This window comes from Vombatus ursinus, unplaced genomic scaffold (genome assembly GCF_900497805.2).
Source record: "Vombatus ursinus unplaced genomic scaffold, bare-nosed wombat genome assembly UNPS02014798.1, whole genome shotgun sequence".
Classification (NCBI taxonomy): Eukaryota; Metazoa; Chordata; class Mammalia; order Diprotodontia; family Vombatidae; genus Vombatus; species Vombatus ursinus.
This window is the reverse complement of record NW_020954576.1, coordinates 68,092,828-68,164,916: the sequence shown is the minus strand read 5'-3', so window position 1 is coordinate 68,164,916 and position 72,089 is coordinate 68,092,828. Positions and strand designations below refer to the sequence as shown.

Genomic DNA, 72,089 nt, shown 5'->3' with positions numbered 1-72,089 from the left:
ATTAAACTGAGGGTGTGAGATGTTAAGTGACTTTCATACAAGGTCATACAATTAAGATGTATCTAAGATAAGATTTGAACTGACTTCAAGTCCACTATTCTATCCACTATACAACCTAGCTGCCTCAGCAAATTAGAATGAATTCAAAAGATTAATAGAGTCACTGTCAGAATTGTAATAAGAGAACTGAAGTACAGAATGAGCTCAAAATGGATATGAACACTAGGGAGAATGAAGGGGGCTTTTAGTTATGTTGAGAACAAGAAATCAATAAATAGATATAACAAATTCTTGGAGTGAATGTGTTGATGATAATGGATGCCAAAACTAAACTTCTTGATTCTTATTTTGTGTCTCTGTTCTCTTCCAAAAAGAGTGATCTTTGGACTGTGAAAGACAGAACAAAAATAAATACATGGGAATGGAGATGTAAGCTAAGTGAGGAGATAGTCATGTAGTATGTGTCTGTCCTTGATGAGGCTGCCACAAGGCTCAGATGAACTACATCTAGAGCAGTGGCATAAAATTCAACTAAAAACAGGGGGCACTATGGGGGCACATACATAAGGATCCCTGTGAGCCACATGCTAACTTAGCTACATATTAACATTTTCTATGTTCTACTGTATTTTTGTTTATTTTGTTAAATATTTCCCAATTACATTTTAATCTTGTTCAGGACTCACTCAGAAATGTTGCAGGAAGCCCACAGGTGGAGTGTTAGCCACCTATGTTCAAAAGTACAGAAGAAGCCTGCAGGTATGATTATTAGGTGCCTATGAGTGATTTCTGAAGTATTTAGAGTAAAAGAAGTGCCAAGGGACTATTGAAAGGCTAATGTCCCAAACATCAGAGGAGAACAAAGTATATATAGAATAGTCAGCTTGACTTCTGTTCCAGGAAACATTCTAGAAAACTTGAAAAGAAGGAATGGTTTGTGAACTGTTAGAAAGGCAATCAGTAATTGCTGAAAAAAAAAAAAACAACAATATGGCTCCATGAAGAATAGGCCATAATAAATTATCATCATTTACTCTTTTAACATAGTAGCTAGACTAATAGATTGGGGATCCATATGTAGTAGTATTTGAAAAGTTTCTCCAATTCTCTTTCAATCCATCCATCCATCCATCTATCATCAAGATGTTATTAAGTACCTACTATGCTCTAAGTACTGTGCTAGCCTCTAGGGATAAAAAGTCAAGAATAGAACAGTCCTTACCCTCAAGAAGTTAATAGTCTATCAGAGGAAATATGTACACACTTAATTATATAAAGAATAAATACAAAGTAGTTTGGGCAGGAAAGGTTGGATAATCAGGAAAGGCTTCATATAGAAGGTAATGCTTGAATTAAATTTTCAAGGAAGTAAGGTATTTTATGGTATTTTTATGATTAAAGCTGATCTTAAGGAAAGTCACTTTGGAGGCTATGGGGAGGACAGACTGGGGTCAAGGAGAGAGTTGAGAAAGGGAGACAAATTAGGAAGTGACTGCAACAGTGTGAGAAAGAAGTGATGACAGTTTGAGCTATAGTAGTAGCAGTATGAGTAATGAGAATGTGATGGTTGCAAGAGATTAACATCTCTTGGATGTAGAAATCATAAGAGTTTGCAACTCATTGTACATTAGAGCAGTAGAGGAGACTCAGATAACAATGAAGTTGAGGGCCTGTTAGACTGGAAGGAAAGATCATGGAGTCCTTGACAGAAATAAAAAAGTTTAGAAGAGTGATATTTTGGGGGAGAGAAGAGGTGAAGATAATGAGTTCTATTTTTTTGTTTGTTCATTTTTAGGCAATTGGGGTTAAGTGACTTGTCTAGGGTCACACAGCTAGTAAGTATCAAGTGTTTGCTCTGAGGCCGAATTTGAACTCAGGTCCTCCTGATGTCAGGGCCAGGGGTCTATCCACTGTGCCACTTAGCTGCTCCTTGTGAGTTCTATTTTGGCCTGTTGATTTTGAGATGTCTTCAGGACATCCAGTTTGAAATGCCCAATAGGCAGTTGCTGATAAGCTGGAGATGTATGGGCTATTCTAGTTTGGTAGATTTGGAAATGGTTGAATGAACCAAAGAGTAGTCATTAATGGTTCAATGTCAGCCTAGCAGATTTCTAGTGAAATATCTTATGCATGCTACCCAATTTGCATATGACGTGAAGGTCAGATCATTAACAATACATTGGATGATAGAGATAATACATTGGATGATAGAACTCCATTCAAAAATATCTTGGTGGCCTTCAAAGTTATACTGAATAGGATATAAGGAAATTTAATAGGTATAATCTCAAATTCTATCCTTGGATTAAAAAAAAAATCTCATACATGCATGTTGAAGCTAGATTGTAGTTTATCTGAAGGTTTTAGTTTGCTTCAAGATCAAAGTAAGACTCAAAATTCCAGATGTGAAAGGGACTTTTAAGATCTCCAGTGATGGCAAGCATACTACTTCCCAAAGTAGTCCAGTTTACTTTGGGATAGCTCTCTTATAGTTATGTTTTTGTGTTTTACTTATACAACATGTATTTACTTCTTTGGGACTTTTACTCATTATTTCTAGTTCTGTCATCTGAAACTAAGCAATCAATCAATCAATATTTATTAACTGCCTACTATGTGCCAGACACTGTGCTAAGCATTTGGAAACACACAATGAAGAGACAGTCTCTCTTCTCAAGGAGCTAAGAACCTAATGTGGAAGACAACATGCAAACAAATAAATACTAACAAGCCATATATAAGATAAACAGAAAATTAAGAAGAAAGGAGCTATAATTAAGAGGAGCTGAGAAAGGCTCTCTGTAAATTAATGGAAGCCAGGGAAGTCAGTAGCTTGAGTTGAGAAGGAAGCAAATTCCAGACATAAGAGACAGTTACAGAAGATGTCCAGAGCTGAGAGATAGAGTATATGGTTTGTAAGCAGAACAGATCTAATCTTACTATATACATTGGAGCCCTTCAAACACTAGGAGACAGCCATCATTACCCCTTCCTTTGTAAGATAACAGTATTTTTGGAATCTTTTGCTATCCTGGTTGCTCTCCTCTATATGCTGTCTAGCTTATCAATTCCCTTCCTAAAGTATGGTAGGCAGAACTCAACATAATACAGTCAAACAGTCTGACAAAGGAACAATGGCAACATCACCTGCTTAATTCTAGATACTAATTCTCACATGAAGTAGCCCAAAATGCCATTATGGCTATTGCCATAGCACATTGTTGACTCACATTGAAAATGAAGTTTATAAACGGCCTAGATCTTTTTTTAGATAAACTTTTGTGTAGCCATATTTCCCCTAAATTGTTCTCACTAAGTTGATTTTTCTTTTAACTCAAGTATAACATTTTACCTTATTCCTATTATGTTTCACATTATGAGATTTGCCTCAACATTATTTTGGATCCTGATATCATAACTGAATGTTTTAGCTTTTCCTTCAAATTTTGTGTTATCTGAAAATCTGGTAAGTATTGCTATGGCCCTTGAGAATAGATTTTCTGGAAGACATGTCACAAAGGGATGAAAGCATTGATTAGAGAAATGCAAATTAAAATGACTCTGAGGTACCACATCACACCTATCAGATTGGCTAACATGACAAAACAGGAAAATTATAAGTGTTGGTAAGATGTGGGAGAAGTGGAACACTAATGCACTGTTGGTGGAGTTGTGAACTGATCCAACTATTCTGGAGAGCAATTTGGAACTATGCCTAAAGGACTATAAAATTGTGCATACCCTGTGACCTAGCAATACCACTTCTAGCTCGATATCTCAAAGAGATCATAAAAAAGGGAAAAGGACCCACAAATATTTATAGAAGCTCTTACTGTGGTGTCAAAGAAATGGAAATTGAGGGGATTCCCATCAATTGGGAAATGGCTGAACAAATTGTGGTATATGAATGTAATAGAATACTATTGTTCTATAAGAAATGATTAGCAGGTGGACTTCAGAAAAAACTGAAGAAACTTATATGAACTGATGCTGAATGAAATGAGCAAAACCAGGAGAACATTGTACACAGTAACAACCACACTCTGTGATGACTGACTTTGATAGACTTGGCTCTTCTCAGCAATGCAAGGTTCTAACACAACTCCAAAAGACTGACAATGAAAAATGCTATCCACATCCAGAGGAAGAACTATTGGGTCTGAATGCAGATGAAAACATATTATTTGCTCTCCTTTTCCTTTGTTGTTTTGTTTTATTGCTTCATTCTTGTGGTTCCTCCCCTTAGTTCTAATTGTTCTTTACAACATGACTAATGGGAAAATATGCCTAATATGAATGTATACATAGAGCCCATATCAGATTGCATGCCATCTTGGGCAGGGGGAGGGGGGGAAGAGAATGTAAAACTCAAAATCTTCAAAAAAATCTTCACTTCAAAATGGAAGTAAATGTTGAGAACTAAAAATAAATAAATAATTTAAAAATAAAAACAAAAACAAAAGGGATGAAAGCAATGTCTTCTTTTTCATAATGTCAGTGGGAAAACAACTTCAGAAGCATGACAGAGAAGGGTAGGAAGGCACTGAGGGTAAACTTAGCCTAGGGCTTTGTAGTCCTCAAAAGAGTAATTGATCAAATTTGGAAACGTGAATTAATCCCCATATGGAACTACTTCTGTATGTAATCGACTGATTAACAGGTATTTATTAAATACCAGGTACTGACTTAAGTGCTAGGGATACAAAGACAAAAAAAAAATTCCTTGTCCTCAAGAGGCTTTCCTTCTAAGGGCAAATATAGAATGTATGCACAGAACATATGCAAAATGAATAAAAGTTTTGGGAAGGGAGGCATTAGCAGTTTTAGGGGTAGGGGTGGAATCAAGAAAGGCTTGAAGTAGAAAGGAGTACTAGAACTGAGATTTGAAGGAAATAGGCAATCTGAATAGGTTTGGGAGAGGAAGGAAAGCTTTCCAGGCATGGGAGATAGTCAGTGCAAAACTATAAGGACAGGAGATAGAATGGAAAATCTGATTTTTCCAGTACCACCTTTTTCAATAGAAAGTAAATGCTTATTAACAATGGGCTTCAAGAGGAATTCTCTAGGCATTCTTTGTAATCCGACTCTTTGACACCTAAGTCCAAAACCACAACTGAAATATCTCATTTCCTGATACTTTCATCTTCCAACCAAAAAAAAAAAAGCTTTCAAAGATTTTTAAAGCATTTTTTTCTCCAATGATTCACAGGAAAACAAATGGTAACTTCTTTCATTTTCAGATACGTGAGGAACAGCAAGCAAGTTAGTATGGCTGCAAAGTACAAGGTGTCCACAATTGTAACACACAAGAAAAGTAGAAAGATCAGAAGGGGCTGGATTGTGAAGCACTTTAAATGCCAAAGAAGTTTTCATTTGGTCCTAGAAATATTAGGAGCCACTGGAGTTTATTGAACAATAGAATGCAAGAATAGAGAAAAAGTAAGTTCTGGGTTCTTATATCACAAGAATGGTCTGCCCTTAAGAAAAGTACCTTCGGAAAACCGTTTTGAGGACTATGTGCAAGATGATTGGAGTGTGGAGAGATGAGGCAGGGATATCAAATTGGAGGTTATGACACTAGTTCAGGTCAGAAATGACAAAGGCCTAAACTATGATGGTGGCTCTAAAAGTACAGAGAAAGAGACTTATCAAAAAGAAGCAAAGCTAGAAATGACATGAGTGAGAGTGAGTAGTCAAGGACGGAACAAAGGCTGTAAACCTGACTAACTGTAAAGACGGTGGTAACAACAGTAATAGAGGAGTAATAAAGTTCATTGCTATCATCAGTGATGATGCACTCTGATTGAAGAGACAAGCTATGGTTAGCCAGAAGCCTTGTATTTCTTCTGTGTTCAAAGCTGTTTTATTTTGCTTTGCTTTTTTTTTCCTTTGCTGCAGACAAAGGAATGAGGACAATACATAGGAGTGCCTGGCAGATGGAAATGCAGATGCCAAACCAAACCACAGAGGACCATCATGTCAATGTTGAGATTTCAATGGAATTATATTTAGTTGTGCTCCTTGGGACACTCTAAACCACTCAACTGTAGCAAGCAATGACCAGAGAAAGGGCTCTCAGATTCATTTCCTCTCCATTGAGAATAAAGCAAAAATCAGCACCTGCCAAACTGAGAGGCTTAAAATCAACAGGGAAATCAGATGTGATTTCAAGGTTCTAAAGTTCACAAATATGAAATGAAAATCTGTTTGAGCTTCTCTCTCTGGAAAATATATTAGAACCCATGGAAAATCTGATTTTTCCAGTACCACCTTTTGCAATAGAAAGTAAATGCTTATTAGTGATGGACTTCAAGAGGAATTCTCTAAGCATTCGTTGTCATCTGACCCTTTGACACCTATGTCCAAAACCACAATTGAAATATCTCATTTCCTGATACTTTCATCTTCCAATCAAAAAAAAAACTTTCAAAGATTTTTAAAGCATTTTTTTCTCCAATGATTCACAGGAAAACAAATGGTAACTTCTTTCATTTTCAGATGTTAATTGAAGCATTTCCTTTTGTGTAGTTAAAGTATTTTAAATAAAATTTAAATTTTAAGTAAATCCTAGTTTTCAAAAAATAATTACTAGAGACAAATTCTCCTTGAAGTATTTAATTTTTTAGGTGACAGTCTTTGGCTCACATCATTTCTTTGTACTTTCCACACAATGAAGTGTGCAATTAGGAATGAACTTGTCAATCGTGTAACTTTTTTAAGTATCTATTGAAAATATTAAGTTTTACTGGAAAATGGAATCATTGAGTAATTTTGGTAATGTTGATTTGCCTAAGTCCTGATTTACTTTTACTTAAGAAAAAAATAAATATTAAGAACTTCAGACTTACATAGACACAGAGAGCCATGTCCATAGAGATAATGGTAGTCTTAGAATCCACAAAGACCTGGGTTTGAATCTCACTTCAGATATTTACTAGATGTGTGACCCTTTGAAAGTGATAATTACTCAACCTCTGACAATTCTCCAAGACCTAAGTACTAAATTATAGATGAGTTATAATCTGTGTCTGTGAAATAATCAGCAAATTTGAATGGTCAGCATGTTATTCAGATGGACAATCGGCTTTGGAGTCAAGAAGACATGGTTTTAAGTCCCTCCTCATATATTCTACCTGTATGACCACTTGCAAATCCCTGCACCTCTCTAGTAATACAAGAAAACTGTAAGCTCAAGCTAAGTTATTAATCCTCATTGTTGGAGGAAGTTTCCATGCAAAGAGTTCTTAAATGATGGAATCACAAATTTGAAAGAAAAGAGGAGAGGGAAGGGAAGGGAAGGGGGAGGAAGAATGATCAGGACAATTTAGATTCATGAGAAGCAGAGATTTTAAAAACTTCTATTTTTTGATCCCAAACTTTATTTTTCCTTTAAAGTTTTACTTTAAAGAGTTAGTGGGAATAATCTATAGATTTTGTTGACCTCTACTAACTGCACCCTTCATTTTGTGGGAAGAAAGAAGAGGTCTAGATGTATGACTTCAATGGTATAATGAATACCTGATAAGGAAGTTCCCTCTATCATTTCATGTTGGCAACAGTTCCGTAATTTATAGTCTTAGAGAGTTGCCTGGGACAGCAAGAGGTTAAATGACTTATCCAGGGTCACAAAGCCAGTATGTGTCTAGACCATTTATGTTGTTGTTTTTTTTTTCTTTTTTTTTTTTTTGTGAGGCAATTGGGGTTAAGTAACTTACCCAAGGTCATACAGCTAGTAAGTGTCAAGTGTTTGGTCTGAGGCCGGATTTGAACTCAGGTCCTCCTGACTTCAGGGCCGGTGCTCTGTCCACTGTACCACCTAGCTGCCCCCGTCTAGACCATTTTTGAATCTGGGTCTTTTTGATTCCATGGCAATCTCCTTATCCACGACATCTTGCCGCCTCTCCATTACTATAGATGATACATTGATGGTTTATGTCTTTTGACCTTTACATTAACAACTTTTTTTCCATTTTGACTGCAAACCCTACTTTATTTCCTCTTGGATGAGGAAAGGTATATATTGAAAACATGGCAATAGCAATCTCTTCTCTCCACTGGATTTTTAGCCTCCTACTAAATGTTAATTTCCTTAAGCCATAAGGAAATTGTTTTGTGTAAATATTTTTTCTCTAATACCTAGCAAAGTGTCTAACATGCATTAAGCATATAATAACTTGTTGCATTTCTAATTCTATGTAATATAATATCCCAATTGATAGAGATTAATTCATTTTTGTCTTTGTATCTTCATTATTTCGGTGTCCCAGTGCCTGGCATATAGGTGACAATTAACAAATATTCATTAATTAAATAAATTATTTTACCTTCTCTCAAAGAGGAATATTGTGGGCTATAAACTCTGAAAGACTCTAGTTTCATAAAAATATGATTTGTTTTGCATTTGGAATAAGTGCATCCCATTGTCAAGAAGGAAACATGCTATTTGGCCCATTAAAATGTAATGAGAAAATCAAAAGCTTAATGTCTCTTAAGACAATGGCATTCAGCTAGGTAGTTTACATTTCTCCTTGTGCACAAACTGCTCAGTTTATGCCCAATTCCAGAAAACAACAATAAAAACCTTGTAGCAATGATATGTTGAATAAAAATATGATTGAATTTAGGTTGGTATACACAAAGACCTGTTTACATATGTGTGTGAATACAACTGAAGTAGGAAGAGAAACAGAAATCGACATATTCAAGATATTTTCCCAAGTGTTAGAAAAGGGAAAATGTGCTTTGTTTTTTTACAACTGCCATGGGTATTTCCCAAAAGCCTCCAAAACCTCAGTCATTGATGATGTAGGGTGGCTTAATGAAAAGAAAATCAGACATTTGGTCAGTATAATAATAATAACAACTACTTTACATAAAGTTTTAAGGATCAGAATGAATTTGTAAGGCACCCTAAAGATCTGGTTTCCTATCTGGCTTTACTATTAATAATAACAGCTCACATTTATATTGAGCTTTAAGACCTGCAAAGCACTCATTGTCTTTGCTCTTCACAATGCACTTGTGAGGTAGGTGCTACTATTATTATCAGCCCTACAGTAGGTAAATTGTTTTTCTGGAGTCATATTTAGAAATTATCAGAGGCAGAATTTAAGCCCCAATTTTTCTGACTATAGGTTCAGCATTGCACCCATTATACCAGATTATCTCTAATGTCCTGTGTACTTGTGGACTTTCAAATAAACTTTTTTCAAATAACCTCAGTTTCATCACCCATAAAGTATGCTAATAATATATACTTGTACTACATATCTCGTGGAGCACCAATTTCACTTCAGTTTTCATCAACAAACATTAAATACTATCTATGGATAAGACTTGCTATGAATAAGACACTGATTTTATGAAGAAGGAAACTGTGAATCTAAAGGTTTACTATCCAAAACTGGGAGATCTAATAGCTGAAAGGAACCAGAATGGTCAACAATACCATGCTGAAGTGAACAGGTTGCCTTGAAGCACAGAATCATGTGTGCATAGAATCTAAATGTGTGCATTTAGAGTCAGAAGGAATCTTACAGATGATTAAATCCAACCCCTTTATGTTACAGATGAACAAACTGAAGATCAGAGAGATTAAGTAACTTGTTAAGGGCTACACAGCTATTAAGTATCTGAGATATGACATATCAATAATCAAGGATCTATGCTTTTGTACTCTCTCCACCAACACTGATTCCAAATAGTCTATGGCTTACTACACAAGTGCTTAGCAAATATCTGAAGCACATTAAGGTTAAGTTTGAGTTAATTCTAATTGAAACCATACTAAATTTTTATCTGCCATCTTTCTATGAAAAAGAGTTTGCTATGCAAATGGATAGTGTATATTAGAACTCAAGAGTACTTAGATAAGAAAAATAAAACTTTTAAGCTTTTTGGAAGAAAAAAATGCAATTTGGAGGAGAACTAGCTGTGATCTCAAACTAAGCAAGTTCAAACTGTAGAAAGAGACACTGCCAGGAGTCAACCCATCAACAGAAACATCTATCTGTCTATTCACTTTAGGGTCCGTCTAAAATATCTGCAATAGGCAACACCCATGGGACAAACAAGAACATGATTAAAGGACTCTAGTTTTATTACTTCAAAACTGAAAGAGATCAGTTAGAGAGTGTTAACATAAACTCCATTATAAAGCTATTGCCCAATATGGAAAAAAATGTTAAAATAGAAATATGTTATCTCATTAAGGTGGATATTGCCACTAATGAGGCAAATCATACCCTACAATATGTACTTCAAGATTGTGTGCTTTCTCTCATTTTATTTTCAAAACAGCCCTGAGAGGTACGTGCTATTATTATCCCCATTTTACTTATAAGGAAATGGAGGCAAATGGAAGGTAAGTTCAGGCAATAAACATTTATTGAAGATTTAAGAATATATAATAACTATGTGCCAGCCACTATGCTTAGCTTGTTACACAAAAAGAGGCAAAAGAGAGTCCCTACCTTCAAGGAGTTAACAATCTAATGGTGACTTAAACAGGGTCACAAAGCTAACAAGTGTCTGAGGCAGGATTTGAACTTATATTTTCCTGACTCCAGGTCCAGTGATTTAATCATTGTACCACCTAGTTGATCCAATTGTCTCTCCACTTATTTTTATTTATTAATTAGTTGATCCTTAAGGTATTAAATCATCCAGTGATAAATGCATTTTAGCAGTTGACTCTTAAAAAAATAAAGACCCAAAAGCTTTTGTTCCATCTTGGGTCACAAGAATTACACATGGTTCATTCCACCAATGCACTGATTCACCAGAAATTCCAATATCTGTGTCTATATTAATATGACAAAGGTTCTGACCAGTAACATCTCACTGTTTCCTCACTCACAATGCTCCAACCATGCACCTAGTTTCTATGAATTTTCATGACTGCAGCAAATATTTATTGTGTGGAATTGGAGAGCTAGATGGTAGTGAATGGAGCAGAGGACTTAGAGAAAGGAAGACTTGAATTCAAATTCTGCCTCAGACACAATTTGTGTGACCACTGGCAAGTCAACTGTCTTCTCTGTACCTAAGTATCTTCATTCCTAAAATGGGTTGACAATAGCACCTACCTCACAAGGCTGTTGAGAAGATCAGATGAGTTAACATGCAAAGTGCTTTGAAAACTTTAAAACTCTACATAACTTCTTCTTATTATCATCTATTATTGTTAGGTGCTGGAAGCTGAGGTAGACATGAAGAAATTTCATAGTTTTGTAATAGAGTTCATAGAGCTCAGAGTTCACAAGCATCCCTGTATGGTCAATTATCTTAGACTGTCTAAATGAATCTTTGAATAAGCAAGTATCTCAGGAAATTGACTAAAAGGAATTCTAATAGCCCAAGTTTCAAGTTCTATTTTTTTTTTGTTTATTTTGCATTCAATATCACCTCTTCAGAAGGACTTTTATCTGTATGACACATTAAATTCCTTCAGAAAATTTGTTTCTTGGGACAGCTAAGTGGTGCAGCAGATAGAGCACCAGATCTGGAGTCAAGAGGACCTGAGTTCAAATGCAGCCTCAGACACATAATACTAACTAGCTGTGCAACCCTGAGCAAGTCACTTAACCCCGACTGCCTTGCAAAGAAAAAAAAAAAAAGAAAATTTGTTTCTCATTACCATCTCCTTGCTTTTCACTTGAGCATAGGTACAATAAAAGAATTAAGGTAACCTAATTTAAGAAACTAGATTAAATCACCAGACAGAAGAAGTATATAGAGTTTAGCCTACTTCCAGTGACCAATAAAGCACTTTGTTATCTGATAAGCAAGAATTTACGTCAGACTAAAGGCAAACTAAAAAAAAAAATCAATTTGTTCAGCAAAAAGATCCTCTGCCCTTGAAGAGTTTACATTCTACTAGAAGAGATAAACATGTACATGGAAACTAAATGCTTATTTATATGCAGTAATATAATTCAGGTATATTATCTTTCATTTATTATTTAGTGAGAGGCTCTGTGTTGTGCCATGGTGGTTATAAAGAAAACTAAGACTTGATTTCTTTCCTCATGAAGGTTACAGTCTGCTGGGGGAGATGAAACATATAAACAAATATTTAAGACACAAAGTAAGATGTGAAACATGGCAAATGAATTAAAAAGTAATATGAGAATTCAGAGGTAAAAGAGACGACAAGCTTTGGGACTCAAGGAAGACCATGTTGAAATCTGCTCCTTTTTGATGGTTTCAGTCTTTAGGATAAATGTTGAATTAATGAAGTAAAGAGAAAATTAAACCAAATGCATAGGCATACAATTTGGGTCCATGCACATACATATTTAATCAGTGATGCCACTGAACAAAACTATAAAGAAGAAATATGACTTCAGAATCTTCCATCTTCTCATTTTTTTAAGATTCATTAATTTATTTATTTTTAGTTTTCAACATTCACTTCCACAAGATTTTGAGTTCCAAATTTTTCTCCCCATCTCGTCCCTCCCCCCAAGACAGCATGCATTCTAAATACCCTTTCCCCTAATTTGCCCTCCCTTCTATTCCCCCCCTTTTCATTTTCCCTTCCTCTTCTATTTTCCTGTAAGGCAGGATAGATTTCTATACCTCATTTCCTGTATATCTTATTTCCCAGTTGCATGTGAAAAACGATTTTTTAACATTTGTTTTTAAAGCTTTGGGTTCCAAATTTTCTCCCTTTCTCCCTCTCCACCCACCCTCATTGAGAAGGCAAGCAATCCAATACAGGTTATACTTGTGTAGTCATGCAAAACAATTTCATAGTAGTCATGCTGTGGAAAACTAACTTCCTTTCATTCTCTCATCACCCCTATTTATTCTATTCTCTCTTTTGACCCTGTCTCTCCTCAGAAGTGTTTGCTTCTGATTACCTCTCCCCCCAATCTGCCCTACCGTCTATCATCCTTCCCCTCTCTTATCCCCTTTCTATTTTCCTGTAAGGTAAAATAGCTTTCCATACCCAATTGAGTGTGTAAGTTATTCTCTCCCTAAGCCAAATCCAGTAAGATTCACTCATTCCTTCTCACCTTCCTCCACTTCCCTTCCAATGTAAAAGTGTTTTCTTGTCTGTTTTGTATGAGATAGTTTACCCCATTCTACCTCCCCCTTTCTCCTTCTCCCAGTATAATCCTCTCTCACTCTTTAATTTTATTTTCCAGGTATCACCCATTCATCTTCAACTTACCCTGTGCCCTCTATCTATCAATCTATCTATACATATAATTTTTTTTTCCATTCAACTACCCAAATACTGACAAAGGTCTCATGAGTTACAAATATCATCTTTCCATGTAGGAATGTAAACAATTCAACCTAATAAGTCCCTTATGATTTCTCTTTCCTGCTTACCTCTTCATGCTTCTCTTGAGTCTTGTATTTGAAAGTCAAATTTTCTTTTCAGCTCTGGTCTTTTCATCAAAAATGCTTGAGAGTCTTCTATTTCACTGAATATCCATTTTTTCTCCTGAAGGATTATACTCAGTTTTGCTGGGTAGGTGATTCTTGGTTGTAATCTTATTTCCTTTGCCCTCTGGAATATCATATTCTAAGCCCTGTGGTCTCTTAATGTAGAAGCTGCTAAATCCTGTGTTATCCTGACTGTGTTTCCACAATAATAGAATTGTTTCTTTCTGGCTGCTTGTAATATTTTCTCCTGGGAACTCTGGAATTTGGCTATAATATTCCTAGGAGTTTTCCTTTGGGAATCTCTTTCAGGGGGTGAGCAGTGGATTCTTTTCATTTCTACTTTACCGTCTGGTTTTAGAAAATCAGGGCAGTTTTCCTTGATAATTTCTTGAAAAATGATGTCTGTGCACTTTTTTGATCGTGGCTTTTAGGTAGTAAAATAATTTTTAAATCAGCTCTCCTGGATCTATTTTCCAGGTCAGTTTTTTTTTTCCCCAATGAGATATTTCACATTGTCTTCAATTTTTTTCATTCTTTTGGTTTTGTTTTTCAATGTCTTGATTTCTCATAAAGTCACTAGCTTCCAATTGCCCCATTCTAATTTTTAAGGAAGTATTTTCTCCAGTGAGCTTTTGGACTTCCTTTTCCATTTGGCCAATTCTGCTTTTGAAGTCATTCTTCTCCTCGTTGGATTTTTAGACTTCTTTTGCCATTTGGGTTAGGCTATTTTTTAAGGTGTTATTTTCTTCAGTATTTTTGGGTCTCCTTTAGCAAACTATTGATTAGTTTTTCATGATTTTCTTGCATCACTCTCATTTCTCTTCCCAGTTTTTCCTCTACTTCTCTTATTTGCTTCGCAAAATCCCTTTTGAGCTCTTCCATGGCCTGGGACCCATTCATATTTTTTTGGAAGCTTTGGATGTAGTAGCTTTGACTTTGTTGTCTTCTGGTTGTACGTTTTGATTTTCTTTGTCACCAAAGAAAGATTTTATAGTCTGACTATTTTTGCACAGTTTGCTCTGATCCTAGCCAATTATTTGAGTTTTAAACTCTTTGTTAAGGTAGGGATCTGTTTCCAGTGTGGAGAATGTGCTGTCACAACCTTGAGGGGTTTTGTGCAGCTGTTTTCAGAGATACTTCTAGGGACCTGTAAATTTTCAGTTCTTCCAAGGTGCTATGATCAAGGGTGAGGTGTTTACTCCTTTACTGGTCTATGAGTGCTCTGTGTCTCTGAGTCTGTGAGTGACCACAAGCATTCTTTTCTTCCTTGGAACTGTGAGGAGGATTCCCTCTCCACTGCCACTATAAGTTCCACCATGCCAGTGCTCCTCCTTTCCCCAGGACTGCCACCCAGAACTGTGACCTAGGTCCAAGCATGGACAAAGCAAGAGAATCCTGCCTCAGTGCCAGCAAAGAGATCCCTACAATCCCCCTCTGATCAGTCACTTGCTCCCCCCTACATTTGTGGACAAAGAGCTCCAAAAGCAGCCACTACCCGAGGGCTGTTCTGGGACTAGGGCTGGGACCAAGTTCCTCTCTGACCACAGTCAGAGACCTTTCCTACTGACCTTCTAAGTTGTCTTTGGTGTTTGTGGGTTGAGAAGTCTGGAAACCGCCACAGCTCCTCTTGATTCAATCCCCTGAAGACTGTTCCAGGTTTGTTGAGGCCTGATCTTTGCCTGCGTGCCCATGCTAAAATGTGTTCCTCTCTCATCCTGGTGCAATAGACCTTTCCAATCAACCATCCAGGTTGTGTTGGGCTGGAAATTTCTTTCACTTTGTCTTTCTGTGGGTTCTGCTGCTCTAGAATTTGTTCCAAACCATTTTTACAGGTATTTGGATGGGTTTGGGGGAAAGCTCAAGCAGGTCACCACTTTTACTCTGCATCTTGGATCCACCCCCAATCTTCTCTTTTCTTTTGAACCACATTGGGTAGCCAACCACTTATTCTGCCTTAGAAAATATGATCATATATTTCTTCTATTAGGTATAAGGAAAAAAATAAAAAAAAATTATAGATCTTTTTATTCTTTAGGTTTCTTTCAATATTTTCACTCTTTAGCACATTTCTTTATGAAAAAGGAGTTGCCAATATAGTCCTGGGGTAAGGGTTAATGCTTACCTTTGGAGGCCTTTCTTTGCTCAGTTACTCAAAGGTTCTCTAATCTTGAATTTGAGGTATTTTTGCTCTTTCCATTCTAAAGGATAATTCCACCCTACTCTCTAAAAGCCAGCACTTCCTGTGACTTGCTCTTCATTGTCATAGACCCAGCAAGTGGCCTACATTTTGTCTGCAAGACTCAGCACAAAGGTTTATTTTCCAGCCATGAAAAACAACTGGTTCAAGGAAGCATCCCCAGGTTTGTATTTCTCACACCTTTTTGAGTAGTATAATAGTGGCAATTGTTCTGTTGATTGGCAGAACCTGTGTTGAATCACCCAAGTGAAACTGCAAAGACCAAAATACAAAAAGTTGCAGGACTAACCCCTGCTCCTTGGTACAGGAGTTAAGGAAAGGGTAAAAACTTGAATTAAGGATGGGGCTGGCAGCCAAGGACTGGTGAAATGATTTGACTATTAGCAATAGAGTAGGAAAACAAAAGAACCTGGACACAAATTTGTTTTTCTGATGTGTGAACCTCTTGGAGGCCTTAGAGAGACAGGAATCTTCTTTGGAACTATGAAATTGTGCAGCATGACCAGTGCATCTAGTGTTGAGGGATTGAATGAACACTTTTCTAATCACCTTATGGATCGATATCATGACTTTTTGAATTTTATTCATATCTTCTCCCTCATCCTTTGGCTTTCCCGGCTAAAGATGCCTAACTGTTTTTAGCTAGTCTTCATTTGGATTTTACTTAATTCCTTTGAATGTTTTTCTTTGGATTAATTACAATGTTTCCAGATCTATTATGTCATTCTTTAGGTGCAAAACTATACTTAGTATTCAAGGCATGTCATGATGATGTATTGAGGATACTAGTATATTTCCTATTTTGTTTTCAATATAATAATAACTCATATTTATGTAATGCTTCCAAGTTTGTAAAGGAACTTCTTTACAAAAATCATGTGAGATAATTATTACTATGTGCTAAGCACTGTGCTAAGAGCTGGAAATAAAAATATAAAAGGGAAGCATCTCTTGCCCTCAATATACTTACTTCTATATGTCAAAAAGCACATACAGGGGAGCTAGAGCCTCAAATAAGGACAAGTGAGTGGGAAAAGGTATGCAGCTGGTAACAGTTTGGAGATGGCTGAGAAGCAGTACAGTAGCCTGGTTCCACAAAACATAAGGTGAATGCTCACCTATTAGAGCCCAAGGTCACAAAAGGGGGAGTACAAGTTCTGTTGGGAGCTTAGAGACAATTTAGCTGAGTGTCTATGGTCATATAGATAGTGAGTGAGCTAAGAGAAAGACAGACAGCAAATAAGCATGGATTGCTGGCTTGATGACTCTATTCCTTCATTGGTGAGAACAACAATGGTTGCGAATGGAAAGACTTGCACAAAATAATGAAGAGGGGCAGGTAGGTGGCTCAGTGGATAGAGCACGACCCTGAAGTTAGGAGTACCTGAGTTCAAATACGGCCTCAGACCAAACACTTGACATTTACTAGCTGAGTGACCCTGGGCAAGTCACTTAACCCCAATTGCCTAAAAAAAAAAAATCATGAAGGGCAAAATGAGCAGAACCAAGAGAACATTATATATAGTAACAGTAATTATTGTTTTAAGAGTGACTTTGAGCAAATAAATCATTTTGGCCGTTATAAACACCCAAATTAACTATAAAGGGCATATGAAGAAATATGCTATCTGCATCCAGAAAAGGAACTTATAAATAAAAGTATGTTTAGAAAAAAAAATTGTGTGTGTGTGTGTGTGTGTGTGTGTGTGTGTGTGTGTGTAATGGTAGCCATCTGTGGGGTGGGGGGAAGGAAGAAAAAAGGGGGAAAAGGAAATTTCATGATAATTTTGTTTTGTATTTTAAAGGAATAGTAAGTTGTACATACTGTATTTGTGGTTTCATGTGCAATCACCTTTTTTGTTGTACTATGTTATGTAAATATTTGTTTTATTTTGTAATTTAAAAAATAATTAATTAATTGAAAAAAATAAAACATTTACTGCCGTCACCAAAAAAAAAAACAAAACTGTTGGGTTTCAAATTTCTGAGCTGTTGTTCTGCATTTTTCTTTGTAATAGCATGCAATTTTGCTTGAATTTTTACACCAGTCAACTTGGTCTGGTCAAGTATGATGCCAACATAATAATTAGTACGTGTCTAATACATACAGTCTAATAATCAATTAGAACACTGATGATCAGCAGTTTAGAATGAATCAAAAGGGTTATCAGTTCCAAGTCCAGTTCGTTCTCTACTAAACTTGTTTCTCCAAATATATTTCCCTAATTATGAATGCCAATAATTAAAAAGGTCTGATTCATGATTGAAGAGTTCCTTAAAAACACAATGAGCTTACAGGGTGATACTGCCTTTTATTGGGACTTTGATCACATCTCATCAATTTTAGCTGTATTGATTTTGTTGGGATAGTGTTATCAAACCATTGTGGGTAAGAGTCACCCCTTTTAAAGTGGCCTATAAAAGAGAGGTAAGTTACAAAGTCACCCTGTTTATCCTTATTTCTTTTCTTCAGATGTCAGAACAAAGAATAGCAAGGCTAGGTCAGGGGAGTCAGATGAAGGAATTCTTGTGAGTGGGTATAACCTCTCCCACACTTTGCTAATGGCTATGTTAGGCCAGGAGGGAAAACTGAGGGATGGGGCAGAGGGAGAGGAGGTGGTAGGGAAATTGCATATACTCTCGCCCATGTGGCTTAAGATAACAGCTACTGAATTGCAAATTCATGAACATAACCTTCAATATCTCTTAATACTGGAAACACTTGGGACCTGGATTCTTCAATTTGACTATAAATATTACTTCAATATTTTAGGGACCTGTGTTTTGTATGTGTGTGTGTGTGTGTGTGTGTGTGTGTGTGTGTGTGTGTGTGAGTGTGTGTGTGTGTGTGTGTGTGTAATCCCTAAAAGATACAAATTGCACCTTAATGAATTCTCTTCATGAGCTCCCCTACAGGAAAAAAAAAAAAGTATCCCTGGGTAACTGATCATGCAATAATGAGCTTTTTTGAATTTAGGTAGGCAGGTCCCTGGACATTGAACATACAGCTCAATCCTGAGCTAGTATTTAAAGTCACTCTAACTTTGAAGGAACTATCATAACTTGGACTCTTCCGGCATACTTGACAAGTACCCAGAGTCACCTCTAAACCACAGTGATATATTGAAGTAGAACATTATTGTAGCTTGGTATGCCAGGGAAAACATACTACAAATTAGCATGGGGTTTTGGGAAGAACAATTCAGACCTAGAGGTATCAGGCCTCACATCAATGATATTTTCCAATTACAACAAAACAGTCTTATCTCTGCCAGCCTTGTTTCCTTTATAGGTTTCCCAGAACAGGATGAGCAGAATAAGTGTCTACATAGTAGCAAAAACTGAGCAATTATTAAGTCATAATGCTTAGAAATGTAACTGTGCTTTTCCATCATGTTCATTCTCTAGTCAGGGCATGATACAGTCCCCAAATAAAGGACATGTCATCCATTAAATGAGTAGGAAGATTGGATCTATAAAATGCCGGACCCTAAAATGTTGCTGAATGATCTTTGTACTAAATGTAAAACAGGGTCCTAGCTATCTTTGTATATCATGATTTCATTTTTTTCTTGTAATAATGACTGCCACTGTTCTCCATTACCTAATGCCTCTAGCTAGAGTACCTATCTCTCTATCTATTCATGTGTGTCTGTGGGCACTATATATGTAGGTTCATATACATATGTGTCTAATACATATGAAAATTATAAATCACATACAGAAAACAAAGTCTACGAGTGTACCCACACATACACATAGCTTTGGTTACCTTAAAAAAAATCCAGGGTCAGGATGAGATAGTTGAAATGATCATGAAATAAAAACAAAAGACAAAGAAATTTTTTAAAACAACTCTCTCCCCAAAAAACAAAACCCTCAAAATGTTCCATCATGATGCCTTCAAAAAAGATAATTCTATCCCAATAACTGAGTTTTTGAGATATCTTGAATCATTTTCAAAAACCTATTTACTGCTTTGGTTGTGAAGACAATCTTTTGCAAAAGATTTCATCTGCGTTGTGTTTATTTTTTGAGACATATTAGTGTAACCAACCACTCTAAGTAAAATTATTTTTCATTGGGATGATTAGATAACCAAATCCCGGAAACATGTTTTTACTTGAAATGAAATGGAATTGAATTGGAAGATAAAAGAAGAAATTGTAATACAGTCTGTCTTTTCAATTCTTTGTCTTGTCTTAACACTTGCATTACTGCATTAAAAAGAATCTTCTTTTCTTTTCTCTTATCTCTGCTTTAAGTAGGTGGGAAGAATAGGAAAGTGCTATTGTAGCACTTCTTTGATTTATTTCTATTTTGTTCTGTATTCATCTCTAGTTTACTTCATTCCTTAGAGAGTCAGAGGATTTGAATGATACAAAATAAAATCTTCTTATTTAACTCAAGACTCCTATATCTTGAAATAATGATTTCATTGGAGGACAGGCAGTGATTTCTTATTTGAAACAAGCAGCATACACAGAGCATGAAGTTGTTGGGGATTTTACTTTTTTTTTTTTAATTTTGCCCTCCCTTGACTAGAGAAAGTTTGTTCCTTCCCACTCATGTTAACCACCACTCCACTCACTAATATAACATGAGGTAGGAAATATCCTAGTTTTTTTTTTTTTTAATGAGATTTAGAAGATTCAAAAGACAACTGGGGAGAAATTGGATATTTATACCCTTTCCCCTGAAGTGTTAACATAGGTGGGAAACACACTATCAAGGTGCTTGGGAAAAAGAGGAAGTAAGACAATAAAATTATGCTGTTCCAGACTGGTATACATATTGAGGACTAGCTCAGAAAAGAGAGGGGGCAGAGTACGTTCCAAACTCCTGGTACCACAGGGTCAGGCAGAGGCTTCTGAATGGAAACACTTTGCCTTGCCACTGTGTCTCAAGAATAGCATACTCATACCACAGAAGAGAAATTCTGAAATATCTTGCTTTGCAATACTGCACAAGGGCTTAATATCTCTAGAAAAGGACTTTGTAACTCCACCTTCTAGGAGTTGCTGAGAACTACAAGCAGACAGTTAGAGGGTAAATAGAAATTTGGGAGTGCTGACTGCCTGGTGGGTGCATAATCTCTTATGCACAGTAGGTGTTTAATATAAACCTGTTGAAGTATGTTCTGCTAGGAGGAATGATGAATGAAGCAAATTGCTTAGATTTGTGAAGAATTGGAGGTTGAGCCATAAAATGAGAGGCTAAAAGACACCACACCTGCTCTGAGTCCTACTGAATGCATGACTGTAATCGCCTGAGCACTGGACTTGGAAAATCTGTGCAGTCAAGGGTTAGTCAATTAACATCTTTAAAACTAAGAATTCTTCTACTATAAAATGGAAATAATGAGGTCACTATTATCAAAACGCTTCACAAACAGTAAAGCAATAGTTTTCCTGAAGTGTAGGCCTGAACACATCATTCCTCTACCCTATCCTCACCCCCAGCTGCTGCTGCTTATCTGCTGTTTCTAAACAAAGGTCCCACGGCTTCAGACCAAACACTTGACACTTACTAGTTGTGTGACCCTGGGCAAGTCACTTAACCCCAACTGCCTAAAAAAAATAAAAAAGTTAAAAAAGTAAATAAACAAAGAACCCTCCACCTTCTGTCTAGATGTCTTTACAGCAATTGTCCCCATGCCTAGAATGCTCTCCCCCTCCTCCATTCTGACTCTTAGAAACCCTGACTTCCATTAAGACGGTTTAAATGACACATTCTGAAGGAAATCTGTTCCAGTTTTCCTAGATGCTAGTGCCTTCCCCTCTATGATTACCTTCCATCTAATCTGTATATATCTTGAATGTATTTATTTATATGCCATCTCTCCATTTAGAATGTAATACCTTGAGGGCAGGGAATATTTTTGAATTTCATTGTATCTTCAAAATTTAGTACAGTTTTCAGAATGTAGCAAATACTTAAGAAATCTGGATTCAGAGAAAGAAGCGAGGAACTGAAATACATATAGAATGATTTTACATATGTGTGTAAAGTAATTTTACACATATATACGTATATACATATTTGTATCTAATAGTAGCCATGGGGAGGAGAAGAAAAAAAAAGAAAAAAGAAATTTACATGTTAACGTCATTATATATTTAAAATGATTAGCAAGTTATACATAATAAATAGGCAGTTTCATGTGCCAACATCATTTTTATTGTTTTAATCCATAAATTAGAAGTAAAATAAAAATTTTAAACAAGAAATGCTTGCTGATTGATCAGCTGATGCTTGTCTTAATATTCTCATTGATTTTATGAGATTCAGAGAAAAAACAGAGGACTGATTTGCCAGATATGCAGCATCCATGTAACTGTCTGCATAAAACAAGTCACCAAGAAGCCCAACAACCTAACAATGAATTAATGAATTAATATGAATTAATAGCAAAGAATGCTAATCCTCAACATGTTCACTCACACAACCATCCCTACCAGCACCCATTCTCCAGCAGGGCACCAAACCTACTCCACTGGCTTGGGATCTGAGATCCACTTGGCAAATTTCTTTGCTGCTACTAAAGTCTCTGTTAGAATAAAGTCTCTGTTAGAATACTCTGCCACTATTCTCACCCCACCATTCTGTGGCAACAAAGAGCAGATTTCAACTCTGCCCATATGCTTTCAGAAGATAGGAAGGAATAGGAAGCTGGAAGTATGTTTTGCCTAGAGTGTCAGTACTTATCCAGAAAAATAAAGAATATGGGTAGGGCACTAGTATGCCTGTAGGGCTATACCAGGCTCAAAAGATAAAGGACTGACTTCCAGCTGTGCCCAGTTATGTCTCATCAGAAGTTACTTGGGGTAGGAGCTGAGAAAGGTGAAAAGTGAATGCCCTAACATGTGAGTAAGCTGAGGTGGATTTGAAAGTCAGCTCCCTATGGATCTATCATCAAAGAGGAAGAAATCACAGAGTGAATTTAGTGGAATTAAAGGATAAAAAAAGCAAAGCCACCAAAGATCTCATGAGGAAGAAGCCTCAGTTAAAAACTACATCACAGGGGGCAGAGCCAAGATGGTGGAGTAAAAGCAGTGACTTGTTTGAGCCCTCCCCCCAACCCCTCCAAATACCTATAAAAATGGCTCTAAACAAATTCTAAAGCAGCAGAACCCACAAAAAGACAGAGTGAAACAAACTTCCAGCCCAAGACAACCTGGATGGTTGATCAGAAAAGTATATTGTGCTGGGCTGGGAGAGGAGCACAGTTTGACGTGGGCACACAGGCCACAGCAACCCTGGAGCAGGACTCAGAGGACTGAATCTCAGGCAGCTGTGGAGGTTTCCAGACTTCTCAACCCACAAAAATCAAAGACAACTTAGAAGGTCAGTGGGAAAAGTCTGTTTCTATGGTGAGAGTGAGAAGTGCACTGGTCTCTGCTCTAATTCCTGAACCTGGCCCCAGGGCAGTGGCTGCTTCCTGAACTTCCATCCCACAGACTGAGGGGGAATCAAATGGCTGATCAGAGGGGGATTGCAGAGATCTCTTTGTTGGTGGAGGATTCTCTTGCTTTGCCCGTGCTGGGATCTGGGTCACAGTTCTGGGTGGCAGTCCTGGGGCGAGGAGGAGCGCTGGCATGGTGGAGCTTGTAGTGGCTGTGGAGAGGAAATCCTCCTCACAGTTCCAAGACAGAAAAGAGTGCTTGTGGTCACTCATAGACCAGAGCACAGGCCAGGAAAGGAGTAAACACCTCACCCTTGATCATAGCACCTTGGAAGAACTTAAAATTTACATGTCCCTAGAAGTATCTCTAAAAACAGCTGCACAAAACCCCTGAAGCTTGGGACAGTACATTCTCCACCCTGGAAAAGACCCCTACTTAACAAAGAGTTTAAAACTCAAGTAATTGCCTGGGATCATGAGCAAGCAGTGCAAAAAGAGTCAGACTATATTATCTTACTTTGATGACAAAGAAGATCAAAACATACAACCAGAAGAAGACAATGAAGCAAAAGTTCCTACATCCAAAGCCTCCAAGAAAAATATGAATGGGTCCCAGGCCATGGAAGAGCTCAAAAAGGATTTTGAGAAGCAAGTAAGAGAAGTAGAGGAAAAACTGAGAGTGATGCAAAAAAAATCATGAAAAACAAGTCAACAGCTTGCTAGAAGAGACCAAAAAAAAAAAATACTGAAGAAAATAACACCTTAAAAAATAACCCAACCCAAATGGCAAAAGAGCTCCAAAATGAGGAAAAGAATACCTTAAAAAGCAAAATTGGCCAAATGGAAAAGGAAGTTCAAAAGCTTACTGAAGAAAATACTCCCTTAAAAATTAGAATGGAGGAATTGGAAGCTAGTGATTTTATGAGAAACCAAGACACTGTAAAACAAATCACAAAGAATGAAAAAATAAAAGAGAATGTGAAATATCTCACTGGAAAAACAACTGACCTGGAAAATAAATGCAGGAGAGAGAACTTAAAAATTATTGGACTATCTGAAAGCCATGATCAAAAAAAAAAGAGCCTAGACATCATCTTTCAAGAAATTATCAAGGAAAAATGCCCTTATATTTTAGAACCAGAGGGCAAAATAGAAATGGAAAGAATCCACCAATCACCTCCTGAAGGAGACCCTCAAATGAAAACTCCTAGGAATATTGTAGCCAAATTCCAGAGTTCCCAGGTCAAGGAGAAAATATTGCAAGCAGCCAGAAAGAAACAATTCAAGTATTGTGAAAACACAATCAGGATAACACAAGATTTAGCAGCTTCTACATTAAGGGACCAGAGGACAAGGAGCATGATATTCTGGAGAGCAAAGGAGATAGGAGCAAAACTGAGTATAATCCTTCAGGAGAAAAAATGATCATTCAGTGAAATAGGAGACTTTCAAGCATTCTTGATGAAAAGACCAGAGCAGAATAGAAAATTTGACTTTCAAATACAAGACTCAAGTGAAACATGAAGAGGTAAACAGGAAAGAGAAATCATAAGAGACTTATTGAGGTTCAACTATTTACATTCCTGCATGGAAAGATGATATTTCTAACTCATGAGTCCTTTGTCAGTATTGGTAGTGGGAGGGAAAAAAATATATGTATGTATGTATGTACGTATAAATAGATAGATAGATAGATAGATAGATAGATAGATAGATAGATAGATAGATAGATAGATAGATGGCACAGGGTGAGTTGAAGATGAATGGGTGATATCTGGAAAATAAAATTAAGGGGTGAGAGAGGATTATACTGGGAGAAGGAGAAAAGGAGAGGTAGAATGCGGTAAATTATCTCATACAAAACAGACAAGAAAAGGCTTTTACATTGGAAGGGAAGTGGAGGAAGGTGAGAGGGAATGAGTGAATCTTATTCTCATTGGATTTGGTTTAAGGAGGGAATAACATACACTATTGGGTATGGAAATCTATTTTACCCAACAGGAAAATAAGGGGGGAAGAGGACAACAGAGCAGGGGGATGGTAGAGGGGAGTGTAGATTGGGGGAGAGGATAATCAGAAGTAAACACTTCTGAGGAGGGACAGGTTCAAAAGAGAGAATAGAATAAATGGGGAATGGGAAGGAATGAAGGGAAATATACTTAGTTTTTTACAACATGGCTATTATAGAAATGTTTTGCATGACTATACATGTATAACCTGTATCAAGTTGCTTGCCTTTTCAATGAGTGTGGGTGGGGAGGGAAGAAGGGAGAAAATTTGTAACCCAAAGTTTTAAAAAACATATGTTAAAAAAACAAAAAAATTAAAATTTTTTAAAAATTTTTTAAAAAAATATAAGCTACATCACAAGCAGATAAATCAAAAATGAATTATTTAAAAAAAAATAAAATGGCCACCAAGACATCTGTAAGACTCCAAATGTCTCAATAAATACTATAAGATAAAGAAAATTGAAGCAACACCTGATGAAATGCAAGATAGAATAGAAAAACTGAAATACACAGTGGGGAATCTTTCCAAAGAAGTGAAAAAGAGAAAATTTGATTTTTAATACATAATTACTGAAACAAAGAAATTTGGAAGAAGAAAACAAAACAAAAAACAATATTAGAAGAACACATGATCTCTATACAAGTAGAATACATTGATCTTGAAGGCAGGAGATAAGGCATAATTTAAGGGCCAAAGGGCACAAAAACATGATAATTTAAAAAAAAAACAATACCAGTATATAAGAAATAATACAAGAAAACTGCCCAGATCTTCTAAATATGGAAAACAAAGCACCAATGAAAAGATTAGATAGCCTTGAGGTAGAGGAGGCAGGGTTTGCTACAAATTTCAAGACCTATGATAATTAAATTTTACAACTTTATTGAAAAACAATTAATTCTGTAACCAGAAGAAAGACTTTAACAGGTAAAGAAAGGAAGTCAGAATAAAACAAAACTACTCTGCATCTACCAGAAACCACAGAAGGGAATAGAATAATGTATTTAAAAAAAAAAAAACAAAGGAGCACAAGAGGCAAACCCAAATAATATATCCTGATAACCTAAGTTTAATCAACAATGGGGAAAAAAAAAGATGGATTTCAATTAAAGTGAGGCATTTGAAGCATTTCTACATCAAAAAAAAAAAATAGATGTGAGCCAATCATTTGACTTACAACAACCAAACCATAGGAACAAAATGTAAATAAATATAACTGCTGAGAAAAGAACAAGGGATGAAATTAATTACCATATCTCTATAAACTACTAAAAGCAAAAACCTAACATGATAAATACACCAATAGCGTTTTTTTTAAAGAAAATGACGTACTATTAAGAACATTTTCTCTAAAATGGGGGAACAATAGAGCTTAAAGAAACAGAAGTGAAAGAGGAGGAACATGCCTAAAATATAAACTCAACTTCACACACACACACACACACATATGCACTGGTAAATTAAGGTTTGTGGAACTCAAGTGAAGAATGGGAGGTCACATAATGATGTAATTAAAAAAAAGAAATGAAAGATAAATGATTATAGGGAGAGTTGTGACATACTCTAATTAATTTTCAATGGTCAACAATGAAGGAAAAATAATTCCTGTGGTCTCTCAGGAAGAAGATGGAATACAAAACAATTGGTAAGTTGGCAAATGGAGGGACTAAAACAGTGGGAAAGAAAAGGAGAATCTGGACTCATTGGTCAGAAGGAGTTCCACTAAAAATCTGCCCACAGGCAGTGATAAATATTCTGAAATGGGAGATAGAGATCTTACAAGTATAATCTACAGGGATGTGGCATTCAAAAAGAATAATTCCACTCAGAAAGGTTTGTGTTTCCAGAAACAACATTTGCCTAAGAGAAAGGAAATTAGTTCAAGGATCTGAGTTGAGATGACCAAGGTCATGGAAATCTTTACCATTGGGGAATGCTTTCTATTTTCCTCCCAAAAGAATTGATATTTCTTTTTTATGGTAATTTTTATATATTGTTTTGTTTTCAACATTTACTTCCATAAGATTTTGAGTTCCAAATTTTCACCCCATCTCGCCCCTCCCCCCACCCCAATCTGCCCTCCTCTCTATCATTCCCCTACTCTCTTGTCCCCTTCCCCCCCTATTTTCCTGTAGGGTAAGACAGATTTCCACACCCAATTGAGTGTATATGTTATTCCCTCCTTAAGTCAAATCCTATGAGAATAAAATTCACTCATTCCCTCTCACCTTCCCCCGTTTCCGTTCCACTGTAAGAGCCTTTTCTTTTCTGTTTTTTTTTGTGGGATAATTTACCCCATTCTACCTCTCCCTTTCTCTTTCTCCTAGTATATTCCTCTCTCACCTTAATTTTATTCTCCAGATATGACCCCTTCATTTTCAACTCACCCTGTGCCATCTATCTGTATATACACATACATGTAATTTTTTCCCCTCCAACTACCCTAATACTGACAAAGGTCTCATGAGTTACAAATATCATCTTTCCATGCAGGAATGTAAACAGTTCAACCTTAATAAGTCTCTTATGATTTTCTTTTTCCTGTTTACCTCTTCATATTCCACTCGAGTCTGGTATTTGAAAATCAAATTTTCTATTCAACTCTGGTCTTTTCATCAAGAATGCTTGAAAGTCCTCTATTTCACTGAATTACCATTTTTCCCCTGAAGAATTATACTCAGTGTTGCTGGGTAGGTGATTCTTGGTTGTAATCCTATCTCCTTTGCTCTCCAGATTATATTCCATGCCCTGAGGTCCCTTCATGTAGAAGCAGTTAAATCTTGTGTTTATCCTGATTGTGTTTCCACAATACTTGAATTGTTTCTTTCTGGCTGCTTGCAATATTTTCTCCTTGACCTGGGAACTCTGGAATTTGGCTACAATATTCCTAGGAGTTTTCCTTTGGGGATCTCTTTCAGGAGGTTATTGTTGGATTCTTTCACTTTATATTTTGCCCTCTGGCTCTAAAATATCAGGACAGTTTTCCTTGATCATTTCTTGAAAGACAATGTCTAGGCTCTTTTTTTGATCATGGTTTTTAGATAGTCCAATAATTTTTAAATTCTCTCTCCTGGATCTATTTTCCAGGTCAGTTGTTTTTCCAATGAGATATTTCACATTGTTTTCTAATTTTTCATTCTTTTGGATTTGTTTTACAGTGTCTTAATTTCTCATAAAGTCACTAGCTTCCAATTTCTCCATTCTAATTTTTAAGTAAGTATTTTCTTCAGTAACCTTTTGGACTTCCTTTTCCATTTGGCCAATTTTGCTTTTTAGGGCATTCTTCTCCTCATTGGCTTTTTGGACCTCTTTTGCCATTTGGGTTAGGCTATTTTTTAAGGTGTTATTTTCTTCAATATTTTTTTGGGTCTCCTTTAGTAAGCTTTTGACTTGTTTTTCATGATTTTCTTGCATCACTCTCAGTTTTTCCTCTACTTCTCTTGCTATTGATTACTTTTTCGTGATTTTCTTGCATCACTCTCATTTCTCTTCCCAGTTTTTCCTCTACTTCTCTTATTTGCTTCTCAAAATCCCTTTTGAGCTCTTTCAAGACCTGGAACTGATTCATATTTTTCTTGGGGGCTTTGGATGTAGGAGCTTTGGCTTTGTTGTCTTCTTCTGGTTGTATGTTTTGATCTTCTTTGTCACCAAAGTAAGATAATATAGTCTGACTCTTTTTGCGTTGCTTACTCATGATCCCAGGCAATTACTTGAGTTTTAAACTCTTTGTTAAGGTAAAAGTCTGCTTCCAATGTGAAGAGTGTACTGTCCCAAGCTTCAGGGGTTTGTACAGCTCTTTTCAGAGGTACTTCTAGGGACCTGTAAATTTTCAGTTCTTCCAAGGCGCTATGATAAGGGACGAGGTGTTCCCTCTCCACTACCACAACAAGCTCCAGCACCAGCGTTCCTCCTTGCTCCAGGACTGCCCCTCAGAACTGTGACCCAGATCCAAGCACCAGTAAAGCAAGAGATCCCTGCAATCCCCTCTGATCAGCCACTCGAAGCCCCCTCGGTCTGTGGGCCAGAAGCTCAGAAAAAAGCCGCGGTCCCGGGACGTGCTCACGACTTGCAGCTGAGACCTGGCTCCTCTCTCACCACAGTCACAGACTTTTCCCACTGACCTTTTAAGTTGTCTTTGGCATTCAGGAGTTGAGAAGTCTGAAAACTGCCACAGTTGCCCGAGATTCAGTCGTCTGAGGCCTGTTTCAGGGTCGCTGTGGCCTGTGCGCCCATGACGAACTGCACTCCTCTCCCCGCCCAGCACTATATACCTTTCCAATCAACCATCCAGGCCACCTTTGGCTGGAAATTTGTTTCACTCTGTCTTTTTGTGGGTTCTGCTGCTTTAGAATTTGTTTAGAGCCATTTTTTTAGGTATTTGGAGGGCTTTGGGAGAGAGCTGAAGACAGTCACTGCTTTCCCTCCGCCATCTTGGCTCCGCCCCGAATCAGGGTCAAGAATTAATATTTCTAAGGGTGAAGAATTACATTAAAAAATGGGAGATGAATAAGATCTATAGGGCTATAATATAGAAATTGCTTAGAAGAGAGAACTCAAACTAGGTTCTTTAGAAGATTTAATTCTATGAAGAACATAGATATTTAAAAAGTATTTCATTTAAAATTATTTAATCAATGTTCATTAGTGATGTACTTTTCAAGAAAATGTGATTTTTATATTTATAAAATTTTAGGAGGTGCTACCTATATATTACCAAAATCACTTCAAAAACAAAATTATTGTTGGTCTTGTTGTTGTTAATTATCACACAAGGAAGTTAGATCTATCAAAGTCTTGTTTTCTGTAATTCCCTTCACTGGCCTTAGCTTTTGCCTTCTTTTCCTTCTCTTCTCCTTCTATATTTGAGATTTCTACTTATCTTTGAGCAGACTATTAGTTACACAATTCCTATAGACAAGAAGGAAATGCGTTTAGAAAAATTTAAATATTAGTTTTGTTGCTTTTAAATGCATTGTAGCACTCAAAACTCTCCAAAAGGTACAAAGATTATAGGAGCAAGTCAAGTATTTAAATGCCTACTGAAGGTCAGTCACTGTGATAAGTATTGAATCATAGGATAAGAAATTTATATCTGGAAGAGACTTTAGAGGTTATGCAGTCCAGTTCCCTCAGCTTGTAAATGAAGAAGGTCTCCTTAAAGTACCTCCATTTTTTCTAGGAAAATAATTCCTAGACATTATGCTTCAGGGATGACATCCACAACTACCACCTTCTTTGCCCTCATGTGTTTGCTGATAGTTATTCCTATAATTTGGGCTAATAAGTTTCCTGTCAAACAAGGGTGACTAATACATGCACTGTGGTCCCTAAGATGGCAATAGCACAATGACATTGGTGTGGAACTCCAAAAAGATAAGGGGCTACAGTATTGAATATTGTCCCTCCTCTGAGTGGTATAATAGAAAGAACATTGGTGTCTAGTGTCTGAGGCCAGATTTGAACTTAGGTTCTCCTGACTCCAGGGCCAGTGCTCTATCCACTGCACCACCTACCTGCTTACAACGCTTATGAGTAGATTCATTGCTGGAAATATGCCCCAGATTACTTGTACCTATTATGCATCTCCCTATTTTCCTCTGGGTCACCACAGCTGGTGTATACAAGCAAGCAAAAACCTGTGCATGTTTGTTGGCATCAGGGAAGAAGCCAGTAGATACAAAGAGGTTCAAAATAAAGAAGCAAGATGATATGGTTGAAAGGGGAAGATGGAGGAGGTCATGCAAGTATAGGAGGAGTTCATCTTTACAAGGAGAAGAGGTACCTCCTAATCAGAGACTGTGGTAAAGAAAAAGAGAATGAGAGAAGATTCTGGGAAGATGGTGGAATAGGTCAGAAAATTTCAAGCTCTCAAGATTTTCCTCCATAAAAGAGATAAAATAACACCTAAGGGCGAACATAGAGCCATGAAAACAAATACAGTAGGGGCAGAAGAGGGGTCTTCCTAGGACAATTGGAGAAGATCTAAATCCTGGACAAGATTTCCTCCCTGTGAAAAGTAAACACCTTCAGGCTAGGGTCCCCTTTAACAAGTGGCAAGCTGCTTAAACAACTAGCAGCTACCCCTGGGGTTAGTTGGTTTGGGAGACTACCTTGGCCCCAGCCACAGGAACTTTTTCTCCAAGGACAGTGAGGGGAATTGGGATCTGACCTGGAGAAGATCAAAGGAACCTCTTCTGACAAGGAATACCAGACTCAGCTACACTTTGGAGAGTGGCCAGGTGAGAATAAACCAGCACAGTGAGTGCAGAAGCAGTGGGGGGTGGGGACATCTCTGCTATGGGCACTTACAGGAGGCTGGAGATCTTGGTTTGAGTTCAAGATCAGAAGGGTGGACTGAAGAGGATTAGAGCCATCATCCCCCATACCCCAGTACTAGAGGTGATTATAAAAACTCAATTATTACCAAAAAAAAAAAAAAATCCACAGGCAAAGGAGAAGAAATCCAACAATAGAGAGCTATTATGGGAATGGAGAAAATTGGGGTTCATCTTCAGAGGAGGATACTGAAGCAAAAAAACCCTCTTCTACCCCAAAGAGTAATGTCAAATGGTTACCTGCCCAAAAAGAACTCAGTGAAGAACTTAAATAAGACTTTAAAAATCAAATGAGAGAGACTGAGGAAAAACTAAAAAAAAAAATAAGAATAATACAAGAAAAATAAGAAGATCATGAAAAGAAATTCAACCAATTAGAAAAGGAGATTCAGAATATTAAGGAAGAAAATGACTCCTTGAAAATCAGAATTGGGCAAGGGGAAGCCAGTGAAGTTATAAGAGATGAAGGAATAAAAAAATAAAGAATGAAAAATAGAAGAGAATGTGAAACATCTCACAAGAAAAACAAAGGATCTAGAGAACAGATCAAAAAGAGAAAACATAAGAATAATTGGATTACCTGAAAGTTCTGACAAAAAAAAGAATCTTGATACAATAATACAAGAAATAATTAAAGAAAATTGTCCTGAAGCATTAGAATAAGAGGGTAAAGTGGAAATAGAAAAAATCCACCAATCACCATCTAAAAGAGATCCTATGAGGAAAACTCACAGGAATATTATAGTCAAATTTTGAAACTCCCAGATCAAGGACAAAAGATTATGAACAACTAGAAAAAAAAGCAATTTACATATGGTTGTACCACAATTAGAATCACATAAGACCTAGCAGTGGAAACATTAAAAGATCACAGGTCTTGGAACACTGTGTATCAAAGAGCAAAAGAACTGGACTTCTGGCTGAAAATATCATACCCAGCAAAACTAAGCATAATTCTGGATGAAAAAAAAATGGATATCTGATCAACTGTCAGACTTTCAGGTCCTTGTTAAAAAAAAAAAAAAAAACCCTGAACTCAATAGAAGATTTAACATACAAAAGCCAAGAGAAATATAAGGTACATACCAATGACCAATTACAAGGTACTAAATAAGGATAGAATGTTTACCTTTTATCTATGAAAAATGTAAAACCTATGTCTAAGATTGTTAATAGTAATTAAGTAACTTATAAGGAAGATTGGGGTAGACCTGAATATGATACGACTTCAAAAAGTAAAACCATTTAAGTACAGCTAAAAGAGTAATTATCTTTTACAAAAGAGGTGCAAGAGGAAGAACCAATACAGAGGAATTAGATGAGGGAGGGGAGGTGTTAGTTCTGGAAACCTACTCTCATTAGGAATGGGTTTAAGAGGAGAAAATACATATACATTGAGAAGAGTATAAAAGTCTTCTAAATTTAAAAAGAGATAAATCTCTAAAGGGATAGGGAGGGGGAGAGGATAAAGGATGGATCTTTAGAGGGGAGGGTGTGGGAATAGATTAAAAGGGGTATATAGAAGGGGGTTTAGATTTAGGGGAATGGGAAGATAAGGGAGAGATTGCTGGAGTGGGGGTAGGTTAAGAAATAGGAGGGTAAGGTAGCAAGCAGAAGTAAAGTAAAGGAGTTAGGAGAGATAGGAAAAATAAAGATATGCACAAACATAAAAACAAAGATTAGGAAATGAAAAGTTACAGCTATATAATTTGAATCCTCTCCTATGTTCTGTTGTGCACACGTTTTTATTTTTTCTTATTTCATATTTAAGTTTACAATGCTTCTTTTTCTTTTCTTATTATATATTTAAGTTTTAGCATTTGTCTAAAAATTGGAATAATGAATATATTAAAGGGAATGTATGATTAGAAAAAGAAATGGACTGGTCAAAGGTAATTAAATTCACACTACTATCTTTGGAGAGGGCTGTCAATAAAAAACCCCAATGTTTCTTTTACCATCCCTATGACCTTCCAGGCCAAAACAGTTGTCCTTAGCCTCCATTCTCTTTAATAGCTTCAAAATTCACAGACATATTTGGAACACTCTGCTCATGCTCATTGAAGGGAGAGTATATGTATATGTGTGTGTGTGTATAAGTACATATATATGTGTATATATATACATATATATGTATGTATATATGTGTGTATATATATACATACATATATATGTATGTATATATATCTCCAACGCTCAACTGTAGCCTTGGGGTGGGGTGAGGAGTAGGGAGGGAGGGGGAAAAAGAACAAAGTGAAAAGTATGCAGCAGAGAACAAAAGAAAATTTACAAGGCAAAGAAATGATAGACAGCTGTCAAGATAATGAACAGTATTTAATATATAGGCTTTCTTGAAATGAAAAGTTATAGCTATATAATTTGAATCCTCTCCTATGTTCTGTTGTGCACAAATGTTTTTGTTTTTTTCTTATTTTATATTTAAGTTTACAATGTTTCTTTTCCTTTCCTTATTATGTATTTAAGTTTTAGCATTTGTCTAAAATTAAAAAAGAAAAAGAGAATGGTAAGGTGAAGTTGAGGTGTTTTAGATTGTGCATTTGGGGAGAAGAGAGAGCTAACCCCAGTTGTGTATAAGGCAAGATCCTCCATTGAGTTAGAATGTGTGTCATTGGTGAATTGAGGAGAGAATAGAAGAATTTGAACAAACACTGTGTAGACTGTGATAGAGTAAATCGAGAAAGAGTAAAAGAACTGGTGTTTATCAATGAGGGCCCATCTGCTAAGAGGAAAACATACATTTGTGGCTGACCCCATCAGAGGCTGTGTGATTTGGCCCAGCAGCAAGCAGTATTCGATAGCACTACGCAGGACTAAAGCAAGATGGTAGGAACAATCCAGGAATGGGATTTGGAAAAGGATGAACTTCGATAGCTTAATGATTTGGGGAAGTGCATATTCATATCTTTGGAATATAATCCTGTGCTCTAACTACTACATCCCACTGCTTCTCAGTAGTCAATAAAAGATACAGGAGAGTATCAGAGAAGGGATTAATAGGATCCAGTATCCTAATATTTTAGAGGGGAAGTCAATCCAAGTGAGGTGGGAAGCATTTAAGAATGAAGGTTTCAGGATAAGGCATTTAGCTGATTGGCTTAGAGTACGGAGTGCTAGACCTGTAGTGATGTAGACTAATGCCTCACAGACTTACTTGCTGTCTGTCCCTAGGTGAGCTATTCAACCCCTTTCTGCCTCAGTTATGTCACCTGCAAAACTGAGAAAATTATAGCACCTACCTCCAAGTGTTGTTGTGAGGATCAAGGGAGATAACATTTATAAAGTACTTGGTAAACATTAAAGTGATACATACATACTAGCTATTATTATACTGTTATTATTAAATTCTGAACATACATATTGAAATGGTTCTGATGAGGAAGCAGGGGAAGTTACTGGAAAAAAAAACTGATGTGGATTAAGTTAGTTGTTTTATAGTCATACAAATGTCTGCTTTCCTTTAGTTAGAAAAATTGGATGCTCGATTGTCTTTTCATCCAGATACTTGAACAGAGAGATAAATTTAAATGCAGATAGATCCTCAGTATTCTCATCTGTAAAATGAGTGTGATGGCTAGCCAATGTCCTGAAGTGCCACCATGAGAGGCCTATGTGCAAATGAGAAAGTCCTGGGAGATAAACAGAAGTTTTTATAATGTGATCGAGGAACAAAGGCCCTTGTTATTCTGTCTGACACATTCAGGAGGAGAGGAAGAAGGCCTCTGGTTTAGGAAACTATGCTGCTGGCTCTTAAGGATCTCAGGGAGCAATGAGCGGAAATCAAGGTTTCTGATCTCCAAGTGCCCCCTTAGAGATCACCTAATCCAGTCCCTTTATGTCATGGATGAGAACACTGAGGGCCACTGAGTAATTTCCTAAGTTTTATTTTGCATCTCTAACATGTGCTAATAATTGCATCTGTCTCTAATCCTGATTCTTGTCTGTTGTCAAATCCCAAGTCTTCTGACATTTGGCAGCTCGTGGTTTCCAAATATCCCTGAGTGGCTGCAAGGCTTTGTTTTTACTTTGTGATGGATTAAATTTATTTTCAAATCCAAAATCTCTTTCATCATTCTGCTTTAATGGAAGGGAAAAGTCTTGCAAGTAAGTTTGTCATTCTTTTTATTGTTCTTTGAGTCACTCTTTTTCAGAGTGACTTTCAGAGAAGTATTATCATTTGCACTAATTGCTTCATTCCAAAGGTGTTTTCTGTCCCATTCTAACAAAGAGTGTTGGTGCTCATCTAAGGAAGATGTAATAGCTGACACAGAAAGACCTAACATAACAGCCAGTCTTACTGTTTCAATGTTTTCCCATATTCCTATGACAACCTCTGGTTTGAAAAATAAGGTTAGCATTTCAACATATTGTCTCAATAGAAAGTAACTTATTTTAACCTACCAGCAAGAAATAATCTGCTCATTTGGAGGAGGTGTGGAAGATTTTTAGGCAGGATCCAGGAGCATCAGGATATGTACAAAAATATTATTTCTTATTTAAGTTAGAGGCAAGTTAGTAAGCTGGTATACTAACCTAGGATCACAGGTATAAAAAGCACTTTGACAGGCAATGAATTCAAATCTCTAACTTGAGGCTAAAATCATGTATCAAACATGGCTGGTCACTGTGCTTTCTTGTCCTTTGTATATATAAAAGTAAGCAAATATTCATAATAAAAAACACTTTCAAATAATAGTAAATATAACATGGGTGCAAAATGTAACCAAAATATTATTGTTACTATCTTTGCTTATTTTTAGCATTCACACAAATTTTCAGCTGTTAGATCGGGGGAAGGGAAGAAGATGAAAACTGAAAAAGTCAGAGAGGTGGACTGATTTTCTTTTCAAATCAGTGCTTTATTTCAGCCAAGTGGTTAGAATTCCATTTCCATATTCTTTCCTAGGAATCCTTCCAGTAAGGACAATCAATAAGCTGGGATCTTGGGATACAAGGTCTAATGAAGGGGGTTTGGATCTTGGAATGCTGCCCCATCTAGGAGAAATGGAGAACCAAAGAATCTAGGGAAAGCTGGTGATGGAGAGGCCATCATTAAGGGAGGTAGTAGAATAGTCCAGACAAAGGAAAAAGAAGTCATCTGACTGCAATTATGTAGGAGGCTGAGAAAGGAGTGAGGCACTGCTATTCAGTGGTTTTTCATTTTAACTAAATGTTATAGATAAGTACTAAATTCAGTGATTTATACAAGTGTTGTCAATGCCCTCTGAATTTTGGTGTTCTGGGGCAAATCTCTGGGTATTCTGTCCTAGATACAAATACAGTTCATTCATAACTTTCAAGTGACTACTGTTTTTTCCAAATTCACACCAGGACATTTTGTTAAAAGTGTTGAAAATTTTAAATCCACAAAGGATAAAAACAGCAGTTCTCAGATAAAGAAATTAAAGTCATGGATAGTCATATGAAAAAAAAATTGCTCTAAATCACTATTGATTAGAGAAATGCAAATCAAAACAATTCTGAGCTACCACAACACACCTATCAGATTGGCCAACATGACAAAATAGGAAAATGATAAATGGTGGAGAAGATGTGGGAAAATTGGAACACTAATGCATTGTTGGTGGAATTGTGAAATGATCCAAACATTTTGGAGAGCAATTTGGGGCTATGCCCAAAGGGCTATAAAAATGTGCATACCCTTTGTCTCAGCAACAGCACTTCTAGGGCTGTATCCCAAAGAGATCATACAAATGGGAAAAGGACTCACACGTACAAAAATATCTATAACAGCTCTTTTTGTGGTGGCAAAGAATTGGAAACTGAGGGTATTCCCATCAATGGGAGAATGGCTTAACAAGTTATGGTATAAGAATATACTGGAATACTATTGTGCTATAAGAAAAGATGAGCAGTCAGACTTCAGAAAAACCTGGAAAGACTTGTATGGACTGATGCTGAGTGAAATGAGCAGAATTAGGAGAATGTTGTATACAGTAACAGCCATGTTGTATCATGACTAACTTTGATAGACTTAGTTCTTCCCAGCAATTCAAGGATCTAAGACGTCTCCAAAGGTCTCATGATGGAAAATGTTATCCACATCCAAAAAAAGAACTATGGAGTTTGAATGCAGATCGAAGCATACTATTTGCTCTTGTTTTCCTTCTTTTTTTTGTTTCCTCTTTCTTGTGGTTCCTTATATTGGTTTTAATTCTTTCTTACAAACATGACTAATGTGAGAATATGTTTAATAGGAATGTATATGTATTAGCCTATTATCAGATTGTGTGCCATCTTGGGGAGGCAGGTGAGGAAGGAGGGGGAGAAAAATTTAAAATTCAAAAGCTTATAGAAGTGATTGTTGATAATTCAAAATAAATTAATTTAAAAAAGAACAATTTATTCCAACAAATTGGCCATGAAGGTACCTGAAGCAGGTGCTGTGTGGCTCTTAGAGCTTGGTCAAACACTGAATATGCCAAGGTCATCCACTGTATCCCAGGCTACCATCAGTAGTCTTGAATTTTGTTTTGCCACTGGACTTCCATGACTCTGGAAAAGAGAGTGAGGCTGATGACTTCGTGCAACTCTTCATCACTTAAATTCCTGTGATGTCATTGGTCCTCTCTGAAATTGAAGAATGAACAACCCAAAAAGAGTACTATTGAGGAAAAAAGCTGTTTTTAAGTCACTTTTACAGGTCAGACATAAAAATTATCATTAGCATCTCCTTCCCACCTCAAATTTACCTCTAGCTATTTTCTATTTTCTAATTCATTTGCTTCATTCTCATTTGCCAATATCACACAAGTTGTGTCTCTAAACTAATGAAATCACAGATCTGAAACCATGTACATCTGAACCATGCACAGATTCCAAAAAACAAAACAAAAAGTATGAAATGCCATTTGAGCCAAGCACATTTTAACAACAATAGTCTACATTTACATAGGCCCTCTAAAACTCACAAAGTGCTATATATTCTTACTATCATTTAATCACCACAAGTACCCTATGAGGTAGGTACTGTAGGTGTTATTTGCATTTCACAGAAGGGGAACCTAATTCAGAGAAGCTAACAACTTGTTTGTGATCACACTACTGGTGTCACAGGCAGGGCTCAACACATATCTCCTGACTCTAAGTCCATTTCTCCATGCAGGTCTAGTTTCCCTACTGGTCAACTATCCATTTCATTTACTTTGTGCAGAAAGAGTCACATAGTTTGGTGAAAGATGCTTGATATTGTCTAGAGCATGTATTAAAGCCTCACACCGTGCCTAGAATTGGATGCTTAATAAATGATTGTTAGTTGATTGGATATATCTGATGGTCCATATCATAGAACTACATTATATTTCTAATGTCATCAGATATCTTATAATTAAAAGATATCAGAAAGATACATCAAAATTTCCATAGAAAGCAGTTTTTGATGTGCATACTGGCTTTGTGCATAAATATACCTTATTAGACTTCAATGTATTATTAATGAATACTGATATAGCAATTCTCTTTAATACCCTATTAATATATACATAAAGGCTACATTTCCCATAAAAACATTCTTTTATATATTACTTGTTCTCTGTTCTTTGGAAAACATAGTGAAAGCCTCACTGTTGTTAATTATGGGTTATATTGCTCTATAATATAGATGCATTTAGGAGTTTCAGCCATGGGAACAATAACAATGATCTGCATATCCAATTTGTAACTCATTCAATACTCACAAGGCCCTTGAACTTTCATTCAATAATCCAAAATATCCACTAAACTACAGTAGCACCTGATTTTCATACTGGGCAATGGTACTATTCACTGATAGCATGGGATGACTGGAAATTCCAGTCATCAAATCAAATTAAGATTTGTCAGAAAATTTACTTGGTCAAATCTCTCCACATGGCTGAAAGGATAAATCTACCAAATCTACCAAGTCATTTCACTGCATACTTATGTCAACCAGAAAGGACTGTGATGGGATAAATGTTAGAAACACTGTCCTTATATTCCAGGAGAGAAGGGACTGTTATGGGAAGGAACAATTTTCTGACCTTCCCAGATATCAGTACCTGAGACAAGACCCTGGTTGTCCTGCCTTAATAACAGCTCTGCTGATGAGGAGTTATGAAATAAATGATGAAGCTCTTACATTCAATCAACCTTTTAAAATAAAGTCTATAGAACCTTAAGGAATTACGCAGGAGATCACAGTGATGGTCAGAGAAGATACCTTTGCCAGGGGTACCTATCAATATAATGGGAAGAATATTTCCATAGTTCTAGATTGAAGAGAGCTCAGGGGACACCAGCACAACTTGTCAGAGCCTTTCCTAAGAGGTTTTCTCTATGCCTTAATAACATAGAGTGGCTAGTACATAATTAACTGATTCTTTCAACATCTTCCCTTGGCTGGGGATTGTTGGGTAGCAGTTGGCAGTGCTGAAGTCAGGATGCTTCAGAGAAGTGAACAGTGAGAATGGAGTGTGTTATACAGAAAAGACTACAGATATAGCATAAGGAGGCCTGGGTCTGAATCTTCCTCTAACTATTGACCTTTGGCCAACTGACTTAACCTGAGTCATAGTTTCCTTATATGTAAAATGAGAGGATTATAATAATGGGAGGGAATTTCAGGAGCCATCTAGTTCATACCCCACCATTAGCAAATAAGGAGACTGAGGCCCACAAGTTCACAAAGTTATTAAGTGTCAGAGATAGGATTTGAACCCTGGACCTCTCACTCTGGAGTGAATTCTCTTTCCATTGTATCGTGTTGCCTCCAACAAATGATCTTCCCACACAAATATAATTCTATTTTCTGAAGAGCCAGACATGGTAACAGTGGTCTACAGAGACATGGCCACTAGGTGACACAGTGGATAAAGTCAGAAAGTCTTCTGGGCCAGGAAGTCAGAAAGACTTCCTGAATTCAAATCTGGTCTTAGACATTTACTAGCTATGTGATCCTAGGCAAGTCATTGAACCCTATTTGTCTCAGTTTCTTCATCTGTAAAATTAGCTGGAGAAGTAAACGGCAAACCACTCCAGTATCATTGCCAAGAAAACCCCAAATGGGGTCACAAAGAGTCAGACACAACTGAAAAATGACTGAACAGAGACTTTGAGCATAACCATAAAAGAACGGTAGGATTAACTCTGTAGCACAGAGCCAGAAGCCAGGGCATCTGTATAGGGTTTATATGCTCTTCTAAATTGCTTTTCCTTTAGGGACAGTCTCAGTATAATCTACAGTATCAATGTTGCTGGGGTGCTGTGTGTTTTCATGCTCCTGATGTTAGCTGACCCAAAGCCAGGCTACGTGTACTTTAGGGGCTCTAAAGAAAAACCCTACCTCAGGTCAAGGAATACAGCCTCACCTAGAGCATTCTTTCTGATCTACTCCCCTGCCCAAAGGACATATCTATACCTGCAGCTGAGGGACTCCAGTTATGGAGATCTTGCAAATCCTAATAGACTAATGTAATATTCCAATTACGTATGGAATAGGTGTGGAAGCTTAGAATACTCTCAAGAAGAGGCCTGGTCTGAGTGAAGACTAGATCAAGATTTAGACTGTGACTGCCATGTTTAAAAAACAAAAAGGAATAACTACTGAAGACATGACAGGAATTAACAGCAAAATTTGTCCTAAAGATGTATATGTCCATGGAAAGCAGTAGTATGTCAATATAATTCTCCAATGGACCATTTGAGAGGGTCCTGGTAGACTAGTATAGTACATCATACTATGGAAGCAGTGGATGGATTAACTGTTTACTTTAGAGGAAAGGTGAGACACTGAGATTTTAACATGTTTAACTAGCACTGCTGACACAGTATGAAATTTCAGTTGTCCCAGAGACAACTGAGACTGAAAGAGCAGGCAAAAAATGCAGGCAGGACAGGACAGTTAGATTTATATATCATCTGCATAGAGATGGCAGTTGGTATAGCTGAGAATTATTCAAGGCTATTTTTTCCCATAAAAACTTTGAGACACGATGGCACTATCCCACATTTAAATGTAGCTCTAAAGTTAGGAAATGAAAGATTCAAGCTGGTAGAGGGAATGGGATAATTTATGCACAAGTTTTCTCAAGAGCAATGAATAAGAAGCAATTAGTGCTGCCAAAATCATATGGGGTTCAGGAGGTTGGGATGTTGGCATGCCAAGGTCCTCTGGTTGTGTGGTAATTGCAGTTCTTGATTGGAACCAAGCTAGATTCCCTAAGCTGGCAAACATGTCAGCTAATCCTGCTATGACATCAAAGGCTATATTTTTGGGTGAGCAATGAACAAATCCATGGTGTTATCCTGATCCCCTCTGTAGGGCCTAAGATTAAAATGAATTTTAATCAAACAGTGAATGTGCAAATTGCAAACTTTTTGCTTTTCTCCATGAAATGCCACAAGGGATAGAACTGATAGTGAGGTATTTCAAAGACAATTTTGGCACTTGAAATAAAAAGAAAACTGAATCCAAACAGACCTTTAAAAAATCCAAACTGACTATACACTGATAATATTTAAGGTAGAACTTTAGAATTCTGGATGGTACAGGGAAGTATAAGGAGATGGAAGCACAAACAGACTGAATCTAAGCTTAAATGTAGGAGAATAGGGTTTGAAGGGTGGCAGTAGGACAGAGAGAGAGAGACTGGAAAAATAGTGAGATAGGACTTTATACTTCAATAGTTTAAAGGAGCTGATCCATTCAAATTGGATGGATCTGATCCAATTTGATGGACTAATAATTTCATTAAAGTAGGCACTTCCTCCACTGGCACAGATCAAAGTCTGTCCCTACCTCATTCTATTCAATAAAATCCAGGTGCTCTCTATTACTGCTAAATTCAGAGATAACCCCTCCCCCCATTAATTATTTCAAGATCTTCTCAAGTTTGCTTTTTGTTACCTTTCTACTCTTCTTACATACTACTCCCCTCCATGTATTCTATGGGAGAGGGAGGGAATAAGCATTTACATAACACCTACTATGTGCCAGTCACTATACTAAGGTCTTTACAACTATTATCTCATTTGATCCTCAAAGTAACTCTTTGAGGTAGGTGCCCCATTTATAACTGTGAAAACTGAGGCAAAGAGAGGTTAAGTGACTGGCCCGCAGTCATGCAACTAGCAAGTATCTGAGGCTAGATGTGAACTCAAGTCTCCCTGACTTCTAGGCCTAGCTCTCTATCTTGCTGGGCCACTAGCTACTTCTACAGCCCAGATGTAGTGGGGTACTTGCTGTTCCTCACACAAGATTCTCCACCTGGAATTGCTTTGCCTTTCTACTGGCTGTCACCTATGCCTGAAATGCTTTCCTGCTTCACCTGTAGTTCTAAGAACCCTTGGCTTTCTTCAAGACTATTCAGCGAGACATTAGGAAGCCTTCTGTCATCAACCTAGCTGCTAGTGCCTTCCCTTCTAAGGTTACCTTCCACTTACTTATTTGTACCTATTTGTGTAGATGCTAACTCCCAAATTAGAATGTAAGCTCCTTGAGGGCAAGGACTCTTTTTGTTTTTTCTTTGAACACCTAGAGGTTGGCATAGAGCCTGGCATATGAGTGCTTAACAAGTGCTAATGCTGAATTATTGATTATCTCCTCCCCATACTCCTTTAAATCTTCCATCAGAGATCTATTCAATGTGCTGGGACCTTCAGGTTCTCTTGACATTTTGTCCACATGAATGGAGCATGCGGGATGTCCATCAGTTATCCCTCATTCTTACCACATGACCAGGCAAAAATAGGAAATAAGAAGAGTTATAGTAAGAGCTCATATGAACCTTATATACTGAGGAAGAAAATTCATTTATTTACCATTCAGCAAATATTCATTAAGTACCTATTATGTGCAAGTCTGTAAGACTGAAAACCTAAAAAAGGAGTGAGACACAGAATGAAAATAAAATAAATTAGAATATGAGAAATGATTTAAGGTTAGCTAGACATTAGAGAAAATATATCCCCAGTTATCAACCTAAAACCTGTGTCCAGGAATTGCAGAATATTATCTATACTTTCATTTCCATGCAGTTTTTCAGCTCCAAGTAGCACACTGGTGATTTCCTATACCCTTAATTCTTCCCCTCCTCTATTTATTTATTTTACCAATTTTGCATTACTATTAAATAATCTCTTTTTAAAATATTGCCATTTCAAGATTCTAGAATTATTCAATTGTCCTAATATCCCTTGCTTATGATGGATTATGCTCATTATAATAATTGGATTACTTTTATCAACCCTTTTATGTTTATTAACTCATCTCAAATTTCTAATTTTTTGAATTCTGATAGACAAAAAGATTTCACAACATTTGCCTTCCTTCTAATTGCTTTGAATTGGTTTTAATGACAGGGTATCAGGAATGGTGTATTTGAAGGTAAATTCCAAGAAATTGCAGGCTCCAATTTACTTTTTTTTTCTTGAATAGGGTTTCAATTCAGATTGACAATTTTCCTTGATAGGATAAAAACCTAAACCAATGATGGAGGGAGAAAAAATATAACCTACTTTTCCATATATACACTTCACCAAGTAATGTTGCAAGCAATAAATACATAAGCATTTATTTCACTAAATATCATATTGAGAATAACATGTATTTATCTAGTGCTTTGAGAGCTATACTAGATTGTTCTAGGAATATTTGCAGATGAAACTCAAAAGAGGATAAAACGAGACATGAAATGTAGCAGATCAATTGATGTTTTTAAAGAGAACTAGTCTCTTATGCTGGAATAAGTAGAAAGTCAGACTTTACATCTCTGGTACCTAAACTATGTGAAACAGTAGCAGTGATTTATGTAATTTTAACTCAGAATGACATTTAGAACATAAATTTGTAAAGAGCAGCTGAACCTAATCAAAGGTTCACAGAAGAAATACGTGTTAGGGTGACATGATTTTAAGGGCATTTCGGTAATATTTCTCAAGATATCTCTAATTGGGAATGATTCCACATCATTTGAAAAGAAGACAGAAAGCAATATTGCTCAAAGAAGAGAGGGATAACTAAGGAGGCATTGGCAATTTCTAACACATGTGCCTACTTCCTCATCTCATGACAACATCTTTGTAATAAAGTTCTGTGCACACAATAAGGGTATATTGATGAAAATATAAGAAGGAAACAGGTAGGATTTCATGGGCATTGGTTTTTTTTTGCATTCATTGTTGAGTTGTTTCAATCTTGTGCAACTTTTTGTGACCCCCATTTGGAGTTTTGTTGGCAAAGATACTGAAGTGGTTTGCCATTTCCTTCTCCAGCTCATTTTATAGATGAGGAAACTGAGGCAAACAGGATCAAGTGTCTTATCCACGGTCATACAACTAGTAAGTGTCTGAGACCATGTTTGAACTCAGGTCTTCTTGACTCCAGGCATAGCACATCATCCTCTGTTCCATCTAGCTGCCCACTGTCATCACATTTGGCTTAAAGTTGCAGATAACATAAAGTCCTATGGTGTTCAATGTTTACTGATTTTTTAAATAATATTTTACTCACTAGGACAGAGTGTCACCTTTATGGCTTCTATAAAACAAAATAACTCCTTCACATACCATATTTTACTATGTAATTGTCACAGATTTTATGCCAATTTTTTTGTAAAAAAGTGGGGTGTAACCACTATATGAAGTTTTTAAAAAAATTATGTCAGTATTACTTTAAAATCAATTATTACTAAACTGTCTTTGGTGAAAGGTTAGAATGCATGGAATATTCATGAATACACATTGAAATTGGGAAGATGCAAGTCTTACCATATCACTTGTGACTTACTCATGGGAGCTTCGCCTGCCCACCCACTCCCTTTGCGCCTATCGCTCTTCATTGGGTTGAGTGACAATATAGTTAGTACAGTAGCACTCTAAATAAACCACACAAGTCAGCTTTCAGAAATATACTGACAATGTGCATTCACTGAGAATTCTAGGCTTGTGGCTCACAATGCATGAGAGATAAATTCATATCCATATGCCACTGGAGAATATGTTTCTGCTCTGTTTACCATTTAAGCGGTGTGATGAACAGAATTATACCGCACAACAATTACACAATGAAATGTTATAAACCAATTTTTTGGACTGAAAAAACAGGGTGCAATGATTATGCAGTGGTGACAATTATGTGGTGAAATAAGGTAGCTAAAAATGAGGTAAAATTCTAGGGTGGGTCTTATTACATAGTTTATTTATAAACCAAGCAACTAACTCTCACAGAATCATAGAATTTGAGAGTTGAAAGAGATCTCAGAGATGACTTATTATAGGCCATGCCCACATAAAAATCTTTTCTATAGCATCTCAAATGAATAGTCATCCAGTCACCTCTTGAAGATCTCCAGGGATGGACATTGAGTATGCCCAGAAGCAATGTACTGTACTTTTGGACAACTCTAACTCTTAGAAAGAGTTTACCTATATCAGACCAAAATTTGTCTCCCTGAAACTTCCACCTAGTTTTAAGTTCTTCCTTCTGAGACCAAGAAATGATTTTAATTCCCTTTTTTTTAGGAGAGTCTTTTAGATACCTTATGATAGCTATCATGTTCTCCAATTAAGCCTTCTTTCTTCCATGCTAACTATTTCTAATCCATTCAACTAATCCCAGCACTGCATGATGTCCAGTTTCCTCAGCAGCCTGGCAACCCTCTTTTAGAAATACACAAGGTTGTCAATGTCTTTACTCAATGTGGTGACTATTAATGAATAAAATAGTCATAATGTGGTTTTCCAGGGAAGAGTATGGAAAAACTATTACTGAGAGCAATCTGCAATTATGCCCAGAGTTATTAAACTACCTATGCCTTTTGACCTAGCAATACCACTATTAGGTCTATTTGCGAAGATGATTAGGGAAAAAGGAAAAGAACCTCTTATGTTCTAAAATGTTTATAGCAGCTCTCTTTGTGGTGGCAAAGAAATGGAAATTTCAGGGATAACCATCAATCAGGGAATGACTGAACAATATGATGGAATTGTGATGGAATGCTACTATACTATAAGAAATGATAAGCTCAATGATCTTAAACAAACATGGAAAGACTTAAAAGAAATAATGAAGGGCAAAATGAGCATAACCAAGAGAACATTGTATACAGTAACAGCAATATTGTTTTGAGAAGTACTTTGAGCAAATAAGTTATTTTGACTTATAAATACCCAAATTAACTGTAAAGGACATATAGAGAAAGATTTTGGTGTGTGTGTGTGTGTGTGTGTGTGTGTGTGTGTGTATGTCTCTACTGGTAGCCATCTCTAGGGCAGGGTGGGGAGAGGGTAGAAATAAAGAAAAAAGAAATTTACATGATAATTTTGTTGTGTATTTGAAAGGAATAGCAAGTTAAGCATTGTATATTTGCAGTTTTATGTACAATCATCTTTTTTATTGTTCTATGCTATAGAAATACTTGTTTTATTACATTAGTATGTATTAATGTAAGAAAATAAAAGGGAAAAAAAGAAAATACTTCTCTTTCTCATTCTGTACACTGTACTACTATTAATACAGACCACGTTCACATTAACATTTTAACTGCCACGTCGAATTACTGGATCTTATTTACCTTCTAAGAAAGTTCTCACATCTCCATAGGTCAGAGATTTAGAGCTGGACGGGACCTTACAAGCCATGAATTCCGACCTGCTCCCCAACCTTACATCATTTTATGGATGAAGAAAGTGAAGCATAGAGGTAAAATTACTGGCCCAACATCACACAACTTGTGTCAGAGGAAAGGTTTGAATCTAAATCTTCTTGATGCCAAATCTAGTGCCTTGTCCTCTACTCTGTGTTGTTTCTCTCTTTTATATCTTTTTTAAAATGAGCTGACATATTCTGTGTTTTATACGATCATTTGATCTTTTTGCTACATGACTTTACCTTTACCCTTGTTAAATTTTCATTTTAGATTTGACTCATTTTTTATACTTTCAGTATCTTCATAGCACCACAGAATTTCAATTGAAAAAGGCAGTAGAGGTCAAATAGCCCAGGAATTGTCTCCTCAATATCACTGGCAAGTGATTATTCAATTATCTGAGCAAAGGCCTCCTAGCAACAGCAACACTTCCTAAAGCGAGCTCTTCCACTTTGAAGCAGATCTAATTTTTAGGAAGATTTCCTTTACTTAGATTGAACCTAAATACAACTTTCTGAAGCTTCCTCCCATTACTCTTCCTTTTGCCCTTGGGAGCAAAACAAAACAAGTATAATTAATCAGCAGCAACTTAAATCATATACAACAATAAATTCCAGATGGGTGAATTATCAAAATGTAAAAAGTTATACTATAAAAACCAAAGTAGAATCAAAGATTATATCTTTTAAAATTATTAATAAAGAATTTGTATTCAGCCATGAGATGGAAGAGATAATAAAAGATGAGAGAAAAATCTTTCAATACTCAAATACATCTGTGGTGTCATAAATTTGAGGGTTCCATCCAATGAGGCAGATCACTACTCATACATTCCTGCTCATCTTATGCAACTCATATCTGTGTCCTATCAACAGTTTGCAACAGACGGTCTCCCCACTGTTCAGGAGGCTGTTGTCATTTCTTCCATTATCACAAGGGTCCAAGTGGAGCATTTTGGCCATGTCTATCATCCCTCACACTCAATTCATGACTAACCCATCTTCTCCTTTTGCCTTACAATTGGCAGATGATATACTTTACCCCTGTTCTTCTTTTGAATTTTCATTACTTTTATGTTGTCACATTCTGAAACATATCACATGTCTTTCCATTATCCTCTCTGATGATGAATAACTTTAGTTCTTCAGAGGCAGTGGTGTTCCAAATATCCCTGCCGGGCAGAAACACTTGTAAAATGTTTGTACTGAAAAGATGAATCTTTCTGCCATGGAAATGGCATCATTAAAAAGTGCTTAGAATTCATGAAAGCCATCTAACCTAATCTCAACCTCCTTTTGAAATCTGGGGACCAGATAATTGTTCATCCTTTTTGCTTGTTCCAAACATACATACTGTTAGACAATACTTTCAATATTTTCATAGCACCACAAAGTGCCCATTCTGATACAATATGGACCATAGATATTCTTCACCCATTTGGTCTTCCCTGTGTAAATGAACAACCCAAAATCCTTCAAGTGATCACAGATCTCTTCCAGCAGCCTCTGTAATGTCTTTGGGCTAGACCCTGGATGCAATCAACATAATATAATAATCTATAAATAAGAATGGTCTCCAAAAAAATAAAGGGGTGAGAAAGAGGAATGCAATGAAAGAAGGGGGAAGGGAGAGGTAGAAAAGGGAATTTTTTTTCTTCTAAAAGAGGCACACAGGGAAGAACTATTATAATGGAGGGGAAATGGGAGGTAATGCTTGAACCTCACTCTCATGGAATTTGTACAAAGAGGAAAAAATACACACACACACACACATACATACACAGGATCTCGCAAGAGATCCTTCTTTAAGTTAGACTCTATGCTGGATCTCCTTCATCACAGCGGTGAATACTTTTGGTGAATATACTTCTCTGTTTTTCATGTTTCACCAAATGTTTATTATCCGAGGGTCATTGAACAGGATTATTTCTATCATTATAACATCCCAGGAATCCTAAATAATCTTGATGTATGAATAGAAGAGTTTGTTGTAAGAGGGGAGAGAAAAGTAAAGAACTCCTTAAAAAGTAGACTCAGACAAATGGAAAAAGAGATACAAAATCTCACTGAAGAAAATAATTCCTTAAAAATTAGAAATGGGCAAGAAGCTAATGACTTCTATGAGACATCAAAAAAATCAAAGTCAAAAGAATGAAGAATAGAAGAAAATGTGAAATATATCATCAGTAAAACAAATGATCTTGGAAAATAGATCAAGAAGAGATCATTTAAGCAAGCTATGATCAAAGAAAGAGCTTAAATATAATATTTCAAGAAATTATCAAGGAAAACTGATGGGACTTATTGGAAAAGATCCTGATAGTAGGAAAGTTTGATGGCAAAAGGAAAAGGCAACAGCAGATAAGATAGTGTCATGGAAACAATGAACATGAACATAGACAGACATTGAAACATAGTTAGAAGATAGAAAGGCCTGGCATGCTATAGTCCATGGGGTCAGAAAAAGTCAGACACGACTGAATGACTGCATGACAAATGATTGTCAACTGTGAAAGATGTGACTACTATGATCAATACAATGATCCAAGATAATTCCAAAGAACTCCTGATGAAAAAAAATGCTATCTACCTCCAGAGAGAGAATTGATGAACTCTGAGTGCAAATTGAAGCATACTTTTTTATTTATCTTGCTTTTTTGAAATATGGCTAATATAGAAATATATTTTGCATGATTTGACATGTATAATTGATATCACATTGCTTGCTTTCTCAGTTCGTGTGGGAGGGGATGTGAGGGAGGTAGAAAATTTGGAATTCAAAATTTAAAAAGAGAAGAATGTTAAAAAATCAATAAATAATAAATTAAAAACATTTGACAATCTACTTTTTAAAGGTGGTATGAGATGACACTAGCACACACATTCACACTGGGTTTTATGGCTGGCTATCAAGTGCAATATATAATAATACAGAGATGCAGCATGGTATAATTGAAAGAACATTGGACAAGGGATCAAAAGAGATCCATTCAGCTTTACATCTTGGTTCTATCATTCATTTTGAAACACTGGGCAAGTCATTTAGTCTATCTAAGCCACAGTCTCCTCATCTATAAAATGTGTTTAATAATGTATTCAATAGCTACCTCACTTTAGAAAAGTTCTAAATATGGGGGTTATTATTATCTAATTTGACCCTCACAAAACATCATGATTTAGGATACCCATCAGGTAGCTGTGGAAACTGAGGCATTCTTTCATTGTGACAAAAGTGAAACAGCTTAACTACTGGCAAAGAAACAGAATGATGTTTTATACTTAAGCAAAAAAATTCAATAAGGAGAGATAACATCACCAAAAGTGTATATCTGTCATGATCACTTTGTTGCACAGTTGAAAATAAGGAGTCTCTAGTGAACGGAACATTCTATATCTGTATATACTCTAACAAACTGTACATTTTCCATTGTGCAAAAGAAACAATTATAAGAAGCCTTAAATAGCATAAACATAATGATTCCACTAATGAAGAGGATTGAGTGTCCACAAAGCACAACAGATTGTACAGAGACAATTGAAGGATATGAAAAATGTAAACAGGTTGTAGAGATGGATCTAATGAAAACTATTGAACTAAAAATTATTCCAAAAAAACATTTTCCTGCAGAAGACAAATACAGGACATGCCACATTAAACAATGATTATACAGTATATAAGATGCATAATGTAAAATATATAGGCATTTCTTTGTATCTATTTTTCTCAGATATCTTTTTTTACAACAGTCATTAGCTTTTCAAGGAAGTATTAATTATACACCAACAATCATTTCTGAATCATGCAATGTACAACTTAAATCTCATATTATATTTTGGTCATATATTTGTATATATGTTCTTCTAAAAACACATGCACATTTGTGACTTCTGTGGACTACACATGATATAGTTTATTATATAAGTCACAACAAGTATTTGAGCAAATATGTGTGTGTGTTTTGACCTGATCACTATAATCCCCCTGTATGTTAGATGCCACTATTACACCCACAAACAGATGAAGAAACTGAGGCCTGGAGAAGTTATGCTGTTTACCCAACATCATACAGTCAGTAAATGTCTGAGGCAGGATTTGAACCTTTGTCTTCTTGACTTTACATCCAGCTGTCTAGCCTCTGTGCCATCTAGACATATTCTAAGTTATTAAGGAGAGCTAGAATTTTATAGTAGAAACAGAACTAGTCTTGGAGATAAGAAATAGGCTCAAATCCAGAATAACACTTAATAATAACTAATATTTACATAGTGCCTTAAAATATGTATATTGCTTTATATATATTATCACATTGGAATCTCACACCTACTCTAGATTCTTCTGGTTTCATTGCTTCCATTTACAGATGAGGAAATTGAGCCTGTGAAAGATGGATTGACTTATGGGATCATAGATTTTGATCTGAAAATAACTTCAAAAGAAACGTAGTCCAAACACTCTATTTTACAGATAAAGAAACTGACGCCTAAGCAGGTTATATGATTTGTCCAATGTCACACAGGCAATAACATAGTTCAAATTTGAACCCAGATACCTCTGTGTGGTAACCTAACCAGTAAAAAGTGTGAGAAGTGAGATTTAATACTTGTTCTTTCTAACTCCATGGCTAACCCTCTATTCACTCCCACACAATGCTATTTATAAGCTGTGTACCTCTGGTCAAATCCTAACCTCTCCAAGCCTCATTTTCTTTATCTGAAAAAGGATACTGATACTACATATACTTAAGAGATATTATAAGGAAAATGCTTTCTAAACTTTATAGCATGAATTATTATTAGTTCCAAAACAAAACAAGTGAGGGGGAAAATACAAATGAATTCTTGGTTTGGACTTCAGAGAATGTTTAGAGAGCTCCAGTGTGTATGTTTCCCTATTATATTTACTTCCTTGGCCTTTGTCTTTCTTCGATTCCTCTGGGACTGAAGGTAAGAATGCCAGAAAACCATGTCAAAGACCTGTTCCCACATTATTTTAGTCTGCTTGGAAACAGGAAGGAAACTTCACAGAAAAGATCACGCTAAAAGATTTCTATATTCCTTTTCTGATTCTAAGAATTATAGAGAATTTGGCTTCTACATAAGCTACCAGACATAAACATACACTAGCCTATATTGGCATAATAATACTATATTCCTTTATGCTATTGTATAATTATTATATCTTACCCTTGAAATGATCCCCCAAAATGTAGGAAGGCAGAGTCAATTTGGTATGGAAGGCCAGAGAGGTAAAGTAAGGATATAGAAGACAAATGGTTATGAAAACAAATACAGGGAAAGTTACATGTATAATTTTTGTAGCAATTTCAACAAGATGGTATGGATCCATGGAGACTGTGTAGTAGGATCTCAAGACTGAAGGACATCAAATAATAATCTATTATTTTTTTTAATTTATTTTGATCAGGCCAAGATTTGCCTTCTCCTCCCTTCCATTCTAACCTTATTCTCCAGCTGAGAATACAAGAAAAACAAAACTCATTAAAACATGAATAGTCAATCGAAAAAAAATTCTACATAAGACATGTTCAAAAATATTTGTCTCATTCTGCATTCTGAGTCCTTCATTTGCCTGTGAAGATTAAGGTAGCATTTTTCCTCATTAGTCCTCTGAAATCCTGGTCAGTCATAACAGTGATGAGTTCAGAACAATAGTATTCCATCACATTTATATACCGAAACTTGTTCATCCATTCCCTTATAGATAACCTCTCAGATTTCCATTCTTGACCACCTCAAAAAGTTATAAATATCATTTTACATTTTCAGAATTGGTTTTAGTTAATAATCTATCATTTTTACATTTAATGACCTTTAAAAACAACTGTGCTATAAACTAAAAATTCGACAAGAACAGCAGCTAGAAGGTGCAGTAGATAGAGTGCAGGTCCTGAAGTTAGGAGAACATGAGTTCAAATCTGGACTCAGACACTTACTAGTTGAGTGACCCTGGACAAGTCATTTAACCTTGTTTGCCTCAATTCCTCAACTGTAAAATAAGCTGGAGAAGGAAATGGTAGACCACTCCAGTATCCTTGGCAAGAAAACCCCAAATGGCGTCATGAAGAGTTGGAAATAACTGAAAGGCAATTGAACCACATATTTCTTAAAGTACAGGGTCTCTCAAAAGTCTTAATGCTTTTTGGGACACTGACATTTAATATCCCTCACTACATAAAGATTATGTTATGACTCCCTATCACTAAATCGAGCAGGATAGGTTAGTGTTCTAGTGGTACAAGTTGGAGGAAGGAAGGACAGGGATTTTTCACCAACCTATTTTCTATTCATGATCTCCCTTACCCTTCTAAAAACTGAATGGTGGTTTCACCCAGCTGCTAGTGTCTTCCCTTCTAAGGTTACCTTATATGGATTCTCCATACATCTTCTTTACACCTATATTTGTACTTGTTGGCTCCCTTGTTAGAACATAAGTTCCATGAATGTATGGACTTAGTATTGTACCTGGTATACAGTGGGTGTTTAATAAATTCTTATCTTGGGGGATGGGAGAAGAATGGCCTGCAATGCTGAGGTGGCTGACCATGGGGATTGTGTGCCTGCAGAACAGAAGAAAGATAACTGGCTCCACATAGGGATTTTACCCTAACCCTAGTCTTAGAGTGATTTAACTTAATTGAGATTTTACTAAGTTAATTCAACACAGGCTGAGAATAAGAATAAGAATCAATAACTGGGGGCAGCTAGGTGGCACAGTGGATAGAGTACTGGCCTTGGAGTCAGGAGGACTTGAGTTCAAATCCTACGTCAGACACATAACGCTCATTTCGCTGTGCAACTCTGGGCAAGTCACTTAACCCCAATTGCCTCACCAAAAAAAAAAAAAAAAAAAAGAATCAATAACTGGCCATATAGCTCTTTAACGTTTGCACAACCCTGTCCTTGCTTTTTCTCATTTGAGCTTCACAAGAACCCTGTGACAGAGGCATTACCAGTATTATTGTTCACGTTTTAAAGGTAAAGATATTTGCTCATGGTCACATTAGAGGCAGGATTAACACTTAATATCTGTGTAAACTTATACAAGCATCTCTGGGCGTCCATTTTTTCACTAATAAAATGAAAAGGTTAGATTAGATAATCTCATCACACCCATTTCTAGTTCTAAATATATGATTATATCTGATCCTATCAACCTAGGTCTTCCTTACTCCAAGTCCAGTATTATATGTACATTTCCCCTAGAAAATCAATTCTATTTATACATTTTATATGCATACATATATTTATATATGGATACATGTGCACATATGCATACAGAATGGGTATGCAATATCTGTACACATACACATATATAGATGTAGTTCATATGCATATGTTGATTGATACACAAATACGCACACATATACATATATTGAATGTGTAACTTGAGTTAAATATGACCTCAGTCACTAACTGTGTGACCTTGGGCAAGTCACTTAACTGCTGTCTACCTATTTCCTCAACTATAAAATGGGGGTGATAGTACCCACCTCCTAGGGTTGTGGTGAGGAACAAATAAGATAATATTTGTAAAGCCCCGATTCTGAGAATTTTCACTGGCTTCATGCCTGGAACACTCTCCCTTCTCATCTCTACTTCCTGACTTCCTTCAAGTCCTAGCAAAAATTCTACCTTCTGGAAGAAGCTATTTCTCAGACCCCCTTAATCTTAGTGCCCTTTTTCTGAGATTATCTCCAATTTATCCTGTATATATTGTTTGCTGCCTAGTAATTTGTTTGCTGACTCTCCCATTAGACTGTGAGCTCCCTGAGAACAGGGATTTGGGGTCTGTTTAGTTGGTTGGTTTTGGTAACCTTTCTTTGTGTCCCTCATGTTTAGCACAGTGTCTGACACCTAGTAAGTGCTTAACAAATCCGTAATGACTTGATTTGATTCTCAGCACCCCAGGCAACTCTCTAAGACCATAAGCTGCAGAACAGCAGCCATTTTTCATTACTAGGAATGCCTTTACAAGGAAAGGAATATACTAAGGAAATAACAAGTCTGGACAGCTCCTTCTCCCCTCAAAAGGTAAAAAAAAAATTGGAGTTAACATAAAATAGTTGCATAAAATTAAGCTCAAGCTAGAAATATAACTAATTTTATGTCAGATCTTCAATGTACCTCTGTTCTCATTGATAGCAGTATTCCCTCCCATAATATAGATTGCAATCTCTTCTACAGCTCTTATTCTATATATTTTCATATACATTTTATATATTTCAAATATAACATGTATGTGTACATGACATATATCCACAAAGGGATTTTACTGTCTGATTAAAAAACAATGACAGTAGCTAAAGAATTCTCAAGGCTTACAATAATTTCTCTTGCTTGACAAGAGGGCCTCTATTAAAATTGCCATTTCATGCAGTTACATTTCAGAAAAAAGGGATGCAATGGTCCAACAGTAACTAGACATCACTGTACCTAGTTGCTGATATGAACCCTTCCTCACGTTACCTAGTGATTCTGAAAGGATCTGATTACAACCATTCCAAAAAACAATCTCCCCAAGGAATTTTATTTTATTTTATTTTTTATTAATTTATTTATTTTTAGTTTTCAACATTCACGTCCAAAAGCTTTTGGGTTTTAAATTTTCTCCCTCCCTTTTCCCCAAGATGGTGTGCAATCTAATATAGGCTCTACATATACATTCATATTGAACATATTTTCACATTAGTCATGTTGTAAAGAATAATTTGAACCAATGGGAGGAATGAGAAAGAAGAAACAAAACAAAACAACAAAAGAGAGAGAGCAAATAGAATGCTTTGATCTGCATTCAGTCTCCATAGTTCTTTCTCTGGATGGGGATAGCATTTCCCATAATGATCCTTGCATTGCTGAGAAGGGCTAAGTCTATCAAAGTTAGTCTTCACACAATGTGGCTGTTACTGTGTATAATATTCTCCTGGTTCTGCTCACTTCACTCAGCATCTCCCCAAGGCATTTTAAAATTGACCTCACCAAGCCAGGAAAAGTTTGCACTGGTGTTGTTATTTAGAAGGATTCAAAAAATGGATGTATTTTCCTTTGTTTACAAAGATGAAGCTTCCCACAGATTTCCATAGGTGATGCATGTGGAGTTGCTTTCCAATCATGGTAGAGGGTTTTTTGTTTTTGTTTTGTTTGATATCACCAGGCACACCCTCTCTTGTTTAACCTCACTTATGACAAAAGATATGTGCTGCACAAGATAACTGGCTGGAGGCCCTGATCACCATGGAGTTTGAATGCATGACCTTAATTTTATGCAATCATTATAACAATATCTCAAACTTGAAATAAAAAAATGGAACAAATTAGAATTAGAAAGCACTCAACATGTCAGCATCACTTTTTTAGGACAGTTTGCTAGGGAAGTAACAACTCTGATACATTCCTCAACTAAAAGCTGACAATTGAAAATGACTAAGAAATAGTACAATGGATAATTTATTATGAAGAGAGGCATCATGCCTAACAAGACAAGGGATAGTTACCATCAACAATAAGAAATGGAAAGAATAAGAATAGGCTGGCCTTTTTAATCACTCCAAACAATTTTCCACACTACATTATTCCCTTTCCTTTGTTTCATAATGCTTATTTTTTTTTCCCTAAACTAAATGTCAACCCAAAGCTAGAAACTGTAAGAGCTGATTTAATATCTGGTGGTAGTGGTAATGATGATGATGACAATGACATCATAATAATTTCTTGGCCAGCAGTTTTTGCTTATCTAGATAGTCAAAAGTCTACAAATGGCCAAGCCATTCCTCCCACCTGCTGGGTAGTAAAATCTGTCCTCCCTTTTATGAGGGCCATTATAATAGATAATATTCAGACAGCAATTCAAGACTTATGAAGCACTTTATATACATTACCTCACATGATCTTCATGATAACTCTATGATGTAGGTTCTATTATTATCTCCATTTTACAGATGAGAAAACAGAAGCTGAGAGATGTTAAGTGATTTATCAAGAGTCACACATCTAGTAAAGTACATAAGATAGATAAGATTTGAATGCAGGTTATAATGACTTTAAGTCTGTCTCTACCTACTATACTACCTAATAGCCTTGAATTAGAAGTAGGAATACTAGGATTACTCAATGAATAATTCAACGAATGTGATCTTATCAACATAGGTACTGCCTTCTGTGGTGAAGATCACAAGTAATCCACACTTTTTTCACCCTGTGTAACTCTTGTTCACATCACCTGCAAATTATCCAAAGGTGGTCCCCACAATGAACCTGGATTACTCTTCAAAGTCTCTTGACATTACATGGGTGCTAGTTTAGTACATAGGCTGTCCCTTGCTCTTATTGTATGACTACCCACTTTGTATTCTGTTTAAATATCTCTTTAATGAGTTTTAAATTTTGCTTTTTTCATACTTCATCAGTGGTAATATGCTTATTACCTATCAAAACAGTGAATATGCCTGATTTACCTACTCTGAACCTTTTCATTGTGTGTAACTAATAATTTTTATTTTGGGGAGATATCATCATTCTTAAATCCAAAGCCAGATAGAATTGAAAGACAAATAAAGATGTTAAAAATAAAATAATGCGTTTTATTTCATGCAGATGATTAAGGTTATTGAAACCTTCACACAAATTACAAAATTTAATTCAGTCCCCTCTCTTCTTTCTAATTAGTTCTATACCCTGTCTATTGTCAATCTGAAATATCTATCCAAGATATATGCTTGATGGACAAATCTATGAGCTATTCAATTAAGCCCTTATCATAGTCTGATTAAGAGTTTTTCTTCATACACTTAGTTTTTCCTGTGTTGATAGTTAAGCTGAACACTTTGGTTCATGGATCTCATTTAGGATGTTCTGCAATATTGTAGAGTTTAATGCAGTCAGACTAATGTCATCTAAAAACAGAACAATTTTTAAGTCTAACTCTATTTTCCACTGCCCAAGTCAAGTAGAATAGATTTCATCTACATATTCACACCAAATAAAATTGAAATGTCAAGATTCAGTTTGAATTAGTGGTTTTTTTTTTCTTTTCGTACAGGCACCAATTGCCGTAGCTTAATGTTTTCATTATCTATAAATAGCATGAATTACATTTTGGGATCACTTGAAAATTCTTACCAATTCAGTGAATTGAAAGTATTGGCCTATGGCAAAACTAAAAGAGCATTAAACTTGGACCTATGATTGAATTTTGGTTCAGATATACCTGCGCAACCAAAAGCTAGTCATTGAACTTCTCTGAGGCTTTTTCCCCATCTCTAAATTAGAATTAATAATTTGTTGCAATACTTGTCCCATATAATTGTGACTTTGAATAAATTTGAAGACAGTGGCACATGGTAATATTTTAAAATAGTGTAGGGTTCGTATTTGGAAAAAATCTCTAAAATACAGTAAAAAGTGAAAAGTCATAAACAACTTAAACTCTGTGAAAGGTGGAAGCCCAAACATGGTGACCTGTTTAAATTATATTTTAGACACTGAGTCAAAACTTATGACCTATGAAAGCCATAATAAGAACATTGTGACCCATATGTCACTGGAACATGATCCATACACAAACATATATTTGGACATAACATCAGCTTAATTCCCAAGCTCATTACTAAGCAGAAAACCAATAATACTCACGAGTAAGAAGTGATACACTCTCTAATTTCTCCTGCCTTTGTCTTTTCCTGTAATGATCATGAAGTTCTGGAGTGGGGATCTACAGAACTCTCTGACTGCCTCCCCAGACCAATGATTGCCCCTGTTTGTAAGTATTCATAAGGATTGATTACACTACTACCCATAATCAATATAGAGTTCCCTGGCCTCTTCCTTTGATATAAAAAGAACACCCCATGGCTATAGGGAAGATATAGGGTTCCCCAGCCAGAGGAATTCCAGACCTTATAAATATACTCATATTTTGGGGCAGCTAGGTGGCACAGTAGATAGAGCACTGGCCCTGGATTCAGAAGGACCTGAGTTTAAATCCAGCCTCAGACACATAACACTTACTAGCTGTGTGACCCTGGGCAAGTCGCTTAACCCCACTGCCTAGCCAAAATATATATAGATATAGATATAGATATAGATGTAGATATAGATATAGATATAGGTATAGGTATAGATATAGATATAGATATATACATATATAGATATACATACATGTACACTCATATTTTCTTCAAGGAACTAACTACAATGATTTGATTTTTTTTATAACTTATAAATGCATTTGCATCATCCCCAAGACCCTTCCATTATGCTATAGAGTGAAACAAATCTAGCTAATAATAGGTTTGGAGCTGAAGATACAACCCTAAGAAAAAAGCACATATGTCACAAATCCAGAAAGCAGGAGGGGAAAAAAAAAAACACTTACCAGTCTCTATTATTTGTGGAAGAGGAAGGTTGTTCCTTAAGTATGAGAACTGTTTGATTATGGCAAAGAAAAAGCATGGTGTTCCACTGGAATTAAACAAATATTTATTCTTCCACTGCCCCCATAGATTGCTATGAGGAAAGAACATTCTAAAGCATAAAGTATCTCATAAAGGTGAGTTATTAATTAATAATTTAAGTGACCATCCCTTTAGCAACTTGGGCACTTTCTCCATCACTATATATTGTACCTGTCTTATGTATGTAGCATATAGCTTCATGAATTCCTCTGGCTGAAAATATTAATTACCTGGTGGCCAATCTTTTGTTTTCAACAAAATGAGATGATGAAGTAAATTCCAAAGCACCATATAGATGTTAGCTATTACAGACAGCTAGATTGTGCAGTGGATAGAGGTCTGGACCAGAAGACCTCAGTTCAAATCTGGCCTCAGACACTAGCTGTGTGATCCTGGCCAAGTCCTTTAACCCTGTTTGTCTCAGTTTCCTTATCTGTAAAATGAGCTAGAGAAGAAAATGGCAAACCAGTATCACTGCCAAGAAAACTCCACAGAGTCTGAATGACAACAAACAATAATTAGAATAATATGATTTCGCCATCTAAACTTCTTTGAATTGTCTGATAAACCCAGACTCCTATTTGTGGATGAATTTTAACACCCTGTTACAGTAAACAGATATTTTACATCTAGAAGCAATAAAATGACTCCTCAGGTCCATATGATTCCCTCCTTTTCTGATTTAGATAGTTTATTTTAAAAAGAAAAATAGAAAAGATTAAGAATAAAATCACAGTTACTCTGAGCCCTAATTTAGGAGAATACCTAACATTTAGACAGTGGTCTGGGTCTCTCCCAAATTTTACATTTTTGGCAGTCTCTTGTTAACTCCTGGCCTCTTTGTGGCTGGAGCAAAATTTAGGTTATCAGAAACGTTTGGATAATTAAACGGCCAATTATATTACAGAAAGAACTGACAGCCCAGGAACAACCAGTGAAAAGAGAAGGAGAAGATAGCTGGATTGTGGCAAAAAAAAAGAAAGGGAAGGAAGAAAGAGAATAAGCATTATTATATGCCTACGATGTGTCAGGCACTGTGCTAAGTGCTTTGTACAAATATGAACTCATTTGATCTTCACAACAACTGTACAAGGTAGGTGCTGTTATCCTAATTTTATAGTTAAAGAAACTGAGGCAAATTGAGAAAAAAAATAACTTGCCCAAGGTCACATAGTTAGTAAGCATCTGAGACTGGATTTGAACTCAGGTCTTCTTGACTCCAGGCCCAGCACTGTACCACTTAGCTAGAAAGAAATCCAAATAAGATTTAGACCTGTGGTTTCATTGATATAGGAACGCACTTAGCGCAGCACCTGACACATCGTAGGCATGTAAAAATGCTTATTCTCTTTCTTCCTTCCCTTTCTTCCTTCCCTTAGCTAGAAAGAAGAAGGTTTATCTTGGTGTAGAAGAATTGGGGCTGATGCTACCAGTTCCACCCATGCACTCAAAGACTAAAGGAAATTCCAAGAAAAGCCTGCTCCTTCTTCAGCTTCCTCTTGCATGTTTGGCTGAGCACTGGATATACTCACTTCTTCCTCTCTATTGCCAGACCCTTGAAATCTTTTCTCCACCATTTATTTGAATAACCTGGGTTCTGAACTTGTCTTCTATTTTATAGATATACATATATAAAATAAAATATCTATTTTATAGATATGCAAGACATGACCAAGTTTTCTCAGAACACTCTTCCTATCAATATCACCTCAGTTTGGTTAATGGCTATTTGAACAAAATATAATATAATTGACTGGTTGAGATTTGTCCTTACCTGAGACATGTATTAACCTGTGGTATCTTATCACATAATTTAAGTATGAGAGGGGTAATCAATGGCCTCCCTTCTCCTGATCCATCCAATTCAATTCAATTGAACTCAAAAAGCATTTATTCTAAGTGCCTATCTGTGGAAGGTGTGTGCTAGGTTCCAGGGATACAAATGGAAAATTAAATAGTCCCTGACCTCAGGAAGCTTATATTTTATTGCTCTATATATATATGTGTGTGCAGATCTGGCTATAATTGGTTAATTTTATAAACTAAGTAAAAGAACAAAGCTTCGGTATTTGTCCATTGCCTCTACAATAAAATACAAATTGTTCTGTTTATAATCTGTATGCAAGTCATTTTTCCAGGCAGATTACACATTATTTCCCCTTGAACATTCTACATTTCAATTGAACTGTCCTAGTTGCTCATTTCCACATATGACATTTGTCCAAAATGTCCTTCAATTTGAAATGCCTTCTTTCCTCATCTCCACCATTACCTTCTTCCCCTTGCAGGTTGAAATTGTGTTACCTCCTTCAATAAATTATAGATGAGTCTCCCAGGTTTACTTCCCAAAATTACTTTCCACATATTTTCTTTTTAATTCTCTGTGTATATTTTGTGCCCTCCCCCAAGAATATTAGCCCCTTAAGGGCAAAAAATTGTCATCTTTTTGTTTTTGTATTCTCAGTGCTGAGCACAGTGCCTGGAACATACTAACTACTTATTGAATAGAATTTATTTAAAATAGAATGTTTGAAGGCCAACATTGCCCCAAGTTAGGGAAGTATTTTTATGTGAAGGACAAAAATCTACAGAAAGTACCAAAACTTTAAAGGCATTTGTAAAATGCTATGTTTTACCTTTGATGTGTTCTGCACAGCATCTGTAGGAGGAAGCTTATTGACATTCTTGAACATTGCAAGTATGCCTTAGATCTTAAAATCAGAGACCACATTTTCAGAAAGCATGTTCATTAGGAAATATTATTATCTGAACTCTCTAGAGTAATCAACTTAATCTAATATGAATAAGTGAAATGATGTGAGAGATGCAAGGGATATTTCTGAATCCTTTCTTCCAAGAATAAATCCTCTTGCTGGTAAATAAGATGAGCTGCTTTGTTTTGTTTTGTTTTAATTTGATTTTAAAGTGAAGACATAGCGCACAGAGAGCCTCACAAACAAGAGGACCTGCATTTCAATACCACTTCTGACATATACTGGTTTTATGAGGCAGCTAGGTAAAACAGAGGATAGAACACTGGGCCTGGAATCATGAAGACTTGAGTTCAAATCTAGCCTCAGACACTTCTATCTGTTTGACCCTGGTCAAGTCACTTAACCACTGTTTACCTCAGTTTCTTCATTAGTATAATATCACCTACCTCCCAAGGTTACTGTGTGACTTAACCTTGTTTATCTTAGTTCATTCATCTGCAAAATGAGCAGGAGAAGGAAATAGCAAACCACTCCAGTATCTTTGCCAAGAAAACCCTAAATGGGATCACAAAGAGTCAGACACAACTGAAAAACACCTGAATGACAATTTCTTAACTCCAAGTCCAGCACTCTGTCCACTGAACGACTTTGCTCCCCCCCCAAAAAAAAAGTTTTACTGAATTAATCACATGGGAAAAAGTCAACCAAATTTTTAAAATTTCAATTTTTCAGACTATCAAACAAACTTATAAACCTTCTCCATCACTACATATGTCTAGGATGCACACTGTATATTGAAAAACTTCCCACCCAGCTATTCTCCTGGATTTCACAGCCTCTCTATGCAAGAGATCACAGATGCAATGTAGTGTTAAGATATGAGAAAGAATTTTCTAAAGGAATTTGTTTTGCAAAGTTTGGATTCAAACGGTCACACTTGAGGACCTAGAGGGCCACATGTGGCCTCAAGGTCACCCCTGTAATGGTATCTAAAAATGGAATGGTTTCACTTCTTATATGGTGAGTTCCCTATCAATAAAAGTTTTCAGATAGAACCAAAATGACCACACTTAAAGGGTATGGAGTACATGAGATATCAAACTGGCTTAATTGACTTCTCTGGTCCTGTTCAGATCCATCCTTATGTACACTTCTATGATTCATATACCTTCTGATGATGGTGGACCCTGGCAAACTACTTTTGCCAAGCTGATTAAAATGACATCTTTATTATGTAATTGAGGAAAGACAGGTAGCAGAAGAAAAATTATCCAAGCACTCTAGACATTCCTTCATGAATTCTCACAACACTTTAGGGAAGTTAAACTTTCTGGGATTACCTTGCCCTATGAATCAGAGAATCATAGGCTTTTAAAATTGAAAGGGACCTGAGAAGTCACCTAATCTAATTTATAATACAATGCTTGAATGACTTCTACAACATTTCTGCCAGATGGACATTAGTTTTAGCTTGAATACTCCTGATATTGACAAACTTGCTGCTTTATAAAATAACACATTCCATTGTTGGACTGCTCTATTTATTACAAAAGTTCTCTTAGTTTAAATTGAAATCTGCCTCTTTGTACTTTCCACTCTAGTCTTGTTTCTACCTTAGTCGAAAGCAAGCAATACAAAACAAATTTAATCCATTTTCTATGGGAAAATCTATCCATTAAATACTCTAAGACAACCAAATACGGACTCAATGGATCCTTGAGGGCATAAAATGTTTCACTTTTGTCTTTATATTCCAAGGACATAGCACAGTGCCTTAAATAGGGAAGGGCTTAATAAATGATTGTTGGATTGAATTCCCTTGAAATTCCTTTCCATCCTAGTTGCTCTTTTCTTCAGTCACATTAGACTGTCAGTGTTCCTCTTAAAATGAAATGCCCAGAATTCAACACAATACTGCTGAAGTTATCTCAATAGCAGAGTATAGGGACTATTGATTTCTTCTAGCTGAATGCCAAACAGTTCACCGTGAATTTTAGGTGTTTAATAAATCATCGTTGATGAATGAATTAATAAATTCTGTGATCCAGGGCCACTGGTCTCCTTGTTCTTCCTTACATTCCAACTCCTGATTGAGCATTTTCACTAACTTTTACTCCATACCTGAAACTTCCTTCTTCCTCATCTCTATCTTCCCTGGCTTCTTCAAAGTCTGAGCTAAAATTCAACCTTTTTCTAAGAAGTCTTTCCAAATCCTCTTTGATGTTGTTGCCTTCCCTCTGAAATTATCTCCAATTTACCTTATATGTAAACTCTTCAAACATAGTTGTTTTCATGTTTCCATTCTTCCCTTCCCCCCTCTTCTTCCATGAACTACTTGAGTGCAGTGACTGACTATCTTTTACCTTTCTCTGCATCCCTACTGCTTAGCACAGTATCTGGCACACAGTAGGCACTTAATAAATGCTGTATCATTGACTAATTTAATGAAGTCAACATTTTAATTTTTAAGCACCACATTTTTGACTTCTATAAACCTTGTAGTTCACTAGATACACCCAAATATTTTTAATCATATGAATTTTACCAACATAAGTGAAAGAATATTTTATATGAAGACTGACTGGGGGATGAAGATTAGACAGAGGGGTATGGCATTTCTAAAAGACTCTCTTTTAAGGAGGGATTAGATAGATTCTATCTGACTTCACAAGGCGAAAGTAGGAATAATGTATGGACATTTCAGAAAGAAGGACTTGGTCTAGTTTTAAGGGGGGAAATATCCAACTTTCTAATTATTAGAATGTTCCAAAATTGAAATGGACTGATAAATATCTCCCAGAAGACACTGGATGCTGATTTGTGGAGCATATTGAAGATGGGATGCTTGGTAGTGTACAGATTGGACTAGATGGTTCTTGAAGGCTTGTTATAGCTCATATTCTGTAATTTTATTGAAGATGCTCCCATTTTATGATTTTGCAGTTGTTTTTTAATTTAGATGCAAGATGTTACATTTATCCCAGTTATATTTAATCTAGTTGGTCTCAATTTGTAGTTATATCCCATTAAGATAATTTTAAATTCTGATTAGGTCATCTCTTGTATTAAATAGTAACATGATAATACTGCATTCATAGCTTACATAAAAAAAACTGTCCTCAAAACACTTCTATGAGATGGGTAGTACAAGTATCAATATTCTACTTTTACATATATGTATATATGGATATTTTATTTTGTATGTATTCTGTATATTTCTTCATCTACAAAATGAGCTAGAGAAGGAAATGGCAAATCACTCCAGTGTCTTTACCAAGAAAACCAACCCTAAATGGAATCACAAAGAATCAGACATGACTAAAATGACTGAACAACATTCTGTATATATTTACTGTGTATATATACCTGTTTATATGCATATTGCCTACTCCCAATAGAAGGTGAACATATTCAGGGCAAAGATTGCCCTCATATTTCTTTAAAGTGGCACAATAGATAGAGAGCAGACACTGTAGTCAAGAAGAACTGAGTTAAAATCTAGCCTCAGACAATGACTGCTTAATCTGTCTGCCTCAGTTTCCTCAACTGTAAAGTGGAGATGATAATAACTCCTACTTTCCAAGGCTGTTATGAAGATCAAAGGCAAAGAGGAGGCACTTAATAAATCTTTTGTCCTTTCTCCTCTTTTATCCCCAGTACTAAGCATAGTGCCTAGCACAGAGCAAGTGTTTAATGAATGTTTTATGATTTATCAGTCATTGGATAATTTTAAGTGGTTTGCTCCAAATTAGACACAGAGTAAGTTTCAGAGATGGTCTTTGATCTGGGTCTATCTTGACCCTACATACATGATCTTTCACTACACTACATTGGGCATGCCCAAGCTTTGCTACATATGTTTTTTTTTTTTAAATAAAAATATCACCCTTTGCCTTCAACCAGTCAATGTATCAAAATGTTAATGTTTAACATGAACCAGGGAAAGGACACTGTTGACAAGTGAATATGAGTCTCTTACTAGAGGGGTTGATTTTTTCCTTGGTTTTCCTTTCCTCGCTCTTTACAGTGTTTTCATGTAGAGGGGTGGGATGGAGACGAAAGAAAAGCAAATATATTCAGCATTAAGTATTCAAGAACTAATTCCATCTAAAGACAATCCAGATTTTCTTAATTTTGTGTGCATTCTGATCCTTCAACAGAGAAACTATTCTATGACTGCCCTCTAATTACTTAAATTTGTTACTCAGTAGTACTGTTAATAAACATTATGATGTATAGGATATGTTGACGTTTCTGGCTAAAAGAAGACTATTTGAATGTAAGCTCATTTAAAGTAAGGGTCATTTCATTCTTTGTACTTGCATCCGCAGGGCCAAGCCCAATGATTTACCCATAGTGCACATTTAATAAATATTTATTGACTGATTGATTAAGTCCTTATAATTCTGGATAATCATTGATCAGTGTTATCCTCTATCAATTCCACAAACTGTAAAAATGTGATTGTATTGAATTATCATTTTAAAGACAGAGAAAATTATAGCCAAAATTGAATGTCATTGTAATAGGCACAAGAAAGCAAATATAATACCAAATTAGAAATATTGAAAACTAAAGGAAAAATTAAGAAAATTGAAATTAAGAAAATTATTGAACTAATAAATTAAACTAAGAGCTGGTTTTATGAAGAAAACAATAAAATAGATAAACCTTTGGTTAATCTAATTAAAAAAAAAGAAAGAAGAAAACCAAATTACTAGTATCAAGAATGAAAAGGGTGAAACTACCACCAAGGAAGAGGAAATTAAAACAATTGGAATTATTTTGCCCAACTATATGCCAACACATTTGACAATCTTAGTGAAATGGACATATATTTACAAAAATATAAATTGCCCAAATTCACAGAAGAGGAAGTGAAATACTTAAATAACCCCATTTCAGAAAAAGAAATTGAACAAGCCTTTAATGAACTCCCTAGGAAAAATCTCCAGGGCCAGATGGATTTACATGCGAATTCTATCAAACATTTAAAGAAAAATTAATTCCAATACTATATAAACTATTTGGTAAAATAGTTAAAGAAGGAATCTTACCAAATTCTTTTTATGATACAAATATGGTGCTGATACCTAAACCAGGAAGAGTCAAAACAGAGAAGGAAAATTATAGACCAATTTCTCTAATGAATATCGATGCAAAAATTTTAAACAAAATATTAGCAAATAGATTACAGCAACTTATCACACGAATAATACACTATGACCAGGTAGGATTTATACCAGGAATGCAGGGCTGGTTCAGTATAAGGAAAACTATTAGCATAATTCATCATATCAACACCAAATCTAACAGAAACCACATGATCATCTCAATAGATTCAGAAAGAGCTTTTGACAAAATACAACACCCATTCCTATTAAAAACACTAGAGAGCATAGGTATAAATGGAGTCTTCCTTAAAATAATAAATAGCATCTATCTAAAACCTTCAGCAAGCATAATATGTAATGGGGACAAGCTAGAAGCATTTCCAATAAGATCGGGGGTGAAACAAGGATGTCCATTATCACCACTGTTATTCAACATCGTACTGGAAACATTAGCTTTAGCAATAAGAGAAGAAAAAGACATTGAAGGCATTAGAATAGGCAAAGAAGAAACAAAGCTATCACTCTTTGAAGATGACATGATGTTATACTTAAAGAATCCCAGAGAATCAAGTAAAAAACTACCTGAAATAATAAACAACTTTAGCAAAGTTGCAGGCTATAAAATAAACCCACATAAATCATTGGCATTTCTATATATTACCAACAAAGCCCAACAGCAAGAGATAGAAAAAGAAATTACATTTAAACTTACTGTAGACATTATATTTTTAGGAGTCTATCTCCTGAAACAAACCCAGGAACTCTATGAACACAATTACAAAACACTTTTCATGCAAATAAAATCAGATCTAAATAACTGGAAAAACACCAGTTGCTTATGGGTAGGCCGAGCTAATATAATAAAAATGACAATTCTGCCTAAGCTAATTTACTTATTCAGTGCCATACCAATCAAACTACCAAAAAATTATTTTATAGAGTTAGAAAAAATAATAACAAGATTCATTTGGAAGAACAAAAGGTCCAGAATATCAAGAGAACTAATGAAAAGAAATGCAGGGGAAGGTGGCCTAGCCATTCCAGATCTTAAATTGTAATATAAAGCAGCAATCATCAAAACTGCTTGGTACTAGCTAAGAAATAGAGTGGTAGATCAGTGGAATAGGTTAAGTATGCAAGACACAGTAGTCAATGACTATAGCAATATACTATTTGATCAACCAAAAGACCCCAGTTTCTTGGATAAGAACCCACTCTTTGAAAAACACTGCTGGGAAAACTGGAAAACAGTATGGCAGAAACTAGGCATAGACCAAAATCTCACACCATATACCAAAATAAAGTCAAAATGGGTACATGATTTAGATATAATGGCTGATACTATAAGCAAACTGAGAAAGCAAGGAATAGTTTACCTGTCAGATATATGGAGAACAGAAGAATTCATGACCAAACAGGAGATAGAGGACATTATGAAAAGCAAAATAGATAATTTTGATTACATTAAATTGAAAAGTTTTTGTACAAACAAAGTCAATAAAACTAAGATTAGAAGGAAAGTAGAAAATTGGGAAAGAATTTTTACAACCAGTCTCTCTGATAAGGGCCTCATTTCTAAAATATAGAGAGAATTAAGTCAAATTTATAAGAAAACAAGCCATTCCCCAATTGATAAATGGTCAAAGGATATGAACAGGCAGTTCTCAGATGAAGAAATTAAAGCCATCTATAGTCATATGAAAAAATGCTTTAAATCACTATTGATTAGAGAAATGCAAATCAAAACAACTCTGAGGTACCGCATCACACCTAACAGAATGGCCAACATGACAAAACAGGAAAATGACAAATGTTGGAGAAGATGTGGGAAAATTGGAACACTAATGCATTGTTGGTGGAGTTGTGAAATGATCCAACCATTTTGGAGAGCAATTTGGAACTATACCCAAAGGGCTATAAAACTGTACATACCCTTTGACCCAGCAACAGCATTTCTAGGGTATATCCCAAAGAGATCACACAAATGGGAAAAGGACCTACATGTACAAAAATATTCATAGCAGCTCTTTTTGTGGTGGCAAAAAATTGGAAATTGAGAGGATGCCCATCAATTGGGGAATGGCTGAGCAAGTTGTGGTATGTGAATGTGATGGAATACTATTGTGCTATAAGAAATGATGAACAGGCTGACTTCAGAAAAACCTGGAAAGACTTGTATGGTCTGATGCTGAGTGAAGTGAGCAGAACCAAGAGAACATTATACACAATAACAGCCACGTTGTGTGATGATTAATATTGATAAACTTAACCCTTTCTGGCCATACAAGGATCTAAGACATCTCCAGAGGCCTTGTGATGGAAAATGCTATCCACACCCAAAAGAAAGAACTATGGAAGCCGAATTGTTATTTTTTTTCTCTTCTGTTGAGTTTTGTTTCCTCTTTCTGATGTTTCTGCCTATTGGTTTTAATTTCTACTTACAACATCACTAATGTGAAAATATGTTTAATATGAATGTAAATGTATAGCCTATATCAAATTGTGCGCCGTCTTTGGGGAGGGTGGTGGGGAGGAAGGGGGAGAAAAATTTTAAACTCAAAAGCATATGGAAGTGATTATTGATAAATCAAAATAAATTAATTAAAAATAAATAAACAAATTTTAAAAAAATTAAAAAAATAAAATAAAAAACAAAGCCCTTCTGATGGAAGGGAAAAAAAGAAAGCAAATATAGAACTCCATGCCAATATTTTCTCTCTTGTCCATAACCTAAGTTGCCAAGGTTGCAAAGTAATATTTGGCATTATATGCTCATCTCAATTATAGGAGCTATAGAATAAAATGGGACCAGGGTGGAGATATAGCACCTGAACTACTGAAGGTTCATCCATTCAGATGATGCATCATTCTGTAGAAAGACATTGAACAATAAAGGATGTTAAAAAGTTAAAAATTTTGTCCTAGAAATGTGTTTTCTTTTGGTTAAATATCCTCTTAGAAATGTATATTTTTGAATTTTGAAGAGACGGAAGAGAAGGGGGGTTGGCAGATCCCAGGAACCTGAGATAGCTGAAGAGCCTGAAAAATTGTCAATCTGGGCCTCAGCAGCCAAAGCAGCTGGGCTTGGGGGAGTCGGGGAGAGGCCTGGTCTTGGCCAGTAAGAAACAGGAAGATGGTTGATTATTGAATTTCAGGAATCTGATGACACAGATGAAGATTATGGAAGAGATTCAGTTTTTCCAACTAAGAAAATCAGATCATCACCCTGAGTGGCTAGAAACAAGAAGCAATCTGGGAAAAATTCACAGGATGATAGGATTCTGAAGAAAAAAGATGTTAAAAACAAGAAAGACAATTCACACTCACTAGAGGACAGTGAGGATGAGAAAGAAGATCACTAAAATGCTCACAAACAGCATCAGTCAGTATTCAAAGCAGTTTCCAAATAGAGAAAAACGTTCATGGAAGAGGCGGGCAGTAAAGAACAAGAAGAGGTAGATGAGGCACGATGCCAAGAGGATCCCAGTAGTGATGAAGACTTCCTAAAGGAAGTTGAAATGATGATTATGGGAGTTCAAAAAAGAAAAACAAAAAGATCATGAAGAAGTCCAAGCCAGAAAGGAAAGAAAAGAAAATGTCCAAACCCAGGCTAAATGTTATAACGACACCAAATACAATAAAGGGAAAAGGAGAAAAAGGGCCAACGCCATAGCATCAAAGGCATCAAAGGAAAAGACTCCTTCTTCCAAAGAAGAGAAAGAAGAGTCAGAAAGTCCCCCAGAAAGAAAAAAAATCTGTCAGCCCTCTACCAGAAAAGTCTGGGGATGAAAGACCTGAAGATGAAACCCAGTATTGGGAAAATTAAAAAGTGAGAGTTTGGGAAGATTTTGTTGTTGCTTTTTTTTTAAAAGAAGGGAAAAAAAGAAAACATACTTAGGTATAGAAAGAATATGGTTTGGGATATGAGTTGACTTATAGGTTTTCAATGTTTTTTCCTCTTCCATTTTCTTCCCCTTCCCCCACTGTTGAGAGATAATATGCCCCCTTTTTTAAAAAGAGAAAATTTCAGTCTTTTTTTTGAAGTACCATTGTTTGTTGGCTACTCTATCTCTCCCAGCCTCTAGTAAAAGCTATGACAAAATACTCGATCAATTTTTGTTATTTTTGTTCAGGAATGTCTGACTCTTCTTGACTCCATTTGGGGTTTTCTTGGCAAAGATATTGGAATGGTTTGCCATTTTCTTCTTCAGCTCATTTTGCAGATGAAGAAACTAAGGCAAACAAGATTAAGTAACTTGCCCAGGGTCACACAGATAATAAATATCTTAGGCCAGATTTGAACTCAGGGAGGTCAGTTCACTATACTACCAAGCTACCCTATAAATTTACCCAATCAATTGACCACCACACATACACATACACACACACACACACACATACACACACACAAAAGGATTACTACTATAACTGAAGCAATAAGATTTGAGGCAAACCCTATAGGAATTTTAGCTTTACTAAAAGTTACTAAGGTGAGCAGAAATCCAAAAGACAATAAGGATTCCAAATGAAAATAGTTGGCCCTTATTTACCTGAATTTTTAAAAGATCACTATCAGCAAATACAAAAACTATGTGTATTTTTCTTTTGAATCTTTAATCTAAACTTCCATTGACTAGGCAAGAAGGTGATAATTGTGAGTACAACCTTAAATTTTCCTTATTTCGAACTCCATTTGGGAAGAACCAGGGGACATGACCTTTTGGTGTGGGTTTTGTTTTTTTGTTTGTTCTGCTTTGTTTTGTTATATTTCACTCCTGGTCATCTCAAGGAGAATAG

General features: G+C 36.1%; 1 pseudogene; it reads left to right on the top strand.

Moving 5' to 3' along the window:
* The first annotated feature begins 40,171 nt into the window (after window positions 1-40,171).
* LOC114049460 lies at window positions 40,172-71,118 on the top strand (annotated as a pseudogene).
* The last annotated feature ends 971 nt before the right edge of the window (window positions 71,119-72,089 follow it).